This window comes from Coenobita brevimanus, chromosome 105 (genome assembly GCF_032717465.1).
Source record: "Coenobita brevimanus isolate Jiangsu-jjx chromosome 105, ASM3271746v2, whole genome shotgun sequence".
Classification (NCBI taxonomy): domain Eukaryota; kingdom Metazoa; phylum Arthropoda; class Malacostraca; order Decapoda; family Coenobitidae; genus Coenobita; species Coenobita brevimanus.
The window spans coordinates 7,107,702-7,179,790 of NC_137058.1; the positions used below are offsets into that span (position 1 = coordinate 7,107,702).

Genomic DNA, 72,089 nt, shown 5'->3' on the forward strand with positions numbered 1-72,089 from the left:
TGTTGTGGTTGATGCTGTTATGGTGGTGGTAGTTGTTGTGGTTGATGCTGTTGTGGTGGTGGTGGTTGTTGTGGTTGATGCTGTTGTGGTGGTGGTAGTTGTTGTGGTTGATGCTGTTGTGGTGGTGGTGGTTGTTGTGGTTGATGCTGTTGTGGTGGTGGTAGTTGTTGTGGTTGATGCTGTTATGGTGGTGGTAGTTGTTGTGGTTGATGCTGTTGTGGTGGTGGTGGTTGTTGTGGTTGATGCTGTTGTGGTGGTGGTGGTTGTTGTGGTTGATGCTGTTGTGGTAATGGTGGTGATTGTGGTGGTTTTGGTGGTGATGGCGGTTTTGGTGGTGGTGGTGGTTTTGGTGGAGGTGGTGGTTATTGTGATGGTTTTGATGGTGGTGGTGGTTGTTGTGGTTGATGCTGTTGTGGTGGTCGTGGTTGAGGCTGTTGTGGTGGTGGTGGTTGTTGTGGTTGATGCTGCTGTGGTCGTGATGATGTTGTGGTGGTGGTTGTTGTGGTTGATGCTGTTGTGGTGGTCGTGGTTGAGGTTATTGTGGTGGTGGTTGTTGTGGTTGATGCTGCTGTGGTGGTGATGATGTTGTGGTGGTGGTTGTTGTGATGGTGGCTGTGGTTGTTGTTGCTGTTGTGGTGGTGGTGGTGGTTGTGATGGTAGTTGTGGTTGTTGTTGCTGTTGTTGTTGTGGTGGTGGTGGTTGTGTGGTGATGGTTGTTGTTGTGGTGGTGGTTGTTGTGGCTGTTGTTGCTGTTGTAGTGGTGGTGATGGTTGTTATGGTTGTTGTGGTGGTACAGTTGTTGTGGTTGTTGCTGTTGTAGTGGTGGTGGTGGTGGTTGTTGTTGCTATGATGGGTGTTGTGTTGGTTTTTGTTGCTGTGGTTGCTGTTGTGGCTGTGGTGGCAGTTGTTGTTGTTGTGGCTATTGTTGTGGTTGTTGCTGTGGTGGTGGTTGTTGTGATGGTGGTGGTGGTGGTAGCTGTGGTTATGGTGGTGGCTATTGTTGTGGTTGTTGTTGTGGGGTGGTTGTTGTGATGGTGGTGGTTGTTGTTTTGATGATGGTTATTGTGGTGGTGGTTATTGTTGTGATGGCGGTGGTTTATGTAATGGTGGTTGTGATGATGAAGGTGGTTGTTGTTGTGATGGTGGTTGTTGTAGTGGTGGTTGTGGTTGTTGTTGCTGTTGTTGTGGTGGTGGTGGTTGTGGTAGATGTGGTGGTGGTGGTTGTGGTGGTTGTTGCGGTTGATGCTGTTGTGATGGTGATGGTTGTTGTGGGTGATGCTGCTGTGGTGGTGGTGGTGGTTGCTGTGATGGTAGTTGTGGTTGTTGTTGCTGTTGTTGTTGTTGTAGTGGCGGTTGTTGTGGTGATGGCTGTTGTTATGGTGGTGATTGTTGTGACTGTTGTTGCTGTTGTAGTGGTTGTGGTGCTTGTGGTGATGGTTGTTATGGTGGTAGTTGTGGTTGTTGCTGTTGTGGTGGTGGTGGTGGTTGTTGGTTGTTGTTGCTGTGATGGTTGTTGTGTTGGAATTTGTTGCCGTGGTTGTTGTTGTTGTTGTTGTTGTTGTTGTGGTGGTGGTGGTGGTGGTGGTTGTGTTGGAATTTGTTGCCGTGGTTGTTGTTGTTGTTGTGGTGGTGGTGGTTGTGGTGGTGGCTCTTGTTGTGGTTGTTGCTGTGGTGGTGGTTGTTGTGATGGTGGTGGTTGTGTTGGTGATTGTTGTTGTTGTGGTGATGGTGGTTGTTGTTTTGATTGTGGTGGTTGTTTTGATGGTGGTTGTTGTGGTGGTGGTTATTGTTGTGATGGTGGTGGTTTATGTGGTGGTGGTTGTGATGATGGAGGTGGTTGTTGTTGTGAGGGTGGTTGTTGTGGTGGTGGTTATTGTTGTGATGGTGGTGGTTTATGTGGTGGTGGCTGTGATGATGGAGGTGGTTGTTGTTGTGATGGTGGTTGTTGTGGCGGTAGTTGTTGTTGTTGCTGTCGTTGTGGTGGTGGTGGTGGTTGTGATGGTGGTTGTTGTTGTTGTGGTGGTAGTGGTGGTGGTTGTGGTGGTGGTGGTTATTGTGGTGGTGGTGGTTGTTATGGTGGTGGCTGTTGTGACGGTAATGGTTGTGGTTCCTGGTTCATCTGAAACGTGAACTCGGTGGACTGCAGGCTCAATTTTCCCTCCTGCAACCCACCATCCTCCTTCCAGGGGATAGAGAAGCAGCTGAGGAACGTTTGCATAATCAGGCAGTTGAGAGGCTCGTGCTATCAGTGCCACCATAGATATATGCCAATGCTTTCTACACCCAAAAGCAGCACAGTGCTGCTGCACTTCTAGGTATGTATCTAGGTATGTAGTATGCCCATTGCCAGGAACACAACATCGTCTGCCTTGACCGTTCCAAGATTGTCCACGCGCAGATGCATCGAAAGTAGTGTCATACGGCATCAAGGCTTATTTGTATCCATGATCAGCACCGCCCTGGGCCCCTGGCGACTGGCACACAAATGTGGCGCTACCCATGAGAAAGCCCCCCCATATGACACTACTCAGTGGTTGAATCATAATTACCTTGGCCACAGACTCCCAAACGTTGCCGTTTCTCACCTGATAACTTAATTATACATTAAAAGTCGGTCAACTAAACTACTTTCATGTGCTGCAAGTATCACTGTAATCAAAAGTAATATATTATTAACATTTACTATTGCGAGGAAAGACGCTCCATTATGATAAGTAAAAAGAAAATAGCACACCGTCTCATTTCTGAGACCAACCTTGTTCTTGGATCAGCTCAACGACGTTCATTCTCTCATTATTTGAATCAAATGAAGAATTTATATCCACATCTCTACAGTACATATGCAACAAATAAGTAACTTGATTGCAAGATGTCAAGACACAGGTGAAGACTTTATGTAACTGTTATGCAGCGTGTCCTGTGCCCCGACTTCTCGGGGCCAGTCACGGTGCAACTATGGGTCCTTAATTCCTGACTGGGTCAGCACTAGCAAGGAAGGGAAACAGACACCCCGAGTGAACAAATTCACCAATATATTAATAGAGAAACAATTACACACACAATATTCTATGACCAGAGTCGAAATTACACAATGCCTTACACTGATATTGGTCTGAATCACTGTCCACCTAGTTCAGCATCTTTGTCTCGCATCTGGGTTATTTCCTCATAGTATCAAAGATAATATTTCACCAATATAGATAATACATCAACTCAGGGAGGTTTACATATAACACAACCCAGTATACCCACAGGGACAGCTCTTAAGCCTAGGTGCTTGCGTGACATAGACAGGTCCTAGCTAATACATCATCTCCTCGTGACATGTACAGCAGTCTCTAGCTAACTTAGCCCCTAAATACACATCACACAGGCCGAGAATATATCTTAGGTCACACTAGGAGGAAGTGGGGGGGGTGAGGGGCTTACTGAGGATAGGGAGGGTTTCTCCCTGTGGGGCAGGGAGGAGGTAGGGAGGAGAGGAGGGGGATGATCCATTACTGAGATATTGCTGTGTTACGTGAGTGATAAGGGATCGGTTGTCCTGTCCATAAGGGGGGGCCCTCAACCCGGGGTTGGGGTTATACACTCCGTACGTGATTCACAGGGGCTCGACTTGGGGAACACTAAAAAGAGGTGAGGGGTGGGGTGCCGCATAGGAGGATAGGGGAAACACAGAAGCACGGTTCACTGGTAATTCACTGAAAAAAGGGGGGGGGTCCACAACACTGGGGAGGTGTATAATCCGAGACCTGACACTCACAGTTCTGATAGAGAGGAGACAATGGCCCACGGGGAAGAGGGCCTATGCAGGGAGTTGCAGGTAGCGGCCAGGCATGAGAGGTGGGCCGTTCGGGGAGCTGTGCAGAATAGTGGGGTCCGTGGAGTTGCCACTAGTCCGGGAGTAATGGGACAGCATCGGGGGCAGCTTTCTCGCCACGTTGGCCCTGCAGGAGGCAGGGCTCTCAGGACTGGGCCCAAAGAGGGCCTGAAGTCGGGCAGTATCGCGTCGGTCCTAGGTCGTCTTTGGGATCCGGGGGAGGGCCTGGTGGAGGCCCGGCCCGAGTGTCGGCTGGTAGGAGGGTGCTGCAGAGGTAGGGTGGCCTGTACCCCGGTCCAGGGCGGCTGTCCTGGAAGAACTGTGGCCACCTGTGTCGGGGGAGGCCCTTCAGCCTCGGCGAGCACGTGGGGAGGTCCGCTGGCTCTGGGGACTGCGGCCTCTGCTGCAGGGGGAGGCCGACAGGGTAGACCTGCGGCCTCTGGTCCTGGTGGAGCCCGTCAGTGTCTGGGGTGACCTGAGCTGCAGGGACCAGATTCTGGGCCTTGGGGGTGCCTCATCTGGTCCGGACTCAGGAGGGAAGCCTGTAGGGGGAGAAACTCCAGCCTTCCAAGGAGACAGCTGAAAAGAGTGACACCTTGCTCTAACACCAGGACGGTGAGGCAAGCCAGAGGAGACTCCTTTCGTCAGGCAGCCCCGTCGGGCACGGCCTGTGCCCCTTCGTTGAACATGGGTGCCAGGGCACTCCTGTCCCAGGGCTAGGGCCTCCTGCCCTGGAGATGTCAGTGACGACACGAGGTGCCTGGAACCACTGTCTGATTCTCTTCCTCTTCATTTCTGCAACATTCGCGGCCTTTCCTCTAACTTTCGCTCTGTTGAGCACCACCTCTACTCCTCTAAACTTCAACTTCTCTTTCTAACTGAGACTCAGCTGTCTGAGGCAACTGACAGCAAACCCTTTTCTGTATCCTCCTACTTTCTCTATGCTCATTTCAAAGCCAAAGGTGGCTGTTGTGTATATATACGCAACGACTTATCTTGCTCTCGTGTTCCTGAACTCGATTCTTCTGAATTCTATACACTCTGGCTTCGGCTTTCCTGTCATTCTCTGACTAAATATATCTGTGCTGTTTACTTATCCCCTAATTCTACTGACTATCAATAATTCTTTGACTATCTTACTTCTACGATGGAACACATTCTATTCATTTCTCCTTTCTCTGAAATCTCCGTTCTAGGAGATTTCAATGTTCACCACCACCTTTGGCTCTCCTCTCCTTTCACTGATCCACCTGGTGAACAAGCCTACATCTTTTCTATCCTTAATGACCTAGAGCAGCTTGTACAGCACCCTACCCATATCCCAGACTGCCTTGGAGAGAGCTCCAACATACTTGACCTCTTCCTTACAACTAATCCTTCTGCTTACACTGTTAATCTTTTCTCTCCGTTGGGCTCCTCCGATCACAACCTTATCACCTTAACCTGTCCTATCACTCTGGTATGGCCTATGGACCCTCCAGGGAAACGTCGCCTGTGGCATTTTGGAGCCGCAGATTTGGAGGCCCTCAGGCAGTACTTCTTTGATTTTCCCTGGAATGATTATTGCTTCCATGGCCGGGAGCCATCTGAGTGTGCCTTGCGCATTATGGAGGTTATCCTCTCGGGCATGTAACCATACATTCCTTTCTCATATCCTTTGACTAACGCAAGAAAGCCTTAGTTTAATGACTCTTGTTCTAATGCTGTCCACAACAAGGAGAGGGCCTTCAAAAGGTACCGGAGCCAACCCACCCCTAAATCACATCATCTTTACGTTTCTGCCCGGAATCGTGCTAAGTCCGTTCTTCGCTCTGCTAAAAATAATTTCATCCGTACTAAATGCTCTCAACTCTCCAACTCGAATTCTTCCCGCTTCTTCTGGCATGTTGTCAAAAACCTTTCTAACAACTTTACCTCATCATCCTTCCCTCCTCTTTTCTACTCTGATGGTTCTGTAGCTATTTCTTCTACTGATAAAGCAGATCTCTTCGTACAGACTTTCTCCTCCAATTCTACCTTAGACGATTCCGGTGCTGTTCCTCCATCACTTCCCGCCTCTGACTTCCTCATGGCTGACATTAAAATTTCTTCAGCTGATGTATTTTCTGCCATCACTGGCCTCAATACTAACAAGGCACATGGGCCTGATGGAGTCCCTCCTGTTGTTCTCAAGAACTGTGCTTCTGTGCTTACACCCTGCCTAAGCAAACTCTTTCGCCTTTGTCTGTCAACTTGTACCTTTCCTTCTTGCTGGAAGTTTGCTCTCATTCAGCCAGTCCCAAAGAAGGGTGACCACACCCAACCCTCCAACTATCATCCAATTGCTTTAACGTCCTGTATTTCAAAAGTTTTTGAGTCAATTCTCAATAGAAAAATTTTAAGGCATCTTTCCTATCACAACCTTCTTTCTGATCGTCAGTATGGGTTCCGTCAGGGACGCTCCACTGGTGATCTTCTCACCTACCTTTCAGACTCCTGGTCATCCTCCTTTCGGGACTTTGGCGAATGCTTTTCCATTGCACTTGACATCTCAAAGGCATTCGATCGAGTCTGGCATAAATCTTTAATTTCCAAACTGCCCTCTTACGGTTTCTATCCTTCTATCTGTGCCTTCATCTCTAGCTTCCTTTCTGGTCGTTCTATAGCCGCTGTTGTAGATGGCCATCGTTCTTCTAGATCTATCAACAGTGGTGTTCCTCATGGCTCTGTCCTATCACGAACTCTCTTTCTTCTATTCATCAATGAGCTTCTAAGCTGTACATCTAACCCTATCCACTCATACGCTGATGACTCCACCCTTCACCTTTCCATTCGGTTCCCGCAACGCCCATCTCAGCAGTTACTTCAACAAACAAGGGATGAGGCTATGGCACACCTAATGTCTGACTTGGCTCGTATCTCTGACTGGGGTAAAAATAATCTTGTTGTTTTTAATGCATCAAAGACTCAGTTCTTACACCTATCAACCCATCAAAATCTTCCACAAGTATACCCACCAATGTTTAACAATATTCAGCTTAATCCTGCATCATCCTTGAACATGCTTGGGGTTTCATTTACTCGGGACTTATCTTGGAAAGGTCATATTACATCTCTTGTAAAATCTGCTTCCAAGAGATTGGGTGTGCTAAGCCGACTCCGTTCTTTCTTTACCCCTGCACAATTGTTGACTCTATACAGAGGTTTTATCCACCCCTGTGTGGAGTACAACTCTCATGTGTGGGGAGGCTCCCCACACACAGCTCTTCTCAATAGGATTGAGTCAAAGGCTTTTCATCTCATTAACTCTCCTCCTCTTACTGACTCCCTTCAACCTCTGTCGCTTCGCTGCACTGTTGGATCTTTATCTCTTTTCTATCGCTACTTTAATGGTCACTGCTCCTCTGAACTGTCTGCATGCATTCCTCCACCTCTACTACGGGCGCGTAGCACCCATCTGGCAGGAAACTCTCATCCCTTTTCTGTCCAACTCTCTAATGCAAGAGTTAACCGTTACTCTCAGTCCTTCATTTATGCAACAGGTCAACTCTGGAACTGTCTCCCTCTGTCAGTGGTTCCTGCTGCCTATGATCTCCAGTCTTTCAAACGCAGTGTGTCCAGGCATCTTGAAATGAATGGATCTTGAATTAGGCTCTTTCTTGTATTTTGTTTTTCTCTTGGAGGGAACTCTTATTGCGGGCTCATGGCCTTTGGTTCCTTCTTCCTCGCATAAAAAAAAAAAAAGACGTACACTCTCGGCTTTCGCCACAGCTCCGATGGAGCATGCCCTTTTTTCATCAGGTTGGGGTTACCTGTTCCGGGGACGTCAGGAGAAAGAGGTTGGACGTACTCTCTTGGCTTTCGCCACAGCTCCGATGGAGCGTGCCCTTCTTCCTTATGGGAAGGTGTTGTGCCTGTAACATCGGGAGGAAGAGGTTGGACATAGTCTCTCGGCTTTCGCCATAGCTCCGATGGAGCGCGCCCTCCTTCAGTCTAGGCAATGGAATAGCAACCCTAGAAGCTCCTCCTGAGTCCTCAGTTAGGTGTGAAGCCAATCCAGAAGACTCAGCATCCAAGGGTGTGCCTGGGAACTTGCCACTGCAAGTCCCACCCCGATTTTGGCAGGCATTCGCCCTGCTGGAGAGTAGTATACTTTTTCCGTACACTGCTGGGTGGTCTGGTTGCGCGGAAGAAGGGCGCCAGGTCGCGAGGGAGATGTGACGTTGTTGCCTGGACATCCTTCCAGGTAATTCAGCCCCTCTGTTTTCTCCTTGTGGGGTGGGTGTCACCCCATCACTCTCTCCTCCTGGGGTGGTGGTGTCAGGCTCATCCCGCTGCGCTGTTATTTCACCACCATCATGGGTTAACCCCTTAACCGCGGGGCGTCACTTTCGTGATGGTTGGGAACAAGGGATCATACCGTGGGGCGACACTTTTGTGATTCTATGTTATTTTGAATTCACCCGGGCTTTCAAGTGGTGGCTTGTATCATCTATCAGTACTGCTAATGTCCAACACCAGTCAGCACTCCTAATCTCATCTGTACTCCCATTGATTGTTGACAATTTAGCCATTTCTCCAAGTTCTTCACTCTCCTCCCTACCTCCCTTCCATTACTCTATCCTCTTGCCTTCCCGGCCGTGCTATGCTAAATAAATCTTGCCTGGAATTTTTCACTGATTTCATTCATTGAAATAAGCCCTATGCCCAATTCTTATACCAAATAATATATACAAGAAAGAAATAAGGTAAGTGAGAGTGCCATACACCTAGAATTGGCTAATTATCACCTGACAACACCTCACATGCACTCGTTAGCTAATTCTCGCTATTTATTTCCTCTTGAATTAAGAAGTTGAGAGGTGGAAGAGAGAGTTATATGTAGAAAGAGAGAGAGAGGTGAAAAGATTAGTAAGAGAGAGTAAGAAGAGAGTGGATGAGGCATTTGGAAGGAATTTGAGTGTAAAGTGGAGGGACTGTAAGAAAATGTTCTGGAAAGAGGTGAAAAGAGTAAGACAGGGTGGAAGTGAAGTTAGCAGGGGAGTGAAAGATGAAAATGGTAGATTACTAGTGGAGAAGGGAGAAAAAGTGAGCAGATGGAGAGAACACTTTAAGGAATTGTTGAACATAAGAGGATGGAAGTAATGGGAGTATAAGTGGCTGAGGAACGGCTGGGAGAAGGAGGGAGGTGAGAAGACAGGAAGAAATCAGTAGGATAGAAGTTGTGGAAGCAATGAAGAAAGTTAAATTGGGGAAAGCCCTAGGAATTGATGGAGTGTGTGGTGAAATGCTGAAGCATGGGGGAGAGATAGTAGTAGAATGGATGTGGAAGATGTGTAGATTGGCCTGGGAGGAAGGTAGAGTCCCAGAGGATTGGAAGTCAGGTATAATTATTCCCTTGTACAAAGGAAAAGGGGGAAAAGAAGTGTGTGGTAATCATAGGGGCATTTGTCTTCTTAGTATAATAGGAAAAGTGTACGGTAGGATACTTATTGACAGAGTTAGAGAAAGAACAGAGAAATTAGTTGGAGAAGAACAGGGAGGCTTTAGGAAGGGAAGAGGTTGTGTAGATCAGATATTCATTCTTAGATCTTTAGTGGAAAAGTTTCTAGAGAAGGGAAAGAAGTTGTATGCGGCTTTCATGGATTTGGAGAAAGCATATGGCAGGGTGCATAGACAAGGATTGTGGAAAGTGTTAAGAATATATGGAGTAGAAGGGAAGTTGCTGAATGCTGTGAAGAGTATGTACGATGGTGCGAAGGCTGCAGTGCGTGTGGATGGTGAACTAAGTGAATTTTTCTCTTTGAAAGTTGGGTTGAAACAGGGATGTGTCATGTGTCCATGGTTGTTCAATCTTTACATGGATGGGGTAATAAAAGAGGTACAAGGTAGGGTAGTGGATGTTGAAGTGGCCCTGGTGAGAGAGGATAGTGTTTGGAAACTCCCTGTACTGTTGTTTGCAGATGATACTGTGTTGTTCAGTGAAGACGAAGGGGAGCTGCAAGGCTTGGTGGATGGGTTTGGGAGAGTGTGTAAGAAACGGAATCTAAATGTGAATGTAGGGAAGAGTAAAGTGATGGTCTTTGAGAGAAGTAAAGTCAGTGAATATACAGCGAGATTGGATGGTGAGGAATTAGAAAATGTGAGTACGTTTAAGTACTTGGGTAGTGTGATGAGTAAGGATGGAGATTTGGAGGGTGAAGTGCATGAAAGGGTACAGCAGGGAAGAAAGGTTGCTGGTTCTTTGAAAGCAGTGATAAGTAACAGGGAAGTGAGCATGGAAGTGAAAAAGTTACTACATGACAGTATTGTGATACCAACTCTAACGTACGGAAATGAAGCTTGGACGTTGTCGGAAGGACACAAGTCAAGAGTGAGAGCAGTGGAAATGAGTTATTTAAGAGGAGCCTGTGGAGTCACATGGAGAGACAGGCTGACGAATGAGGATATAAAGAAGTGTTGTGGTGTGGATGTGGATGTGATAGGATGCGTTATGAGGAACACACTGAGGTGGTTTGGCCATGTGGAGAGGATGGAGGGTGAAAGACTGACGAAGAGAGTGTATGTGAGTGAGGTGGAGGGGGGAAGAGGGAGGGGGAGGCCGAGGATGAGATGGAGGGATGGGGTGGAGAGGTATATGAGAGAGGGGTGTGTGAGTTGGGAGCAGGGCAGTGAGATGGCGGGGGACAGGGCGACTTGGAGGCGATTTGTTTGTGGCCACCCCAAACGGGATTGAGGCGTCTGGCAATAGATAGATAGATAGATTTCCCCTTGAAATATGCCGTATAATCTATTTTCGTAATAAAAATATATATAAGAAAGGAAGGGAGAAGCCTAGGTGATATTTACATTCACCTGGAACTACCTAATTATTGCAGGCCACAACACTGTATTCTAGCTAAGTAAATCTTCCCTGGAGTTTTCCACTGATTTCATCCATTGAAATAAGCCCTATGCCCTATTCTTATACCAAATAATATATACAAAAAAGAAATAAGGTAAGTGATAGTGCCATACACCTGGAATTGGCTAATTATCACCTGACAACACCTCACGTGCACTCGTTCGCTAATTTTCGCTGTTTATTTCCCCTTGAAATATGCTGTATAATCTATTTTCGTAATAAATATACATATAAGGAGGGAGGGGAGAAGCCTAAGTGATATTTACATTCACCTGGAACTACCTAATTTATTATGTATTGTCTTGGTTTCCTGCCAATCATTTCATTGCCATATATTAGCAGGTCTCACAGGGCTGAAGTTGGTAGTATTGCACTCACCCTACCCAGGCAGCAGGAGGCCACTACTATCAGTTCACTGTCATCTTTGAAGGTGGGAGTATGTCTGATTAGCTCCTGCTAACTTCCGCTGCTTTTTATCCCCATGCAACGGGCCCTGTGACCTTTACACCCTACTAAACCTCGTGTGGAAAGAGGTAAAGGGCTGACAATTATTGACAGAGAGTGACTACGATCTTTTTATTGAGTAAAACAGTGCAAGCGGAATTGTAAATAATGTGTAAATAATGTGTAAACAACAAGTGAAAGTAATGAATGTAAATATAAGTGAACTGTGGAAAATAGTTTTATAAGTTACTTCAAGTGACAGTGCATAACACAGTGTAAATAAAATAGAAATGTAATTAATGTAAATAAAATAGAGAACGTAAATAGAAATGTAAATGAGTAGTATTATAAGAATACGAGTATATATACTAGGAGTAATGAAAGTGAAAGTTTCACTCTAGCATGTATGAATACTATGAGTTATGAGAGTGAAGGTGAAAGTGACATTCACTCTCAGTGCTAGTATACAGGACGAGAAAGTGAATGCTACCTATTTTACTGCAAGTAATTGAATCCCTACAGTGACAATAAACTACTATTACTGAAGGAATCTTATGGATGAAGACTGTAGATATATGTGTTAAATAGTAACAGAAATATAAACTGAGTGTTTTTATGAATAATAGACAACACTAGCGGCGAACGATCGGAAGTGGGATGGTCATACACCCTCGTAATTTTCATTGCTTTCACAGTTTTTTTTTTTTTTTTGGAGTATGGATTCCAAACTATTTGAGAATCATAGGATATTGTTTCTAGTGATAATATCAGGCTGTGGTAATCATATTACGAGTTGTCGGGAAGTGTAAAGTGGAGACTTCGTTACCCAACTTCAGAGGTCTCCACAAGTCCTAAGGTACTCGACGAAGGTTCAACAAACACCCAAGGAGAAAGCTGAAGGTATGTGCCATAAGTATATTTGATTTTAATATTCTAGGACTAATAACTGATTTTTGGCAAATATTTTTAGAGAGTCTGTCGGAGCGCGAATATGCCCGTGGGAGCCGCAAGTCTAAGCAAAACAAGCCCGCGGTGTTAAGGGTTAAAAAGGCACATCCCCGTGACTGGAGTTGGAACATGTCAGAGGTGGTGGTGTGGTGTTCGGGCATGAGGTGGCAGAGGAAATTTGTCCAGTGGGTGGTTTGCTGGTTTGGCTGGAGATGTGGGGTGTACCTGACGGTGAGAGCTGACGGCGTCAGTGTTTGTCATAGAAGGCGGAGGAGTTGGTCAGTGTCGCGGATGCGGCACTTGCGCCCTTGGGGTGGGGTCCAGAGGACAAGAGTGATTTTCATTTTGAGTGGTGGGGATGGGGTCACCGGGAAGAATTCTAGCTGAAGACTGGAGAGGGCGAGGGAGTTGGCGTATTTATGGGGGCATTTTGAGGTAATTGGCTTAGTGGTATGGGCAATTGGGATGTTCTCTAGGGGATGGCAGGATTTGTGGAGGAGGGGGGCGATAGTCGCGGTGGGGATGGAGGGCAAAGAGGGTGTGCTGGTGCAGCAGGTTGGTGGGTGTGATAGGCAGCCGGATAGTGTGTGGGTGGTTGTCAGAATAGGTGTGGGTGGGGAGGATGGGTTGAGAGGCGGGTGTACTTGGGGCGTGGCAGGCGGGGGTGGCATCGAGGGTGATGTTCGTGATGGGGTGTGTTGTGGTGAGGTAGGGGTTGAGGTGGTGGTGACGGGCACGGGTGCAGGACTTGGGGGTTGTTGGGGGGGGGGGGCTGGGCGTGACGGAAGGCGATTCTGAGAGATGAGGAGGGGTGGTGGTGGACTGTGGGGAGGGTGAGGATGTTGGGGGTGCAGGTGAATGTGAATCGGGAGTTGCAGCGGGCGTGGGGGTGGTGGAGGCGGTGGGGGTGTTGTTTGAGGAGAAGGAAGGGGACAGGTAGCAGGCGTAGGAATTTTTCCATGATGAGGTCGCCAGACTTGTAGGGATTAGCTGGTGTGTCGTCTGGGGTTAGGTCATGCGTGGCTTGTAGGAGTCTGAGTTTCTGCTTGAGGTGGATCAGGGGATCGGAGGAGGTGGAGTTGGTGGGGGGTTGGAGGTGGCGGCAGAGGGGGAGAAGTAGGGGTGGCTTGCCAAATAGTCTTTCATGTGCCTTCACGCAGGCAGGTGTTCATGCCCCATTGTATAATTTTAAGTGGGCCAACCAATCATCGTCCTGGGTGGCTTTAATGCGGGTGCGCACCTGGTTGAGTAGAGTGCGATGGATGCACTCATAAATGCCGTTTCCTTGTGGCCAGTAGGGGAATGACTGTGAGATGTTATACCAGAAGATGGTGGATAGTTCTTTCCAGACTCTACCTGTAAACTTGGGTGCATTATTGGAGTGGAGGGCTTGGGGAATCCCAAAGTATGGAAACACGTGGTGGATCATCGCGTCTGCGATGGCAGGCGTGGTGTTCTTTTGCCAGACAGGTGACTAGGAATTTAGAGTAGGTGTCTACAAACGTAATGATGTAGTGGTAGCCTGACTTAGGGGGAAGGGGGCTGACCACATCGGTTGATAGCAGCTGCCATAGTTTGCTGGCCACTAGGCGACCCGAGGGGCCTGGTGTACGGGTGATGTCCTTTCCGAGGGCACATGCTTGGCAGGCTTGGATTACTTGTTGCACTAATTTAGAGGGGTGTGGGGCCCAGAGGATGTCGTTAAATGCCTGGAGCAATTTTTTGGTGCCGAGGTGTATACCATTGTCGGAGTGGAGATAGGTGAGGGTGTCTATCATGGCCTCGGGGTCGAGGGCTATGTGGCCGGAGTGGGTGTACAACAAGTCGCTGGATCTTTGTAGTTTGGAAAACAGATGGGCTGGTATCCAGTCTGGGCAATCTTTGGCTTGCCACCGTTGCAGTAGGGTGGGCGTGGATTGGATGGCACTCACAGGGAGTCTAGAGAGGGCGTTTGCGTTCGTATGGAGTTTTCCAGGTCGGTATGAGATATCAAAATCGAATTCTTCCAAGGTCTCCCTCCAGTGGATCATCTGTGCAGTTTTGGTGTTGCATTGGCGAAGCCATTGTAGTGATTGGTTATCGGTGATAAGGGTTACGCGGGTGCCCGCCAGGTACGCATGGAAGTATTCTAGTGCCCAGATGATACCGAGGCACTCCCGTTTCATGGCTGCATAGTTTCTTTCAGCCTGGTTGAGGGTACGGCGGGCGCAGGCGATGATGTGCTCCCTACCGTCTTGAACCTGTGCTAGTACAGCGCCTATAGCCACCAGTGAGACATCAGTGTAGAGGCGGACTGGGATGGTGTAATCTGGGAATGCCACTACGGGAGCTGTGATGAGCTTGTTTTTAAGGGTCCAGAAGGGTTGTAGGCATTCCTGAGTCCAGGTGAATGGCTCCCCCTTCTTGGTGAGATCATGTAGTGGTTTGGCGATGGTAGCGAAGCCTTTTACGAAATGCCGGTAATAGGAGACGAGGCCTATGAAAGCGCGCGTGTTGTGCCTGTCTCGCTGTAGGGGACGGTCGGCTATGGCTCTAAGCTTTTCTGGGTCCAGTGCAATGCCTTCCTATGATATGACATGTCCTAGGAAGGAGACAGATCGCTGGGTTAGAACACATGTGGATGGCCGGAGTTTAAGCCCAGCATGACGTATTCCGGAAAAAACCTGGCGGAGCCGGTGAAGGTGGTCGGGCCAGGTCCTGCTGAATATGATGACGTCGTCACAGTAGGTGAGGCAGATTTCCCATGTGAGGCTGTTGAGGATGGACTCCATGAGGCGGGAGAATGTTGCTGGGGTGTTGCAGAGGCCGAAAGGGAGCACATTGAATTCATAGTGCTTCCCATTGCTGGTAGAGAAGGCGGTCTTTTGTTGGTCTTCTGAGTGCACGGGAACCTGCCAGTATTCCGACTGTAAATCTAAGGTGGAGAACCAAGAGGCCCTGTAAAGTGAATTCAGGGAGTCGTCGATCCTTGGTAGGGGAGTGGGGTCCTTGATAGTGACATCGTTTAGGCGATGGTAGTCCACGCAGAATCTCAGTGTCCCGTCTTTCTTTTATACCAAGACGACAGGAGAGGACCACGGGCTGGTGGATGGAGATATTACACCAGCATCTAACATGTCCTGGACCTGCCGGTCTTCCTCGGCCCGTTGCGTGGGATTTTTCCAGTGAGGGGTTTGCCAGATGGGGGAGCCCATCGTGTGTATCTCATGGGACAGGATGGTGGTGTGGCTGATGTCAGTGGGTCCCGACAAGAAGATGTCCTGAAAGTCCAGGAGGAGTTGTCGCAGGTCGGTGGTTTGTTGAGGGGAGAGATGGTCGGGGAGTGGGGGGAGGGTCGGGGAGTTAGGGGACGAGGGGGGGGGCGGCACAGGGCTCTGCCTCTTCCATCTCACCTACTACTAGACCCTTGGGGAGGGTAAGGGGCAAGGCAGAGAGATTAGCCGCACAGACCGCAGCAAGATGCGGGGGGAGGAAGGTGGGGGAAAGGAGGCAGGTGGTGATGGCGCCCGCCAGGGCAGCTTGGGAGAATACTACATGGGTTCCAGCGAGTCGGTGCAAAGGGAGCCATGTCTCGTGGTGGTGGGGGAATGGTTATGGTGGAGGATAATGTAGCTGGGAAGGTGGATGGGGATGGGGTGGTAGGTGCAGGGGTGGGACTAAGGGGTGGGGGGTGGAAGGGGGAAGGGGAGGGGAGAGAAAAGGGGGGTTTATGGTGTGGCACGTGCACAGAGCTCGAGGGGGGGGAGCTGGTGCCTTATGGAAATGCAACCGCCTTCCATGACAGTTGATGCTGGCCCGGAGTTTCTGCAACAGATCCAACCCCAGATACCCATCGTAGGTACGGCATGAGGAGTCAAATGTAACAAACTGGTGTTGGGTGGTTGTTTTTTGGTGAGTTTGGACACGAAGAGCCCGGGTTTCCCCACGGATGGGCAGGGGGCCGTCTCCCGTGTCTACGAGGTGGGGAGAAGGCCGAAGGCTCTGGCATGACTGGAGTAAAGTGATGGTATAGGCATGATCTGGCTGCTCCCATGTCAACCAGCAGTTGAACTTTCACCTCGTTTAACCTGGCCTTATCGTACACCAGAGGGTGATACTTGTGTGATGTGGCCCCCGCCACCATGGGGAGGTGCGGGGACGGTCCTAAAAATCCAGTTGGGGTGAGGCGCCTTCCCCCTTGCCGCCTATGTTCGCTTCGTTGGCGTCGGGGGCCTCTATGGGTGGGGACGGTTCGTCAGGCGGGTCATCCTTGATGGCCGACACTTTGTGGGGCCCCTGGTTAGCAACTCTTTGCCGGGCGGCCTTTAGTTGCTCTCTGATATCATGTATGGGGCAGCGGTGACTGCATGCCGTAAACTCCCAGGGGTTGATGGAGACAAGATTGGATGTTTCCCTGGAAGTAGGTTGGTTCCTGGTGGGTGTGGCTTGGGGAAGGGCTGGCGGTTCCCGGGGCGGCGGGTGTGGGGTGGGTGTCCTGGGCTTGTTGGGGGGCAGCTCGCAGGTGGGGATTCTGCTCACTGCCCCTATCTGTTGGGGCGCAGAGCGGGCGGCGAGTAGGTGCCTCACCAACTGGATATCTTTGTCAATATCCCTAGTCGGGTCGTAAATGGTAAAATATTCCCTGACCACACTGGGGAGCATTCGTAGGAGGGTATTAAACATATGTTCGTCCCGGATTTGTGGATCTGCCTCCGGGTAGGCAGTGGCAACGAGATGTCGCGTTTGAATGAGGGTGTCGTCCAAATTCCCATCGTAAGTTAGAGTGTCTAATTGGGAGAAGGCGACGGCTTTCCCTAGCGAAGGCATGACGGCTTGGGTCACGATTTGTTGAAACTGGTCCCATTTCATCTCCAGGACTATTTTTGTGGCTATGCTCGAGACAGTTTTTCCAAGGTGGGGGAGTGTGACTGTTATCTTTTTGCGATAATTCTCTAAGCTTACATCTAGTATGGCTTTGACCATAGATATATATGTGTGTATGTCGTTGAGTTTGGCATCGAACTTTGGGAGTCGGACGTGTGGTTTGGCTGCCATGGTTGCGGAATTTCCGTTCCTTGCTGTTTTATTGCTGGGTCAAGAACCACCGCTAGCCACCAGCGTTATGCAGTGTGTCCTGTGCCCCGACTTCTCAGGGCCAGTCATGGTGCAACTCTGGGTCCTTAATTCCTGACTGGGTCAGCACTGGCAAGGAAGGGAAAAAAAGACACCCTGAGTGAACAAATACACTAATATATTGATAGAGAAACAATTACACACAATATTCTATGACCAGAGTCGAAATTACACAATGCCTTACACTGATATTGGTCTGAATCACTGTCCACCTAGTTCAGCATCTTTGTCTCACATCTGGGTTATTGCCTCATAGTATCACAGATAATATTTTACCAATATTGATAATACATCAACACAGAGAGATTTTCATATAACACAACCCAGTATACCCACAGGGACTTCTCTTAAGCCTAGGTGCTCGCATGACATCGACGGGTCCTAGCTAATACATCATCTCCTCGTGACATGTACAGCAGTCCCTAGCTAATGTAGCCTCTATATACGCGTCACACAGGCCGAGAATATACTGTAGGTCACACTGGTGGGATGTGGGGGGGTGAGGGGCTTACTGAGGATAGGGAGGGTTTCTCTCCGTGGGGCCTGGAGAGGGTAGGGAGGAGAGGAGGGGGATGATCCATTACTAAGATATTGCTGTGTTGCGTAAGTGATAAGGGCTCGGTTGTCCTTTCCACAAGGGGGGGGACCTCAACCAGGGGCTAGGGTTATACACTCTGTACGTGATTCACAGGGGATTGACTTGTCAGCAAGGGGGGGAACACTAAAAAGAGGGGAGGGGGGTGTACTGCATAGGGGGATAGGAGAAAGAAACACAGGAGCACAGTTCACTGGTAATTCACTGAAAAAGGTGGGGGGGGGGGTCCACAACACTGGGGGAGGTATATAATCTGAGACCTGTCACTCAGTTCTGACAGAAAGGAGACCATGGCCCACGGAGGAGAGGGCCTATGCAGGGAGCTCCAGGTGGCGGCCAAACGTGAGAGGTGGGCTGTTCAGGGAGCTGTGCTGAACAGTGGGGCCCGTGGAGTTGCCACTAGTCTGGGAGTAATGGGGCGGCGTCTGGCGTGGCTTTCTCGCCACGTCGGCCCTGCAGGAGGCAGGGCTCTTGAGACTGGGCCTGAAGAGGGCCAGAAGTCGGGCAGTATGCCGTCGGCTCTCGGTCGTCTTTGGGGTCCGGGGGAGGGCCTGGTGGAGGCTCTGCCCGAGTGTAGGCCGGGAGGAGGGTGCCGCCAAGGTAGGGCGGCCTGTACTCCGGTCTGGGGCAGCTGTCAGGGAAGAACTGTGGCTGCCTGCATTGGGGGAGGCCCTTCGGCCTCAGCAAGCACGTGGGGAGGTCCACTGGCTCCAGGGACTGCGGCCTCTGCTGCAGGGGGAGGCCGACAGGGTAGAGCTGCGGCCTCTGGTCCTGGCGGAGCCCGTCAGTGTCTGGGGTGACCTGGGCTGTAGGGACCGGATTCCGGGTCTTAGGGGTGCCTCGTCTGGTCCAGACTCAGGAGGGGAGCCTGTAGGGGGAGAAACTCCAGCCTTCCAAGGAGAGAGCTGGAAAGAGTGACACCTTGCTCTAACACCAGGACGGTGAGGCAAGCCAGAGGGGACTCCTTTCATCAGGCAGCCCTGTTGGGCACTGCCTGTGCCCTTACGTTGAACATGGGTGCCAGGGCACTCCTGTCGCAGGGCTAGGGCCTCCTGCCCTAGAGACATCAGGAGGAAAAGGTCGGACGTACACTCTTGGCTTTTGGCACAGCTCCGACGGAGCATGCCCTCCTTTCGTCGGGTTGGGGTTACCTGTCCCAGGGATGTCAGGAGAAAGAGGTTGGACATACACTCTCGGCTTTCGCCACAGCTCTGACGGAGCGTGCCCTCCTTCAGTCTAGGCAGGGGAATAGCAACCCTAGAGGCTCCTCCTGAGTCCTCAGTTATGTGTGGGACCGATCCAGAAGACTCGGCGTCCAAGGGTGTGCCTGGGAACTTGCCACTGCAAGTCCAACTTCGATTTTTGCGGGCATTCCCTCTGCTGGAGAGTAGTGTACTTTTTCCGTACACTGCTGTGTGGTCTGGCTGCGCGGAAGAAGGGCGCTGGGTCGCGAGAGAGATGCACCGTTGTTGCCTGGACATCCGCCCAGGTAATTCAGCCCCTCCGTTGTCTCCTTGTGGGGTGGGTGTCACCCCCTCACTCTCTCCTCCTGAGGTGGTGGTGTTGGGCTCATCCCGCCGCGCTGGTATTTCAGTAATGACGCGCTTGTCCCGCGAAAAGTGTTGTGGTTGGTATGTAAGAAAATATTAGCATACCGTCTCATTTCCGGGACTAATATTTTTCTCAGCTCAACACCAATTAATCACTCTGACTCTTACTCTTTCTTTACTATTTCAGTGTGAAAAATTTACATTCGTATACCTATATACAAAAGTAATATAAAGCCGTATGAAAGCAAAATATTAGTACAGATCAATTTAAGATCATTTGCACGGACCTCATACGCTACGTTTTAAGTTTAGTCGGCACCCGCGATTTCGGCCGGCGGTTTCGTCTTCCCGTTTCCGGTTTTGAAAAATTATACTTTTTTTCGTAACATTCGGTACATTGACTCAGCATTTGCCAGATGAAGCATTAATGTTTGAAAACTACGTGACAGGCTTTTCAATATAAACATGCAGCGAGACTTGTACTATCATGTTATGAATGCTATCGCACCACTTGTCATTTTGTTTTTTAGCAACTGTTCAGGAATATTTTTCTTAATAAATCATGTCTAGAAAACTGGTATAATAATTAACGATTACATTATTGCAGAAATTTTAACTGAGGCCCTGAGGACCACAAGAGCACAAGTGCCAAAATCATTGTTTTGAGTTATTTAAGGTTAAAGTTGACGCACATTCAAAGAACTGTAACATCCTAATTAAATGAGATATTGAAGCGATTCAAGTGGCAGGATGTAGCTTGCCTAATAAGGATTTTAGCAGTAACAACTAAGCAAATGGGGAAAAAATATTGTTTATACAGTATCGAACAATGCGAAACCAAATGTTTGAAAGTAGGGGAAGTAGATGCTCATACAGTCATACAAGAAGACTAAATCACAAGGAGTAAATACAATTGTAAGAAACATACGTACTTATTTCTGATTTAATGTTAAGAGAATGAACAAACACCTACAGTACAGTTGAAAGGACAGGTAGACAACAACTGCACTCATATTGCTCATGCCAATACCCTCACTCTGATGTCACTAGGAAATTTCTACCCCCATTAGTCACTCTGTCAGTAATGAAATAATCATACTGGAATGCCAAGATAGCACTGATACAGCACGAGAGAACAGTAAATCCAATGGCAGCGACGCATAGACTACTCTTCTCAGGTTTGCAACGCCACGGCCAGAGACGCACTAGTGCAAGTCCAGCACTACCCCCCCACCCCGACCCTCCTATAGCCTTCCTCTCTTGCTTGCTCCCTCTCTTTCCTGCCACAACAGGGCTCTCTCACTGGCTGACATTCAGTAGAGAGAACACTGTGTTTGGTGGTGTAGGGGACATTATTCACCTCCCCCCCTACACCATCAGATACATCTCTCCTATCCATCTATCTTTATCCCCTTCCTTCCCTCCTACCCCCCTATACACCTCTCCTCGCTTCTACTGTGCTAAAATGCTACTCCTGAACCCTGGTTTTACAAGACGCACTCCCATTGGCCTAGATTTCGATTTCTAGTTCTGCGAACATCAACTTGCAGCAAGTGCTTGGGGTAGATTAAAGGCATCTACTTGCCCGAGTGTCAGGGGGTTATCTCATCCTTTTCAGGCCCACAGTGGGGGCGGAGGGACATCGGTAGCAAGATTGTGACAAAGTAAGATAACTTTTACCTGGTCGTGGTGTAGTGGTATACTGCCTGGCTCTCACCTGAGAGTCCCGGGTTCGATTCCCGGCATATTGGTAATATATTGGACGGATCAACGTGATTCGCCGCCGGTGTGAGTTGTCGTGCTGTGGTCCTGAAACGAACGTCCAGCGGGTGGTGTGTAAAGGTTTGGATGCGCCACCCATCTTTGTTACTGCGACTTCCAGCCTTATGTTTACTTCCTCATTGGGACAGAAAGTGTCTCTCCGGATAGAGGAATGATTGTCGAAACGAGAGAGAGCCTGTGGTCCTAATTTCCTAAAGGCCTCATATTATTATTATTATCATGGAAGGGATGTAGGAAGTATGTGACTGTGGGCCAGGAAAAGGTGTCCGACTTCAAATGAGTTTGGTAACCTGGAAGTTGGTGACCAAGCGAATTATGTCAACACAGTATTGCTACATGTACGATAATTATCACATAAATACGATAATTAGCCACTTCGAATGTACAGTAAGTCTTTATCCTTACCGTTTTTCTGTTTTATAATATCATGATTTCAGCTAAATTATAACATGAGAGAGAGAGAGAGAGAGAGAGAGAGAGAGAGAGAGAGAGAGAGAGAGAGAGAGATCCTGTTTAAGAACCAGCACAGATATTAAAAGATGAACTCAAATCACAATGTACCTCGTTAGTAGGTTAACCGAAAAAGCTGACCTGTATTGCACTGCTGAATGTATTCAAACAGTTCTACTGTACCGGGTATTGTGTCTACAGTACTCGTCTAACGATGACATCGGCTACTTTCATGCATTTTTACACACACACACACACACACACACACACACACACACACACACACACACACACACACACACACACACACACACACACACACACACACACACACAGATGAACTCACCGTCCCTCAGTCCCAACAAGAGTCGCCCATGATCTCCATTGTCTAGCTGATCCCTTCTACCAAATGACCGTCTGGCTGTTTCACCAGTCCTCTCTCTCTGTCTGTCTGTCTCTCTCTCTCTCATTGGTGTCTTGCTATAATTTACTCATCATAACCAACAAATTATCTGTTGTGAATGTTCTTCCAACATGATACTTTTTGATTTGTTCATCGTTAATAAGTCGCGAAACTGACACATTGTGCACGGACACCTTCGTATGCTGTAAAATACTGCACATATGCTGATGGAATGTCTTTGTAACTAGAGCTGCTAATCTACTACATAAGAAATATTGGAAAGATGTACACTTATGTTGCACAGTATAATATCTGACAACACATTATATAATTTTGTTGGTATCGTGTAATAAATGTACTACATTCTGTGTGTGTGTGTGTGTGTGTGTGTGTAATTCACCGGGTCGGTCAGGATCACTTGATGGTCGTGATCGTCAGCTTTTACCCTCCCGGAAGGGAGCTGAGAGCTCATATAGTCTGATCTAAGGGCAAGGCTGTGACCTTCACACACGCACACACCCGTCCCCTTGCTCAAGGGGGACAGTAACCACCCACTTCGTCAGTGAAACTTTTCGCAACCTGAGCGAGGCGCGAACTCCCGTCCACCAGTTGGCAAGCGAGAACGTTACCACTGCACCAGCGAGCGGTGGTGTGTGTGTGTGTGTGTGTTTAACTAGTTGTATTTATCTAGTTGTGAATATACAGGAAATTACCAACACTCGTGGGGTCTCGTTTCCGTGTCTAAACACGTCAAACTTTAAACCCATTTAAGTTTTTGGACTGGGCGATCTCTTTGTCTAGGCTAGTCCACCAGCCAGTGAATCTATATGGAAAACTGTATTTCTTGATAACCTTCAAGCAACTTGTTTTTTTCAATTTCTTTCCATGTCCTCTTGCTGCTCCCCCATCCAATACAAATCTTCTTTGCCAATTTTGTCTACTCCCATCATGGTCCTGAACACTGCTGTCGTGTCACCCCTCTCTCTTCTTTCTTCTATGGAAGGCAGACCCAGTATATCTAGTCTTTCCTCGTACGAAAGATCTAACAGGCTGGGGACTATCTTGGCTGTTATTCTTTGTATTCTCTTGATCTTGTTTATATCTTTCATTTTATGTGGGGACCACATCACTGCCGCATATTCCAATCTTAGGCAGATCACAGCCTGGTTGTTTTTAATGCATCAAAGACAGTTTTTGCACCTATCAACCCGACAAAATCTTCAACAGGCATACCCACTAATGTTTAATAATATTCAGCTTAATCCTGCATCATCGTTGAACATGCTTGGGGTTTCATTTACTCGGGACTTATCTTGGAAAGATCATATTACATCTCTTGTAAAATCTGCTTCCAAGAGATTGGGTGTGCTAAGCCGACTCCGTTCCTTCGTTACCCGTGCACAATTGTTGACTCTATAAAGGGGTTTTATCCACCCCTGCGTGAAGTACAACTCTCATGTGTGGGGAGGCTCCCCACATACAGCTCTTCTCAATAGGGTGGAATCAAAGTCTTTTCGTCTCATTAACTCTCCCCCTCTTACTGACTCCCTTCAACCTCTGTCTCTTCGCCGCACTGTTGCATCTTTATCTCTTTTCTATTGCTACTTCAATGGTCACTGTTCCTCTGAACTGTTTGCATGCATTCCTCCACCTCCGTCTAGCACCAAACTCTCACCCCTTTTCTATTCAACTCTCTAATGCAAGAGTTAACCGTTACTCCCAGTCCTTCATTTATGCAACAGGTCAACTCTGGAACTGTCTCCCTCTGTTTGTATTTCCTGCTTCCTATGATCTCCAGTCTTTCAAACGCAGTGTTGCCAGGCATCTCGAAATGAATGGATCTTGAATTTGTCTGTCTCTTGTATTTTGTTTTTCTCTTGGAAGGAAAAGTTTTGCGGGCTCGTTGCCTTTGATTCCTTCTTCCTCACAAAAAAAAAATAAATAAATAAAAACTATCAAATTTTTTCATCTCCTCATCCTTGTATTGAAAAGTCACTCTTATGTTTGTCAAGATCTTATATGTTTCTCTGACAATCATGTTAATGTGTTTTTCGGGTGACAAATTATCCTGGACCAACACTCTCAGGTCCTTATCTTCTCTTGCTTTTGAGATTGGTTCATTTCCCAACAGATAATTCAGCAATGGCTTCTTGATACTTTTATCCACTTCTAACATTTTGCATTTTTTTTGCACTGAATTTCATCTCCCATACCCAGCTCCAATCATAAAATCCTGTCCAGATCTTCCTGGAGTATTTTACAGTCCTCTTCAACTTCTACTCTCCTCACGATCTTTGGATCGTCTGCAAACAGATGTGCATTACTGTTCATTCCATCCACCATATCGTTTATGTGCATCAGTAACATTACAGGCACTAGCACCGAGCCCTGCGGAACTCCACATGTTACTTTCTTCCACCCTGACATTGTGTCCTTTATTACTGTCCTCATCTGTCTCTCTCAAGAAGTCTCTCATCCACTCCAAGAGGTTCCCTTTCAGTCCTCCTCTGTGCTCCAATTTCGACATTAGTCGCATATGGGGTGCCTTGTCAAAGGCTTTCTCCAGATCTAAATACACACAGTCCACCCAACTATCTACCTCCTGAAGCACGTCAATCGCCATTCAGTAGAAGTTAAACGAATTAGAGACACATGACCTCCCATTTCTGAATCCAAACTGACTTACTGCCAATATGACCATCTCTTCCAGATATTTTATCCACATGTCTTTCAGGACTCTCTCGCACAATTTTGCAACCATGCTGGTCAGGGACACTGGTCAATAATTCAGGGGTTCTTCCTTATTCGCTCCTTTGTAAACTGGCACCACTTTGGCCCTCCTCCATTCCCGAGACACTTCCCCTTCTTCCAGAGAATACACAATTAAACCGTGAATCTTTTCCGCCAATTGTTCTCTGCATTCCTTTAGTATCTAATTAGATTCCGTCAGGCCCTGGGGCTTTCCTTACGTCCTGAGTTTCCAGTAATTTATACACTTCCCGCACTTCCATTTTTATATCTTTTAACACTACGTTTCTAGTCACTCCCCCCCCCCCACAAAATCACTTTTCTTAGCAAAAACCGATTGGAAACTTTTGTTCATTATTTCAGCTTGCTTTACCGCATCTTTTAAGACCTTTCCCTCTACTCTCAGCTATTGATTCGTTCCTTGTGTTCCAGTTTGCCATTAATAAACCTATAAAAAATTTAAGTTTTACCTAACATTTGTCAGTTATACCTCTTTTAAAGTTTCTTTCTTCCTTTCTACCTATCTATCTATCTATCTATTGCCAGACGCCTCAATCCCGTTTGGGGTGGCCACAAACAAATCGCCTCCAAGTCGCCCTGTCCCCCGCCATTTCACTGCCCTGCTCCCAACTCACACCCCCCTCTCTCATATACCTCTCCACCCCATCCCTCCATCTCATCCTCGGCCTCCCCCTCCCTCTTCCCCCCTCCACCTCACTCACATACACTCTCTTCGTCAGTCTTTCGCCCTCCATCCTCTCCACATGGCCAAACCACCTCAGTGTGTTCCTCATAACGCTTCCTATCACATCCACATCCACACCACAACGCTCCTTTATATCCTCATTCGTCAGCCTGTCTCTCCACGTGACTCCACAGGCTCCTCTTAAATAACTCATTTCCACTGCTCTCACTCTTGACTTGTGTCCTTCCAACAATGTCCAAGCTTCACTTCCGTACGTTAGAGTTGGTATCACAATACTGTCATGTAGTAACTTTTTCACTTCCATGCTCACTTCCCTGTTTCTTATCACTGCTTTCAAGGAACCAGCAACCTTTCTTCCCTGCTGTACCCTTTCAAGCACTTCACACTCCAAACCTCCATCCTTAATCATCACACTACCCAAATACTTAAACGTACTCACATTTTCCAATTCCTTACCATCTAACCTTGCTGTACATTCACTAACTTCACCTCTCTCAAAGACCATCACTTTACTCTTCCCTACATTCACCTTTAGGTTCCGTTTCTTACACACTCTCTCAAACTCATCCACCAAGCCTTGCAGCTCCCCTTCGTCTTCACTCAACAACACTGTATCATCTGCAAACAACAGTACAGGGAGTTTCCAAACACTATCCTCTCTCACCAGGGCCACTCCAACATCCACTACCCTACCTTGTACCTCTTTTATTACCCCATCCATGTACAGATTGAACAACCATGGAGACATGACACATCCTTGTTTCAAACCAACTTTCAAAGAGAAAAATTCACTTAGTTCACCATCCACACGCACTGCAGCCTTCGCACCATCGTACATACTCTTCACAGCATTCAACAACTTCCCATCTACTCCATATATTCTTAACACTTTCCACAATCCTTGTCTATCCACCCTGTCATATGCTTTCTCCAAATCCATGAAAGCCGCATACAACTTCTTTCCCTTCTCTAGAAACTTTTCCACTAAAGATCTAAAATGAATATCTGATCTACACAACCTCTTCCCTTCCTAAAGCCTCCCTGTTCTTCTCCAACTAATTTCTCTGTTCTTTCTCTAACTCTGTCTATAAGTATCCTACCATACACTTTTCCTATTATACTAAGAAGACAAATGCCCCTATGATTACCACACACTTCTTTTTCCCCTTTTCCTTTGTACAAGGGAATAATTATACCTGACTTCCAATCCTCCGGGACTCTACCTTCCTCCCAGGCCAATCTGCACATCTTCCACATCCATTCTACTACTATCTCTCCCCCATGCTTCAGCAGTTCACCACACACTCCATCAATTCCTGGGGCTTTCCCCGATTTAACTTTCTTCATTGCTTCCACAACTTCTATCCTACTGATTTCTTCCTGTCTTCTCACCTCCCTCCTTCTCCCAGCCATTCCCCAGCCACTTATACTTGCATTACTTCCATCCTCTACGTTCAACAATTCCTTAAAGTGTTCTCTCCATCTGCTCACTTTTTCTCCCTTCTCCACTAGTAATCTACCATTTTTATCTTTCACTCCCCTGCTAACATCACCTCCACCCTGTCTTACTCTTTTCACTTCTCTCCAGAACATTTTCTTACAGTCCCTCCACTTTACACTCAAATTCCTTCCAAATTCCTCATCCACTCTCTTCTTACTCTCTTACTAATCTTTTCACTTCTCTCTTCCTTTCCACATATAACTCTTTCTTCCGCCTCTCAACTTCTTCCACGCCCCTATTTCTCACCCATTCATTGTATGCTTTCTTCTTTTGTGCCACAGCCTGTCTCACCTCTTCAGTCCACCACGCTGTTCCTTGTACCCCCCTCCGCCTTCTCTTCCTTCCACACACCACATCACATGCTGCACATATTTCTTCCGTAAACATCTTACACACACCTTCCACGTCTCCCATCTGCTCCAATTCATATTTGCCCAATCGTTCCTCCACTTCTCTCTTATACTCTGCCTTTTTCTCATCCTCTTGTAACCTTTCCACTCTCCTTGCAACTACTCCTTCCTCTCGTCTTTCCCTTCTTCTATTCCTCCATCTCACTTGCATCCTAATTCTGGCCACCACCAAGTAGTGGTCAGAAAGTCCACTCCCCCAACCTCTATACACTCTTGCATCCTTTACACATCTTCGCATCCTTTCATCCACACACACATAATCAATCATTGCCTTCCTTTCATTCAGTTCACCACCCACCCTTCTCATCACTCGCCATGTATACCTGTGGATCATTTTATGCCTGAAGAGGGTATTGGCTATCACCAACCCCCTCCCAGCACAAATGTCCACTAACGCACTCCCATTCTCATCTATCTCGGCAGGCACACCCCACTCACCAACTATTCCATCCACCTTCACATTCCCAACTTTACCATTCATATCACCAATCAAAAACACTCTCTCATTCCTTCCAAACTTTTCCATGCACATTTCCACATTTGTCCAGAACTCTTCTCTCACTCTTCTAGCACGATCTTGCGTTGGCGCATACACACACACAATCGCCCACATTTGTATTCCAACTTTCAACTTTACCCACACAATCCTTGATCCAAGTGATCCATACTGTCTTATGCTCTTCTTCCATCTTTTACTCACAACTATACACACTCCTTCCTTTGCCCTCTCATTCTCATCTACTCCTGCACATATACCCCATCCATACTCCCATTCTCTCACACTTTCTCCTCTCCATTTTGTTTCAGTTATTCCACATACATCCACTTTCGCACCCTCAAGCACCTGGACAATCTCTCTCTCTTTCACCTCATCATTCGCTCCTCTTACATTCCATGTACTCATTACCAAGTCCTTTGTCCGGTCCTGGGTCGTCATCGTTTGGTCAGTCCTTGTCCGAGGCTTCTTGTTTGTTTTTTTAGTTAGTTGTTTTCCGGGGAGGGGCACTAACCCTCCGCCTATTCTTGTATATTCATTTCTAGTTCTTTTGTATTCTTCCTTGTTCGGTAGTTACCTCACTTTCTCCAATTGTTCCATGGTGCATCCCTTTCCCTTTTAGCTACCATACACCTTCTGTTGAACCAGTCCTTTTTTCATTTCTGTTTCCCACTTTCTCTTGGCACATATTTTTCCACACCCAAGTTATTAAACCCTACAAAGATATCCCGCTTCTTCTTCGTCTCTCTTGTTTCTCTGAATTCTCTCCAATATGCATCTTCGAAAAATTTCCTCAGTCCTGTAAAGTTTGCATTCCCAAAGCTGTATCTTCCATGCCTGTATAGCACATCTTTTGGCACCACAATCCCTTCTATTATTTGGAACTCAGTCACTACATAATCACTTTCTCTCAAAGGACACAGATATTTCAAAGATTCAGTTACGTCAGGTTCTTCGGTTAGCAGTAAATCTAGTCTCGCTGGTTTGTCATCACCTCTAGATCTTGTCTCCTCTTTGACCCACTGGGCCATTACATTATTCATTGTTATATTTAACATTATACCGCCCCACGAATCTTCACTACCTTCTGAGTCACACTCCTCCCAGTTCACTTCTTTACCATTAAAATCAGCCACCAGGATAATATTGTTGCTTTTCTCAATCACCTCTAGGTATCTAACCATGTCTGACAGCACCACCCGGTATTCAGCCTCATTCCATGCCGTTGTCTTAGGGAGGACATAAGCTACTCCTATGTCTCTCCTGCCTTTCCCTCTGGTTTCTAGTTTCATATTTAACACTTCTGCCCTACCTTCTCCCAGTTCCACATTATCCACATTTACGCTGTTCTCCGTTGCTATCATCATTCCTCCTCCCGTTTTTTCTTTTCTGTCTCTTCTCCATAGCTTGTGTTTACTATCTCCCACTTCGATATCAATATCCTCTCTTAACTTGGTCTCTACAAAGCACATAACATTTGACTCATTTACCTTCAAGAAATCGTTGTTTTCTAGCCTTGTCTAGATTAAGTCATCTACGTTAGCATATGCCACTTTCAATCTTTTTACATTTTTATTCCGTCGTTATCCCTCCCTCTCTCCGTCGGTACCCCTTCCTCAATTTGTGATCCGTAACTCACCAACAGAACTCATGTCTTCTCTTGCTCCATTCTCAGGTCATTTTTTTCCTTAGCTTCCTTGACTAGCTCCTTTATTTTAGCTCTTTCTTCCTTATTTGCATCTCTCCTTATCCAAACATTCTTGAACCTCGTCTGCCAGTTTCTATGTCCTGTTAATGATATCATTTACCGTTACCTGAAACTGAAACTTAGCTTTTAGTGGTCACGCCCCTCCCTCATATTTTCCCAGCTTAAACACCTCTTCAGTCTCTTCCTGAGCTTCGTTGTCACCCTCCATAACTATTGATACTATCTCTTTAGCCTTTCTCAGTTCTTCTCTTTCTCTTTCTGATCTTATTGACATAGGTTTTTCTTTCAATCCTGAACTTATCACACATTTTCTCTTGTCTGCTACATCCCTGACTAGTGATTCTCTACTTTTTAGTACCTTAACCACTTCCTTCTCCACCTTTTCCTGGTTGTCTTTCTCTGATGTTTTAAAATCTCCTTTAGATATATTTTCCTTCCTCCTGAGTTTTCTTCCACCCCTTGTGGTCTTCCTTGATTTCCTTAATATGTTCATCTTGCATCCTTGTTTTTTATTCATACTCAAGTTTACTTTTCATCCAGTCCCTGTCCTCTTCCAGCCTCTAATTTTGGCTCTGAGTTGTTTTATTTCATTTGAGGCTGATTCACTGCTCATTTTTAATACTGTTAATTCCCTCTCTTGCTCAGCGCTGCGTGAGCAGATGCTTTCTAACTCGTTTGCAATACCTTAATTTCCCTCTGCTGTGCTAGGGTTCGTTCCTGCAACTTTCTAATTACTGTCCATACATTTTTAAATTCCTGGGGATTCCCCTCAGCCATTTCAGTCACACCTGCTACTCTTGTTTGGTTCAGTTTAATACTGCCTTTACTCCGGTCCTCATTGGAGAATCCCGCAAATTCATCTTCACTGGATGCAAACAACGGACCATTCCCTGCCGCCATGATGCCGCCGTATGAGAATTCCACTGTGTCTTGCACTCTTATTTGACTGAATCCTCCGACCTTTTCTCTTTTGCCGCTAGTTTCGGACGGGACCACCACTCACGCATTCATTTCACATAATCACAACAGGCTGGCTTCCTTTTCTCCGCTGATTATGCATTATTTCCACATGAGAGAGAGAGAGAGAGAGAGAGAGAGAGAGAGAGAGAGAGAGAGAGAGAGAGAGATTCATTTTTACTGTACTAATACTTTGAAAGGAAATCATTACTCATGTCAATATTACTTTAAATGGAGAACGATAACAATGAACATATGAAATAAATGTTACATGCAAATAAATACATATACTAAATATACATTGCAGACATTTATACAAAGCTATCCATCATTTTTATGTGGTGTTTACTCAGTGAAATGAATACATGTAGAATACTTGTGTATTGTTTCACACAGTCTTATTATCCGAATATATATCTGCTGTATACATACATTAGTGTTATTTTTAATGCAAGGAAGAAGGGATCAAAAGGCCAGAACCCCTCAAGATCCCCCCCCCCTCAGCAAAAAAAAAAATCAGGATTAATTCATTTCGAGATGCCTAGGCACACTGCGTTTAAAGGAAAGGAGGTCATAGGCAGTGAGAGAGAGAGAGAGAGAGAGAGAGAGAGAGAGAGAGAGAGAGAGAGAGTCTCATAATTGACCTGTTGCATACACGAAGGACTGGGAGTAATAGTTAACTTTCGCATTAGAGAGCTGGACAGAATCGGAATGGGAGTTTGTTGCCAGACGGGTGCTTCGCGCGCACCATAGTGGTGAGGGGATGCAAGCATGCAGTTCAGAGGAAACGTGACCGTTGAAGAAGCGATAGAAAAGAGATAAATATGCAACAGTGTGACGAAGGAGGCCAGTAAGAGAAGAGTTAATGAGACGAAAAGGCTTTGACTCCACCTTGTTGAGAAGAGCTGTGTGAGAATTGCACTCTACGCAGGGGCGAATAAAACCGGTGTATAAAGTCAACAGTTGTGTGGGGATAAAGAAGGCTCGGAGTCTGCAAAGCACAGCTAATCACTTAAAAGCAGATTTTACAATGAGCAATATGCTCATTCCAAGATGAATCCCGAGAGAATGAAACCTCAAGTATGTTCAAAGATGAAGTAGGATTGAGTTGGATATTAGTAAAATTTAAAGGATACTCTTACAGAAGATTTTGATGGATCGAAAAATGGAAGAACTGAGATTTTGATGCATTAAAAACAAAAAGATTACGTTTACCCCAGTCAGAAATATGAGCCAAGTCGGAAATTAGGTGTGCCACAGTTTCCTCCCGTGTTTGTTGGAGTGACTGGTAAGATGAATGCTGCGAGAAACGAATGGAAAGGTGGAGAGTGGAGTCATCAGCGTGTGATATCTAGATATAGTTAGATCTACAGCTTCACTGATGAATAGAAGGAAGAGAGTTTGTGATAGGACAGAACACTGAGGAACACTATTATTGATAGCCCTAGGAGAAGAAGACCGGTGGCTGTCTACAACAGCAGCTATAAAACGACTAGATAGAAAAGTAGAGATGAAGGCACAACTAGGAAGATAGAAATCGTAAGATGGCAGTTTGGAAATTAAAAGATTTATGCCAAAGCAATAATTCTGTGGCAACAATGGCTCTGCAATAAAGGAACTGATTATGGATATGGTTCCTGCCTGCCTTCCAGTTATTCCACCCTTTATCTTCATAATTCATGTTCACAGAACCAGTTAATGACTGACAGAAGTATGTCAGAACATGCTATCTGATGCAAACTTCTCACAAATGCTCTTGATGGATATTCTTCCGCTATCAGTTTTATATAATAACAGATTATGAATATATTTGCATGCTACAACTCTTGTTTCAGTTTTCGTTAAATCCATAAATCTATGATCGTACATTAAAGAGCACGTAGAGACTGTCAGGCATTAAAGGACTTGTCTTGCTGGTGAATCTCTTGAGTGTGTGGAAGAGTTTTGTTATCTGGGGAGCATGAAGCTGTTGCCTCTCCTGACACTGAGAGGGTTCTCCCTCTGTGTCAAGGGATCTTTGTATGCGACGTATGTTAGGAGTGTAATGTTGTATGGCAGAGACCTGGGCAGGAAAGGAAGAGGATATTCGTAAGCTCAGACATACAGAAATGACAATGATTAGATGGATGTGTAGAACATCCTTGAATGCGAGGCCTGTGGGGACTAGGAATACAACTGAGGAGTTGAGAGGAAGGATGGAACTGGAGTGTATTGGTTTTGTATTGAGGAGGGTTAGATTGAGATGGTTTGGGTATGTTGAAAGGAGGAATGATGACAACTGGATGTGGAAGGTAAGAAGTGTGAATGTTGGGGGTAGGGCTGGGAGAGGCAAACCGAAAAATACTTGGGACGAGGTTATAGAGTGTGACCTCAGTGATAAGGGTCACGCTATAAATACCTATGGTTATTCAGTTTTGTTCAGTACACCCAACGAATTCACTCACACATTAACAGAGTCCCTCCTTACATATCAACATAAACCATTCACGGACTACCATGATACCTCCTCTCCTCTCCTCTGTTTTTATGTTTTGACAGTGGTAATTATATTTCACTTATTCTGACATTAATAATATTTAAATTTTGTTTCCATTTATATTTTAATTATATTAATTTTAATTTTAGTTTACCCTTTGTTATTAGTTTTCATTTTGCCATAATACCTCAGTGGTAGCGCTTGTGCTTCACAACCGTAGGGTTGTCAGTTCGAGCCCGCACCAGGGAAGTGTATTTCTGGTGAGAGATGTAGCGGTCTCTCCAAGGATCTTTCCTTATCCAACAGAGCTATATGGTTCATTGGTCGTAGTTCGGTGGATTCACTATTTCATCTTTACTAAGGTATTCACCTTCACGTATTTGTCTTTCCGTACATTCTTCCTCTGCTATTTTATTTTCTGGGCTTCCACGATACCCCCACTCCTCTTCTCTATTTTTAAGTATTGACAGCTGTAATTTTATTTTATTCACTCTGACGTTTGCAATATTTCAATTGTGCTTTATATATATATATATATATATATATATATATATATATATATATATATATATATATATATGTGTGTGTGTGTGTGTGTGTGTGTGTGTGTGTGTGTGTGTTACTGAGAGTTTGTGTAACCAGTGATTTCATGTACTCCCGAGTGAATTCGTGAAATGAGTTTAAATTTGGATGAGTTAATTAAAGTTAATTCAACCTGCGGTTAGGTTAGGCTGGGATAAACCAGGTTAGGTTAAGTTTAGGTTAGGTTAGGCTTAGATAAAGTTAGGTTAGGTGAGGTTAATTCAGATCAGAGATTCTTAATCTGGGGAGCACCAGAAGCTTCCAGAGGGGGCGCGAACGGTCAGAGAAACGTATCCTCAGGAACTGAACGCGTCTTGTACCCGATTGTTCATCCCTCCCGCTCCTATATAACCAAGGGTTGCATCTGGACTGATGATATAGCAGAGTTTGTCAAAAAAAAAAAAAAAAAAAAAAAAAAAAAAAAGGTAGTGATGAATTTCGGTCCTGCATTTATTTCAACTTCTAGTAAGTATTGGTAATTACTGCACTGCAGCTCTGAAAAGTCTCCATTACTTTTAATGTTTAGTGTAGTTCTGGAATTTGAAGCAAATATTTATTGCTTCGTGTGTTTACTGATTAGTCCATTCTTGTTTTTTTTTTTTTTTACTATTTTTAGATAACGATGTGTGGAAGGTGAATGATAATAACTGACTAGAAAATTATGTACAGTGTTAGAAATCTAAGTTTATAAGTGACACGTAAAGGAGCAGAAATATTTCTTCAGATCATTGTATGAGTTACCAACTTACGTGTACAGTAGGCTATCATCATTTTACCTGATATAATATGTACAGTATTAAAAATCTAAATTTGTGTGTGACACATAAACAAGTAGCAAAATTTCTTCAAATTATTGTAGGCCCTATGAGTTACCAACTTACAGTACGTGTATGTAAAGTACGCTAACATTATTTCACCTGATATAATAAAGTCGTTTGATTTAACTGGGGCCTTGTGTTCGTAGTTTACCTAAAACAGTTGAATATTATTATTATTATTATTATTATTATTATTATTATCATTATTATTATCATGAGGAGGAGGAGGAGGAGGAGGAGGAGGAAGTTTTATTTCCGGGGTTTCGTATGTCCCTGATATGCATTTCAAATACGAAATTTCTGTAATAATGTAAAAAAAAATTGATTATATCTTTTTTTTCTTCACTTCTGTGCATAACTGTTATTTGTATACTCCTCTACTACAATGAGCTCTGAATAATATAATTATAATGACACAATCAGTACCTTATGTTTTGCTCTGCTGTTTTTCACAGAACGCTGGAAGAAAATGGTTCAGCAAGGGATAACTAAGAAATACAGTGTAGAGTACCTCAAATACGGCTTCACTTCACTAAGCAAGGGAGACTTCGACGTACCACCGTGTGTTGTATGCCTGAAAACCCTGAGCAATGATGCCATGCGCCCTATAAGACTGAAACGTCACCTCACTGGCAACCACCCAGAATTAGCAGAGAAGCCAGAAGCCTATAATGCAACCAGGAGAGAGACAGCCTTAAGACACAAAGACATGACGGCACGGGATCTTTTCGACAGCAGTCAGCAAAGGTTGTGAAGACATCCTATGAATTATCTCTCATGATAATGTTACATAGCCTATGATTTCATCATCCTTTGTGTAATTTTAACGCACAGTTGCTGCATGTTTGATCACGAGCGTGTTCTGCCTCAGTCCCCCCCTTCTACCGTTATAGTAGAGTAAGTCGTTCTCTCTGTTATACTTTGCGGGATTTTCAGCTCTTTGTCCCCATGGCTTCATTTGCGCTTCCTTCTTACAAGTTGTATCAGGCTCTGCTGGCCCCTATATAATGAGCTCAATCTCTGCATCATTGCCACTTAGATCTGCTCCTCATTTTGTTCACATCTCTGTCCTCCCCTGTACAGATATTATTATTGTGAGTGCTCAAGAAATCTCCAAACATCTAGCAGCTGTGTGTAATTTGAGTATTACTGTTATTGCATTTTTTCTTGTACTGTATAGCATAAGTTTAATTTGTAGGCCTAGTGAAGTTTTTGTAATTCGTGTGGGGTTCTTTATGTCAGTCATTTTGGATAATAGTTTGTATCTGTAATAATTTATCTGGCATTCACTGAGTATTATCTGGTATCTCATTTTATCAGGGCTGACTTAGATAAATTTACTCTTGCTAATTTCGTGTTAATAGAGGCTATTGCAGTTAACCATATATTTAACCTGTTTATTTGCCATTACATTATCCTTATGAGTCCTGAATGTTTTGTTGTTAGTTTGTGCATTAAACTTTAACTTGTAATTTTACCTAACTCTTTTGTTTTGAACCTGGAACTTTACGGGACAGTAGTGACTCTTAGTATTCTCCCTTAATGTGTACATTATCTTTCTCTGTTCCGTAACATAAATTTGGCGACCTCATATCAGGATATTCAGGATATTATCATAAGGATATTGCTTGATATTTTGTGACTGTTTCTTATGAATTATGTCTACTATTACTACACTTGATGAAGCCAAGGACTTTTTGTCAAATGTGCAAACAGTGTGTGATATAGAAAACAGAACAAAGAATGAACTTAAGATTGTTGCTCAACAATTGGGATTTGTTGTTCGCTCTCATCAGTCTAAAGATCAGATTGTTGACATGATTAATGAAAGCTTGTTTAATGTAACTCCTCCAAATGAGCAAACGCAGATTGAATTAGCTAAGTTACAGCTAGCCCTGCAGGAGGCTCGTGTTAATGAGGCAAATGCTCGTATTCAAGAGGCAGAGGTACAGGCTCAGGCACAAATTGAACTTGCCAGGATTCAGGCAGACCATGAGTATCGCATGAAACAAGGTGGAACTGGATCATCTTGCTCTGATGATTTTGATGTGGCTAAAAATGTTAAACTTGTCCCTCCTTTTAATGAATCTGATTTAACAAAGTATTTTCAGTTGTTTGAGAGGGTAGCTACAGGTTTTAATTGGCCCAAACAGAATTGGCCAGTACTCCTTCAAACTGTTCTCACCGGTAAAGCTCAAGTAACTTATGCATCTTTGCCTCAGGATCAGTCTGATAATTATGATGTAGTTAAGAGCTTGATTCTTAAGGCCTATGAGCTTGTTCCTGAAGCCTATAGAGTAAAATTTAGGACAACTTACAAGCAAGATAAGCAATCCCATGTTGAGTATGCAAAAATCAAAGAAGATCTGTTAGAGCAGTGGTTAAATTCTAAGAATGTGGATTCTGATTTTGGTAAATTTAAGCAGATGATTTTGCTGGAGGATTTCAAAAGGTGTATTAGTAAAGATGTAAGCCTATATCTTGATGAGAAAAGAATAGATAATTTGTCTGATGCTGCAGTTTTAGCTGATGAGTATGTTCTCACTCACAAGAGATATTCTAAAGAAAAAGGGAAAGCTGAGAGTAAGTACGTTGCCTCTACTCAGAGTACAGGTAACAGGAAAGAGAATAAAGATGATGTTTCTCAGGAAGTAAATACCAGCTTCACCTCTAGATTTCAGAAAAGTAAATGTACTTATTGTAGTAAACTTGGTCATACTACGGAGAGATGTTTCAGGAGACAGCGTGATGTGAACAAAAAGGAGTCTTTAAATATTCAGTCAATTGGTCTAGTGTCCACTCTTGAGAGTTCCCAGAATTCTTTAACTGAGTTAACTGAACCTGCTTTGAGGGGTAACTTAAATTCTCATGATGGAGCTCCTCTTTTGAGCAGTAACGTGGGTGACACTCTCAAGAGTTCATGTGCTAATTTCCTGTCTGATGGTTTTGTCAGTCCTCTGGACATTAATGACAGGAAATCAGTTCAAATATATCGTGATACAGGTGCTTGCCAATCCCTTATGCTGACCAGTGTTCTAGGCTCTAATGTTAATTCCTCTGATGAAACTGTAATCTTACAAGGTGTAGGAAATAATTACTTCTCTGTCCCTCTGTGCAGAGTGAATTTAGAGTCTGGTTTTGTTAATGGTTCTGTTATGGTTGGGTTGGTTGAGACACTCCCAATGTCAGGTGTAACTTTCTTACTTGGAAATGATATTGGTGGAAGTCAAGTGTGTCCAGCTCCTCAGTTGTCTGGTGAGCCAGTGGCTGCGTCCCAGGATTGTGATGTCCCTGATGCGTTCCCTGCATGTGCTGTCACTAGGGCTAAGTCTAAAGTTACTGGTGATTTAGAGGATAATGATGATGATGATGTTATCCTAGCTGACACTTTTCTTGCTAATTTGGACCACTCACCAGATGAGGCAGTACCCCGTAGTGTTGATAATTTGTCTCGTCAAGAGTTGGTTGAGTTGCAGGTTGCTGACCCTGAGTTGAAAGGTCTAGCTAACTCTGCTTACAGTGAAGAAGAGTCAGCCGGTGTTTCTACTTGTTATTATGTAAAGTCAGGGGTACTTATGAGGAAGTGGAGACCCCCAACAGCATCAGCCGACTGTGAATGGGAGGTTGTACATCAAGTTGTCATCCCTCGTGTTTGTAGGCAGGATATCATTCGAGTGGCTCATGATTCCAGTTTGGCAGGACACCTTGGAGTGAGGAAGACTGTGGCACGCATTTTGAAACACTTCTACTGGCCAGGTATCTTCAGGGATGTTTCCTGGTATTGTAAGTCTTGTCACACCTGTCAAGTTGTGGGGAAGTGTAATCAGACCGAAAAGGTTGCACCTCTAGTTCCCATTCCTCCTTTTGAGGCGCCTTTCACCCGTGTGTTGGTGGATATTGTGGGCCCTCTTCCTAAGACTTCTTCAGGATTTTCTTATGTGTTGACCATGATTGATATGGCTACTCGTTATCCTGAAGCCATTCCACTTAGAAATATCTCAGCAAAGAACGTGGTTAAGGAAATGCTAGGGTTCTTCACAAAGTTTGGTCTGCCCAAGGAGGTACAGTCAGACCGGGGAAGTAATTTCATGTCAAACGTTTTCAAACAGTCTCTGAAAGAGTTGGGCATCACCCAGATCACGTCTTCAGCTTACCATCCCCAGACCCAAGGAGCGTTGGAGAGATATCATCAAACACTCAAATCGATGCTCAAGAAATACTGTTTGGAACATCAGAAAGACTGGGATAAAGGTCTTCCATTCGTTGTGTTTGCTGCAAGAGAATCTCCAAATGAATCACTGGGCTTCTCACCTTTTGAACTACTGTTTGGCCATGAAGTAAGAGGACCCCTTAAGTTACTCAAGGAATGCTGGCTCTCAGAGGAAGATGACGTCAACCTGCTGGAGTATGTGATGAAGTTCAAAGAACGGCTGTCCACTGCTTTACAGCTGGCAAGAGAGAATTTAGGAGCTGCTCAGGAGAAGATGAAGACTTGGTATGACAAGAAGTCCAGGTTACGCCACTTTCAGCCAGGAGATCAGGTTTTGATCCTGCTACCAGTTCATGGGCAACCTCTTCAAGCCAAGTTTAGTGGTCCTTATTTCGTGGAGAAGAAACTCAGTGATGTCAACTATGTCATCGCCACGCCAGATCGTAGAAAGAGCAAGCAACTATGTCACATCAACATGCTAAAGTTATATCACAGGCGGGACGAAAATAATCCAGTCTGCACTGTAGCTGTTCCACCCGAGTCTGCAAGTGAAGCTCTCCCATGCAGTATGAGCCTGAGTGATAGTTTGGGGAAGAATCCTGATATCATGAATGATCTCCAGACTAAGCTTTCTCATCTACCACCCAAGGAAAGGCAGGAGTTTTCGGCACTACTGCAGGAGTACCCGCAAGTGTTCCGTGCCACTCCAGGAAGAACCACTGTGTTGATGCATGATGTCGATGTTGGAGACGCAAAGCCAATTAAATTGCCTCCTTACCGTGTGAACCCAGTGAAAGTTCCTCTCATCCAGAAGGAGCTTGGCTACCTGTTGGACCACAAGATGATTGAGCCCTGTCAGAGCGAGTGGAGTTCTCCTGTCACTCTAGTCCCTAAGCCAGGTGGGTCACAGAGGCTTTGCATCGACTACAGACGTGTTAATCAGATAACCAAAACAGACACTTACCCTCTCCCTCGTGTGGAAGATTGCATAGACAAGATCGGAAAGGCTAGGTACATAAGTAAGTTTGATTTGTTAAAGGGATACTGGCAAGTACCTATGACTGAACGTGCTAGGGAGATCTCATGTTTTGTAACATTAGGAAAGACCTTTGCATGTTATGTAATGCCATGTACAGATTGTTTTAGAGTAATAAGAAATTTCCTTTGTAAATTTCTTTTTTCTTTGTGGGGAGGTGTTACATAGCCTATGATTTCATCATCCTTTGTGTAATTTTAACGCACAGTTGCTGCATGTTTGATCACGAGCGTGTTCTGCCTCAGTCCCCCTTCTACCGTTATAGTAGAGTAAGTCGTTCTCTCTGTTATACTTTGCGGGATTTTCAGCTCTTTGTCCCCATGGCTTCATTTGCGCGTCCTTCTTACAAGTTGTATCAGGCTCTGCTGGCCCCTATATAATGAGCTCAATCTCTGCATCATTGCCACTTAGATCTGCTCCTCATTTTGTTCACATCTCTGTCCTCCCCTGTACAGATATTATTATTGTGAGTGCTCAAGAAATCTCCAAACATCTAGCAGCTGTGTGTAATTTGAGTATTACTGTTATTGCATTTTTTCTTGTACTGTATAGCATAAGTTTAATTTGTAGGCCTAGTGAAGTTTTTGTAATTCGTGTGGGGTTCTTTATGTCAGTCATTTTGGATAATAGTTTGTATCTGTAATAATTTATCTGGCATTCACTGAGTATTATCTGGTATCTCATTTTATCAGGGCTGACTTAGATAAATTTACTCTTGCTAATTTCGTGTTAATAGAGGCTATTGCAGTTAACCATATATTTAACCTGTTTATTTGCCATTACATTATCCTTATGAGTCCTGAATGTTTTGTTGTTAGTTTGTGCATTAAACTTTAACTTGTAATTTTACCTAACTCTTTTGTTTTGAACCTGGAACTTTACGGGACAGTAGTGACTCTTAGTATTCTCCCTTAATGTGTACATTATCTTTCTCTGTTCCGTAACATAAATTTGACGACCTCATATCAGGATATTCAGGATATTATCATAAGGATATTGCTTGATATTTTGTGACTGTTTCTTATGAATTATGTCTACTATTACTACACTTGATGAAGCCAAGGACTTTTTGTCAAATGTGCAAACAGTGTGTGATATAGAAAACAGAACAAAGAATGAACTTAAGATTGTTGCTCAACAATTGGGATTTGTTGTTCGCTCTCATCAGTCTAAAGATCAGATTGTTGACATGATTAATGAAAGCTTGTTTAATGTAACTCCTCCAAATGAGCAAACGCAGATTGAATTAGCTAAGTTACAGCTAGCCCTGCAGGAGGCTCGTGTTAATGAGGCAAATGCTCGTATTCAAGAGGCAGAGGTACAGGCTCAGGCACAAATTGAACTTGCCAGGATTCAGGCAGACCATGAGTATCGCATGAAACAAGGTGGAACTGGATCATCTTGCTCTGATGATTTTGATGTGGCTAAAAATGTTAAACTTGTCCCTCCTTTTAATGAATCTGATTTAACAAAGTATTTTCGGTTGTTTGAGAGGGTAGCTACAGGTTTTAATTGGCCCAAACAGAATTGGCCAGTACTCCTTCAAACTGTTCTCACCGGTAAAGCTCAAGTAACTTATGCATCTTTGCCTCAGGATCAGTCTGATAATTATGATGTAGTTAAGAGCTTGATTCTTAAGGCCTATGAGCTTGTTCCTGAAGCCTATAGAGTAAAATTTAGGACAACTTACAAGCAAGATAAGCAATCCCATGTTGAGTATGCAAAAATCAAAGAAGATCTGTTAGAGCAGTGGTTAAATTCTAAGAATGTGGATTCTGATTTTGGTAAATTTAAGCAGATGATTTTGCTGGAGGATTTCAAAAGGTGTATTAGTAAAGATGTAAGCCTATATCTTGATGAGAAAAGAATAGATAATTTGTCTGATGCTGCAGTTTTAGCTGATGAGTATGTTCTCACTCACAAGAGATATTCTAAAGAAAAAGGGAAAGCTGAGAGTAAGTACGTTGCCTCTACTCAGAGTACAGGTAACAGGAAAGAGAATAAAGATGATGTTTCTCAGGAAGTAAATACCAGCTTCACCTCTAGATTTCAGAAAAGTAAATGTACTTATTGTAGTAAGCTTGGTCATACTACGGAGAGATGTTTCAGGAGACAGCGTGATGTGAACAAAAAGGAGTCTTTAAATATTCAGTCAATTGGTCTAGTGTCCACTCTTGAGAGTTCCCAGAATTCTTTAACTGAGTTAACTGAACCTGCTTTGAGGGGTAACTTAAATTCTCATGATGGAGCTCCTCTTTTGAGCAGTAACGTGGGTGACACTCTCAAGAGTTCATGTGCTAATTTCCTGTCTGATGGTTTTGTCAGTCCTCTGGACAGTAATGACAGGAAATCAGTTCAAATATATCGTGATACAGGTGCTTGCCAATCCCTTATGCTGACCAGTGTTCTAGGCTCTAATGTTAATTCCTCTGATGAAACTGTAATCTTACAAGGTGTAGGAAATAATTACTTCTCTGTCCCTCTGTGCAGAGTGAATTTAGAGTCTGGTTTTGTTAATGGTTCTGTTATGGTTGGGTTGGTTGAGACACTCCCAATGTCAGGTGTAACTTTCTTACTTGGAAATGATATTGGTGGAAGTCAAGTGTGTCCAGCTCCTCAGTTGTCTGGTGAGCCAGTGGCTGCGTCCCAGGATTGTGATGTCCCTGATGCGTTCCCTGCATGTGCTGTCACTAGGGCTAAGTCTAAAGTTACTGGTGATTTAGAGGATAATGATGATGATGATGTTATCCTAGCTGACACTTTTCTTGCTAATTTGGACCACTCACCAGATGAGGCAGTACCCCGTAGTGTTGATAATTTGTCTCGTCAAGAGTTGGTTGAGTTGCAGGTTGCTGACCCTGAGTTGAAAGGTCTAGCTAACTCTGCTTACAGTGAAGAAGAGTCAGCCGGTGTTTCTACTTGTTATTATGTAAAGTGAGGAGTACTTATGAGGAAGTGGAGACCCCCAACAGCATCAGCCGACTGTGAATGGGAGGTTGTACATCAAGTTGTCATCCCTTGTGTTTGTAGGCAGGATATCATTCGAGTGGCTCATGATTCCAGTTTGGCAGGACACCTTGGAGTGAGGAAGACTGTGGCACGCATTTTGAAACACTTCTACTGGCCAGGTATCTTCAGGGATGTTTCCTGGTATTGTAAGTCTTGTCACACCTGTCAAGTTGTGGGGAAGTGTAATCAGACCGAAAAGGTTGCACCTCTAGTTCCCATTCCTCCTTTTGAGGCGCCTTTCACCCGTGTGTTGGTGGATATTGTGGGCCCTCTTCCTAAGACTTCTTCAGGATTTTCTTATGTGTTGACCATGATTGATATGGCTACTCGTTATCCTGAAGCCATTCCACTTAGAAATATCTCAGCAAAGAACGTGGTTAAGGAAATGCTAGGGTTCTTCACAAAGTTTGGTCTGCCCAAGGAGGTACAGTCAGACCGGGGAAGTAATTTCATGTCAAACGTTTTCAAACAGTCTCTGAAAGAGTTGGGCATCACCCAGATCACGTCTTCAGCTTACCATCCCCAGACCCAAGGAGCGTTGGAGAGATATCATCAAACACTCAAATCGATGCTCAAGAAATACTGTTTGGAACATCAGAAAGACTGGGATAAAGGTCTTCCATTCGTTGTGTTTGCTGCAAGAGAATCTCCAAATGAATCACTGGGCTTCTCACCTTTTGAACTACTGTTTGGCCATGAAGTAAGAGGACCCCTTAAGTTACTCAAGGAATGCTGGCTGTCAGAGGAAGATGACGTCAACCTGCTGGAGTATGTGATGAAGTTCAAAGAACGGCTGTCCACTGCTTTACAGCTGGCAAGAGAGAATTTAGGAGCTGCTCAGGAGAAGATGAAGACTTGGTATGACAAGAAGTCCAGGTTACGCCACTTTCAGCCAGGAGATCAGGTTTTGATCCTGCTACCAGTTCATGGGCAACCTCTTCAAGCCAAGTTTAGTGGTCCTTATTTCGTGGAGAAGAAACTCAGTGATGTCAACTATGTCATCGCCACGCCAGATCGTAGAAAGAGCAAGCAACTATGTCACATCAACATGCTAAAGTTATATCACAGGCGGGACGAAAATAATCCAGTCTGCACTGTAGCTGTTCCACCCGAGTCTGCAAGTGAAGCTCTCCCATGCAGTATGAGCCTGAGTGATAGTTTGGGGAAGAATCCTGATATCATGAATGATCTCCAGACTAAGCTTTCTCATCTACCACCCAAGGAAAGGCAGGAGTTTTCGGCACTACTGCAGGAGTACCCGCAAGTGTTCCGTGCCACTCCAGGAAGAACCACTGTGTTGATGCATGATGTCGATGTTGGAGACGCAAAGCCAATTAAATTGCCTCCTTACCGTGTGAACCCAGTGAAAGTTCCTCTCATCCAGAAGGAGCTTGGCTACCTGTTGGACCACAAGATGATTGAGCCCTGTCAGAGCGAGTGGAGTTCTCCTGTCACTCTAGTCCCTAAGCCAGGTGGGTCACAGAGGCTTTGCATCGACTACAGACGTGTTAATCAGATAACCAAAACAGACACTTACCCTCTCCCTCGTGTGGAAGATTGCATAGACAAGATCGGAAAGGCTAGGTACATAAGTAAGTTTGATTTGTTAAAGGGATACTGGCAAGTACCTATGACTGAACGTGCTAGGGAGATCTCATGTTTTGTAACATTAGGAAAGACCTTTGCATGTTATGTAATGCCATGTACAGATTGTTTTAGAGTAATAAGAAATTTCCTTTGTAAATTTCTTTTTTCTTTGTGGGGAGGTGTTACATAGCCTATGATTTCATCATCCTTTGTGTAATTTTAACGCACAGTTGCTGCATGTTTGATCACGAGCGTGTTCTGCCTCAGTCCCCCCCTTCTACCGTTATAGTAGAGTAAGTCGTTCTCTCTGTTATACTTTGCGGGATTTTCAGCTCTTTGTCCCCATGGCTTCATTTGCGCGTCCTTCTTACAAGTTGTATCAGGCTCTGCTGGCCCCTATATAATGAGCTCAATCTCTGCATCATTGCCACTTAGATCTGCTCCTCATTTTGTTCACATCTCTGTCCTCCCCTGTACAGATATTATTATTGTGAGTGCTCAAGAAATCTCCAAACATCTAGCAGCTGTGTGTAATTTGAGTATTACTGTTATTGCATTTTTTCTTGTACTGTATAGCATAAGTTTAATTTGTAGGCCTAGTGAAGTTTTTGTAATTCGTGTGGGGTTCTTTATGTCAGTCATTTTGGATAATAGTTTGTATCTGTAATAATTTATCTGGCATTCACTGAGTATTATCTGGTATCTCATTTTATCAGGGCTGACTTAGATAAATTTACTCTTGCTAATTTCGTGTTAATAGAGGCTATTGCAGTTAACCATATATTTAACCTGTTTATTTGCCATTACATTATCCTTATGAGTCCTGAATGTTTTGTTGTTAGTTTGTGCATTAAACTTTAACTTGTAATTTTACCTAACTCTTTTGTTTTGAACCTGGAACTTTACGGGACAGTAGTGACTCTTAGTATTCTCCCTTAATGTGTACATTATCTTTCTCTGTTCCGTAACAATAACTAAAGTAAAAAGGCTGCATAGCATCGGTGAAACCCTTGTGAAACTTTGCATTCTACGTGCTGCAAAGCTGCTACTTCCACAGGAAGTCTATTACAAATTGGCAAAAATTTCACTGTTTGATTCCACAGTAAAGCATTGGATTGATGAAACGGCGGAGGACATAAAAACTCAAGTGGTGGATAAATCTTCCCCAGAGTTTGCAATCCAATGTGACGACACCACAGATGTATCTCAGTGCTCTCAGTTGCTAGTTTACACACGATTCATATAGAAAGAGTTTTGTTGCCCTTTGGAGACCAGTGCAACAGCTGCTGAGTCTTCAAAGCTGTGTCTAACTTCTCCCAAGAACATGACATATCCTGGGAAAAAATCATTGGCGTGTGCACAGATGGAGCTCCAGCCATGTTGGGATCACGCTCAGGTTTCGTTACTAAGGTGAAAGAGATGGCTCCATCGGAAATTTCTATGCACTGCTTCATATATCGCCAGGCTTTGGCAGCAAAGACCCTGCCCTCGCAACTCCAGAAAATCTCAACATCCAAGATCAAGATCGTGAACCACATAAAGCGCAGTGCTCTAAACACATGAGTGTTTGTGAAGTTGTGTCAAGATTTAGGAACAGAGCATGAGACACTGCTTTTTCACACTAATGTGCGCTGACTCTCGAAGGGTAACATGTTGGGGCGCTTGTACGAGCTTCGAATAGAGATAACAACGTTTTTGGAAATTAAGAAAAATGACTACCTCGCCACTGTTATTTCATAGGAGGTTAGCCTGTCCTTGGCTTACCTTGCAGGTATTTTTGAAGCCTTAAATGTCTTGAACCAGCAGCTACAAGAAAGAGATACAGCAATGATTGCCCACTATGAAGCAATTCGAACATTCATTGGCAAGTTGCAGCTGTGGAAACGTAGCACCCAGAAGAGGAACACAACATCCTTCCCTCGTCTGGATAAATCGTGAATGAGAAGAACTTCAGTGACAGCCTTAAAACCGAGATTGAGAGTCACTTTCAAGGACTGGAAAATGAGTTTCACATTATTTTCCTAACATCAGCGACAGGAGTTCTGAATTCAGTCTTGCCAGGAACCCCTTTTCGTTGGAAGTAGATGATGTCCCGGAAGCCTTACCAGAAAAGTTCCTCAATCTGAAGTTTAATTCTGTGGCAAAGGATGATTTTACCTGTTTTGGTCTGGAAAAGCTTTGGAAAAAATATCGTTCAGTTTACCAGACAGTCAGCGAATCCTACAAGTCATTGTCCCCTTTTCATCTACTCACCTGTGTGAAGTAGGGTTTTTAGTGTTAGCTGGAATCAGAACAAAGCAATGAAACAAGCTTGATGTGATGAGCGATCTCTGATGTGCGCTGAGCCAAACACCACCAAGTATTCCCCGACTACAGTAGTTGGCTGAAAGTGCCAGCACCACCCATCCTACTGACGAGTACTACCAAGTCTCCAAGGTCATTGGCTATAAACCATTGTTTCACTGATTTTATGTACAGTACTGGTTAAAGCAGTTACGGTGACAAAAGTGAGTAATAAATTCGGCTTGACTGCAGTCAGTGTCTTCTGTTTTCCAATGCTGCATAAAGATGGATAAATAATCACTAAGGAGGATATAATAATTTTGATTTAATGATCGATGAATTGTGCTGAGAGTAAAAATGAAATTGGTTTTGTATTAATTATTATGTTTTCTTTTATATTTTCTGTCAAAATAATCTGTATGATGCTGAAACTGGTTGGATAAGGATAACGAAACGGAACTAAAATAGCTGCATTGAGATAATAAAATAAATTAGTAACTGGTTAATACTGGGATGTGTAAAACTCATTGGTAATGTAGCTTACTATGTTAGCCAGTTATCATCATAAAAGTAAGATAAAATTTGGTTTCATTATATATACATATTTTTCTTCTATGAACACTGTCTCTGTTACACTTGAAATATAGTACTGTGCATAATGATAACAAGTCAAACTGCAATAAAAAATGTCAATCATTCATCCATGTATTCATATAAGCAATGAAATAAAATAGTATGTAAATACACAACATACTGTTTATACCGTTTGGCAAAATTTTCAGGGGTAAGGGACGTGGGATCTATACACAATGTAGAATGGGGGCACGAGGCAAAAAAGTTTAAGAACCACTGATTTAGATGATAGCTTAACATAGCATTCATATAATTTACCAATTATATAAGTTGCCTAAACTAACCTAACTAACCTAACCTAACCTAACCTAAACTTAACCAAGATTAACCCAGCCTAACCTAACTGCAGCCTAAATTAACCTAACCTTAATTAATCCAACCTAATTTAAACTCATTTCATTAATTCTCTAGGGATTTCGTGAAATCACTGGTTACACAAATTCCCTATAATATATATATATATATATATATATATATATATATATATATATATATATATATATATATATATATACAGACCTCTCTAAACAGTACCAACAAATGTAATTTTTCACTACGAATTTAAATATGTACGTTACAGTTGCTAAAATGGCGCCACTGATGGCCAAGATTAGAACTAATTAGAAATTCTCAAGTCAACAAGGTAGAAAGATGGTTGTCAATTACCATAAAGATTTTTTCTTTTTTAATTTCTACAACCATACCATCACTAAATTCAACAGGTCAGATGGGTCGACGGATTGGTGAGGTGGGGAGGCGGGTGAGTGGGTGGGTGCGTTGTGGGAAAATAGGTTCATGGGAGGAATAGGTCCACAAGGAATATATCCCTGGGGAATTGGGCTCAAGGGGGAAGATGGGATTAACAGGTAAAATGGAATTCTGGGATTTCTTCTCCCACAGGGGAAGTGGCCATTCAGGGTCCCAGGCATTGCCAGTATGCACGATCACAGCGATTTACCCGGGCTACACCGAGTACCCCTGCTAGTAGGAAATTAAGCGATGAGGACCATCATGGGGTGCCCCAGCAATGTTAGGCTTGATGTCATGAGATTCGAACTCCATCTATCTCCCATTTCAGACAGAGTAACGCAGAGTAGGCTCATGCACCTCCTGAGATATATTCAGGCATATCAAGATCAGAGATGATTTATCCATCCCAGAACTATTTCTGACATGAGACCAGGCAATCAGTCACTTGACACGACAGTAAGCCACATTCATGGTATCCAAATAACAGAAATGTACACCACCTCACTTATAACCTTCGCCCCAAATACAACGTGGAACATTAAACTGGATATGAAAATCATGGACCTGTCAGTGTCAGAGAATAATATTAATCCATGACTCATGCAATCACAGTTTCGGGAGATAATGACCACAGTTGACAGTGAAGACGTCAACTATTGTGATGGCAGCACACGAGATAATGGAGGGGCAGGATTTACAGCCATTTAATCTGCCAGAAGAGGAACAGAATCAGCTAAAACTTTTTGTCTGACTACAAGACCACTCATCCACGACAACTGCTGGAACAATAGCAATCTGCTTGCTGTCAGAAACATAGGAGATGGGATATCTAGTGCCACAATAGTCTCGGACAGCACTTCTGAAATGTTATCTATTGCAAGTTGACATCCTGCAAATGAAGAGCTGCTCAACCAGATTCATCAGCTGCAAATCCTATTAGATGCAAGATCCCAGGCAGGGTTGGAAAAAATAACTGATTTTTTAATTTCAAAAAATAATTTTTATTTAAATAGCATTTTTATTATATCAATTTTTTTTTCACTATTATGAAGACATTTTCTTGCACTAAACCTTTGTCAATGTTAAGTAAAACCATATTTTGGTATCATACATATATTACCCAGAACTAGCGGTACAACTTGAAAGACCTGATGCATTAAAGGCTTTCCTGATGGTTTGTGTTTGTTGGCAGGTCTCCTGATGCTTCTTAATTTTTGATACAAGTCCTTGACTTTCCAGTTTCCTATCTATCTATCTATTGCCAGACGCCTCAATCCAGTACGGGGTGGCCACAAACAAATCGTCTCCACGTCGCCCTGTCCCACGCCATTTCACTGTCCTGCTCCCAACTCACACCCCCCTCTCTCATATACCTCTCCACCCCATCTCTCTATCTCCCCCTCGGCCTCCCCCTCCCTCTTGACCCTCCACCTCACTCACATACACTCTCCTCGTCAGTCTCTCACCTTCCATCCTCTCCACATGGCCAAACCACCTCAGTGTGTTCTAGTTTTCACTTTCTGCATTTGACTCCGAAACCTGTGCCATGGGGAATTCTATCAGAAGAGTATCATACTGGGTCTTCTTTCCTCCCACTTGCTGCAATGGATCCATTAGGAGTTATTATATATCAAAGTTCAAATTAACAAACTTAGAAAATTACAAAATAATGATGTGAATGGGAAGTTGGAGTAAGCAAATGCACCACAGGCTAGCACTCCTTGGTATGGGGCAGGTTACTCATGCTGCCGCATCACTGTGTCAGATACTGATGAAAGTTGCCAACTTGTCTTTTATATTTTTTCAGATTTGGATCACAGTTATTTGATTGAATCATGTTACTGCATATTCAAAGAAGAGTTAAGCTCATATGTCAACACTGAACATAATCACATTTATTGTTATTATCAACAAAGGAGCCATCTTTCCTGTGTTTAACTTCTGAATATTATCCTAGCGACAGGAAGCAGTGGTTCACTGGTTCCTGACTTAATACAAGATCAGTACAAGAAGAGTACAGGACAAGCAGACTTGATGCATCTGTACATTTAACATCAATCACATTCTCAATCTTCATCCATTGTACTGTATTTACAAAAAAAAAAAAAAAAATCATTTAAATCATGATTTTTTTCACTTTTAAATTGATTTAAATCAAAACAACCCTGACCCCAGGTCAAATTCATTTGGTCTTCATCGCATACTGGAATACCAGGGAATTATACAGTCGACAGGTAAGCAAATGAAGCCACCAAGAAGAATTTGACTGCAATGCACAACAGCTCACTAAACAAATGTCATGTCTCAGCAATGGAACTCAGTACACAGTGTCATAACAACCAGTAACACCCTTCAACACTACGAGTATAGCCTTGTTACCCATGATCATGTAGAGGATTTCTGTCAGATACCACAACACAAAATCCAGACGACAATAGACAGAATTCGACTGGGTTACTCATACCTGTAGGAAAAAAGCCTCATAAATATACAGTGCAAAGAATGAGGAAACTCCCTCAGGCACTACCTCGTGCACTATCTTTCAACAAAACCATACCAACTTCCTGACGAAGTAACATTTCCTGAACAAATAATACACTCTCCGCGGCTCCACGTGCTACTAGAGATAGTCACGAAGTTCCCCAGGTTTGCATTATCCCAATAAACCACAGCATCATGTAGGCAATGAGGATCCATTACTGGCACACCTCAGGCACCTTTCGTAACTTGCGGTCCATTCCTACATATGTGGCACTGTATAATAAGTTGCAATAAATTAAAAACCAAGACTACTCATGATCTGTGAGCCACGTACACTGTAATAATACAGTTGGATGAAAACTTTATTATTATGTATCCACACTGGATGACTCCCAATGCTGGTTGAGTGACAAGTGAACATAAGTTGTGACTCTAAACAATATTTATTAATAACTTTTCCTTCTACAATCAACACTTTCTGAGATTTGAGTTTTCAACACAAACAGACAAATACACTTCGTGCAAAAATAACGACCATCGACTTCGTTTACCAGGCTCAAAAAAGAAAATCACATAGGAACTTTAGGTACGTTACAACAGCTTTTTCGCTGATGTTGCCTTGCCCTGCTGCCCCTCTGGTTGTTGATACGCACACGGGGCCTGATCTCGACGTCATACCTAGAATGTTCTGGAAGCCAGCACGGATGCGGCAGCCCTCTTTCATCTCGGTGTTTTGGAAATCGTGTATATATATATATATATATATATATATATATATATATATATATATATATATATATATATATATATAATTATATGCCATCTCATCAGCCGTTTGTGTGTCCACTGCAGGACCAGCCTATTCCTACCAAAGTGGGGACGATACAGCCAATGTATCTCTACTAAGTGGCTTAAGCTGTCTAGTAGAGATTGTTTGTAGGGTGAGAAGTGCTTGTAAGTGTAACTGTTGTGTTGGAATGGCTTTGAATGTGTGTGTAGTCTGTGAACCAAGTGTAATCAGCCCGCGCAAACCGACTGGGTGCAAGCATACTTTACAGTATGCAACACTGGTTCAGCCACAGCACCCCTTGTGTCCGCCAATGCAGTACGTGGCTAGAAGAACGTTCCCAAAGTTTATTACCCTGGCGGGGCGCGAACCCTCGTTCTTCAGTGTACGAAAAGGCACACCTTACCACAGAGGCTCCATATATATATATATATATATATATATATATATATATATATATATATATATATATATATATATATATATATATATATATATATATATATTACATAGGTGTGGCGTACAGAGGTACAAAAGTACCGAGTTACAATTCGAATACCGGTAACAGTAGTGACACTACTTTTTTAATGTACCGAAACTGGTACCGACGGTACATTTTTAAGCATACCTTGTCGGTACTCGGTACCGGTACATTTAGTTTCTCTATATTCACGCATCGTGTGATAAAAAAAGGTGAGGAGAAGGCCTACATGGAAGTGTTGTTGCAGACCCTGGCCATATGCCTCAAGAAATTAAAAGAGGTGAAGGAGAGCGCCGATCTCACGGTGTGCTAACCTCTAGTGAACGCGTGATTGGGGGTGTGGAAGGTAGGTTCGGCCATCGTTTCGAGGACACTGCCTGCCTGCTTGCTGCTGCCTTTCATCCCCAATTCAAGCTTCTCGTGGTTGGCGTGGTTACCTGAGTCTGCCTCCTACGACATAGAGAAAATGAGGAGGAGGATGGAGAAGAAGATGGTGTCACTAGTGGAGAGCAAGCTAGAGGACGCGGAGAGCAGCACCACTGATGATGACGAGCAGGATGTCAAGGAAGAGTTTTTCGAACCCCTCTATGTAAAAGGGGGGAAGAAAAGGGAGACTGGGATAAAGCTAGTACAGGAATTTTTTGAGAAACCCCAGAAACATAAAATCAACAAGGACTTCTTTCCTTACAAGATTTTCAGAGACTTATTTGTAACTTATAACACGCCAATACCATCCAGTGCTGCTGTGGAAAGTCTGTTTTCATTGGGGAAGGACGTGCTCAAACCAATACGGGCGGGACTCAGTGACTATCATTTTGAAGTGCTCATTTTCCTCAACGGCAACACTGGAAAAGAAAACTGAAGTGCATTGTGTAATTATTAATCAGATTATTGTGCATATAATGACACGATATAGTCATAAAATTGTGTTTATTTTGATAAACAGTAAATTAGGTGTATAAGAATGTGAATTACAGTGGCCGGTTAAAGTTTAGCGATCTATGTATTGAAAGTAAAGGACTGAACGGTTGCAAAACCTTATGTTTTAGTCACCCCATAGTTAATGTGACTGACAATTGTCTGACAACATCTTCATCTCTCCTCAGGTCCGGCTCTGCTGACAAGACTGGTCACTGGGTCCTCAGTGTGGTAAAAAAAAAAAAAAAAAAAAAAAAAATCAATACTGAGCATGTTTACTTGATGCATACTCATCTACCGTGTACCGAGTCGGTACTTGGTACTTTTTTTTTTTTTTTTGTACTGGTGCAGGTAGTGACACTACAGTTTTAGGCAAGTACCGGTACTTTTTGTGTACTGGGTGCCCACCTCTCTCTCTCTCTCTCTCTCTCTCTCTCTCTCTCTGTATATATATATATATATATATATATATATATATATATATATATATATATATATATATATATATATATATATATATATATATGCTGATATCCACATGGAAAAGGTAACATGAGATATCTCGAGCGCTTTCATGTACTCATATCTTCAAGGGAGAGCACTTTGCTCTCACCTGAAGATGTGAATACACGAAAGCACTCGGGAGATTTCCTGTTTACTTTTCCTTTTGGATATCAGCATATCTATGAATCATGTGTTATTAAGTGACTTATTTGCAGCTATATATATATATATATATATATATATATATATATATATATATATATACAGAGAGAGAGAGAGAGAGAGAGAGAGAGACCTCGAGTAATACTAGATTGAGCAACGCATTTGTGTTCTGGCTTGGTCAGCATAATGCGACAGGTCATAAAGTCATGATCAACACAGGAGAAAATTCGACCTTATGCATATGTGGGAAATCAGCTGGCTTGGCAATGCAATTTGAAAGTTGCGCATGGTGACGTCACTCGCCAGACTCGCCATGGTTGGCCGGCTTACATCTGGGTACCTGTCCTGCCTTGTGTCTACTTGCGGGCGTAATGGGGCGCTACAGAGTGCTCTGCTGGTAGACAAATTGCTTGGCGAGCAAGTTTTTCCAGCCCGCCGGGCGAAAGGAGCGTTCGTTCGTTCGTTCAAAGATTTTCCCCCCCATAGAGGGAACCGGACCATGTATTAGCACGGTTGGTGGGGTATGGGCTGATAGCAGTTGTTCATTTAGTCTTGGTTTTCTCTTATTTTTCAGTGTGAATGAAAGTCATTCTGCGAACTATGATTTTTTTTTTTTTTTAATGGGTGGGGGCGTGCTAGGCACGATATTAATGAAGGTGGAAAGGTGGGAGGTGGCAACGACGGTGGTGGCAGTGTGTCGAAGTGTGCTTTGGGGTTTGGCAGCGGTGTGGAACTGGGGGATATCAGGGTTGGGGTATGGGAAGTCTGCTCTGATGCAGGAAGTGGCTAGACAGTGGAGGAGATAATACAGGAGGGGGTAAGGCGTGATCATATTGCAGTGTGTGCATTCAGTGGTGGGGTCATCATCTGTTGTGATGAGGTTACTGCGGCACATGTATCCTAGGCGAAGGCAGCATAGACGCATGAGTGTTTTATTGCTGATGGATCGGGTAGTTGCTAGTGGCTTGTATTGTGTGGCCATGGCAAACCATATGGCAGAAGGGGAGCCCAGTTGAACATTCTGTTGATGGTCGTCATGGTTGAGAGCGATTGCCTTCTGTTTTATGGAACGCTTAATGTGGCTTAGGCTGGTTGCAATGTTGATATCGATGTGAGGGTGACTTGTGGAGCTCTTTGCAGTCTGGTCGGCTTTTTCATTCCCAGCAATACTGACATCGCTGGGGACCCAGTGAATGATGATTGATCCTCAGGTGTTGCAGATTTGTTGGATGGTGGCTAGGATGTCAGAGGTTAATTGGATGTTGTTGGCATGGTGGGATCGTCATAGTATGCAGATTGCAGTTGCAGAGTCTGTGTGGAAAATGACTGTGGATGCAGGAGAGTTGGCGAGGGCATCAGAGAGGGCGACTGAGATGGCAGTCAGTTCGGCCCGTAGGGTGGAGGCTACACCGGTGATGTGAAAGCCGCATGCTCAATCTCCGCAGACAAAGGCAGCACTGGCTTTCAATGCAACGACGGAGCCATCAGTGTAGTAGATGGTATTGTTAGGGGGAGTGAGGTGGGCTATACAATGGAGGCTTTCCTGACGGAGCGGTTGGGTGAGAGTTTGGGCTTTGGCTGATGAGTAGAGATAAGGAGATTAAGTAATGAGGGGTTCCATGGTGGCTGGGGATGGTAGGATGTGCTGGGTGTGTCGAAGGCTTGTGTTATGTACAGGTGGAGTTCGATGGTGTGAATGGCGCGTGCAGCAGAGTGTACCCAGCTGTTGGATAGTACCCCAGGATGAAGGCTACATGTGGCTGTGAGCCATGGCAGGAAAGGAAGGGGGGGATGAGCTGTGAGCAAGTTTGGCAGTAAGGCCTGCAATGTTTGCTCATATGCAGAGGTGTTAGGACTCGATGTTGCACTCCATGTGGAGGTTGCAAAGCCGGGTCCACATTGGGGAGCTGGACATGGTGCGCAGAGCCTCGTTTTGGATTACTTCCAGTTTGTCGATTAACAGGAGGTCGATGGTTGGTAGGGTTGGGGCACAGTAATCCACCATGGATCTGATGGCCTGAACATAGAAGGGGTGGAGAACTTTGTAGGAGTCTCCCCCTCCTTTTCCTGCTAAGACTTGGAGAGCGCTGAGGTGCAGTCTAGTGAAATTTCTCTCTGAGGAGCTGGACTTCTCCTTGGAAGGAGAGTTTGGAGTCAAATGTCACCCCTAGGTATCAATAGGTGGTGACGTATTCTACTGGTGTTGGACCGAGACGTAGTTGGTCTTTGGGGGGATAGATGCCAATGAGTAGGGCTTTTGTTTTCCTGGCATTGATTTTTAACCCTAGTTCAATGCATCCCTGATGGAGCTTCGATATGGCTTTTTGAGCTTTGGTGTGATAGGGGCCACCGTGAATGACTAGTGTGATATCGTCTGCATAGCTTAGCAGCTGTGTTCCAGGACCGAGGTCGATCTGCAGGAGGCATTCTACCAGAGCACTGAACAGGGTGGGGATCTGCCTTGAAGGGTACCGTTTGTGTGGTGGTGTGCTGATATGTGACCCTGGAAGCGGACTGCCGCTTCTCGGTCATTGAAAAAGCTTTCAAGCCAGCCAAGGAGGTGGCTCCTGACACCGTTGCTTGCCTGGGTTGCCAGGATAGCCTCAGGGCATGCCAGCTCGAAAGCCTTTTCTAGATCGATGAAGACGGCTAGTCCTTTGCCACCCCGTAACTCTGAGAGGAAGGAGCTCAAGCACTCAACTGTCCCCTTGCCCTTGGTGTAGGCGAAGATGTGGCTGTGGGGGGCAGACAGGCACCAGCTGAGCCACCCGAGGACCATTGTCTTGACAGTTTTGCTAAGGCAACTTAGGAGGGAGATAGGCCTAAAGGTTGTAGAGTTGTGTGGTTTTGGAATGGGGTGTGTTGTGGCTTGTTTTCACTGTGTAGGGATCTTGCCCAGTGACCTTGAATGGTTGGTCTAGAACGGCCGACCAGGCTGTGGGCCCAGCGTTGGCAATCATGGAATAAGTGATTCAATCAGGGCCTGGAGGGGTGTCAGAACTGGACTCAAGGGCTCGATTAAGCTCGTGGATGTTGGAAAGGTAGTTGGTGTTGGCTGGGCTGGGCTTGTTCACCAGGATGAGTTCTGCTTTCGTCTGGTGTGACGCTTCCTGCAGGAGTCTAGTCCCTTCTGGGAGCTGGGTGGGGAAAATTCTGTGGGCAAAAGTTGCAGCCAGCCTTTCAGCCTTGCCTTGTGGATCAACATGTGAGGGGGGATGTACAGGATGGGGGCTGGAGACAGCCCACAATTTTTTCCAAATGTTTCCTAGTTTTGAATGAGCCCCACGGGACTCGCACCACTCTAACCACTTTTGTTCCTTTATGTCGTCTTTTTTCTGCAAAGGAGTGTCTGATGACTGCTTGCAGATAACAGAGTACTTGTGAGCTCTGTACAACTTTTTTGCCCTGTTTAGCCAGTGATTTTGTTCACGCACTCTGTCACAGTAGAACGAGTGGTCTTTGTGGTGGACTCTAGGGGGCAGTGGTTTTCGGGATGGATGTTTCGGTGGCAGCACGGAAGGCAGCTGTGAGACAGGCAGCATGTTCATCGAAGGTCGAGGGAGAGGGGAGTGTAAGAGGTTAGTTCCTCTAGTGTAGAGGAGAAGAGGTTCCAGTTGGCTAGCTTGGTGTTCCATCTGGGTGGGGGTCTGGGGGGTTTAGGGATCAGAGCAACATTGATGATACATATGATGGCATGATGATCAGAAGTGAGGGTGGGGTGTACCTTCCATTTAGTGAGGGTGGCAAGGCCTGAGAAGGCAAAGGAGAGGTCTAGTCTGCCGCTTGTAGGTGGGTTGAAACTTGAGGGTCGTTGAGAATGGAGATGTCGGGTATATCCTCCAGCAGCTCGGCGATGTGACGTCCAGTGGCATTTGCGATCCTGCTTGAGCCAAGACGGGTGGTGAATGTTGAGATCACCACCGATGAACACTTGTTCGGTAGAGAGTGTGAAGAGCTCTCCAAAGTTTACTTCGGCTGTGGGGGGACAGTAGACGTTGTAGATGTTGATGTGGCCATTTGCGAAGGTGATGGTGATTCTCTGTAGTTCGATGGTATCGCTGCAGATCGGGAGTGGATTGATGGCAGAGGTGGGGATATGGCTGTGAACCAGGATGGCACACCTCGTGGGCCTACGTGGGCCCGTGGCAGGAGGAAGGTGTTAAAGCCTCATAAACGTAATGGGTGGTGCCCGATGAGTAGAGTCTCCTGGAGGAGGAAGATGTTAATTTGGTCTTGGTGTGCTGCTTCCTCCAACAGGGAGCACTTGACTGATGCACTGAGGACATTCCACTGTAATATATGAAGCTTCGAGGGGGGTGGGGCCGTGATTGACTGTGAGGAGGGGGGAGGGAACTTCTTATTTTCCTGTGTCTGTGGATGTTGGTATGAGGGATCATGAGCACTGTCTGTGTGGTGGCTTGCTTGTGGTGTGCGGTAGTTTGCATGTGTCTGTGGGGGTGCTGTGTGTGTATTTGCGAGATCTGTTCATGGAGAGAGATCGGCTCCTTGGGTTCTCGGGGGTTGGACGTGTAACGGGTTGTGGTGCTGGCTGTTTATGTTTGTGTGTGCAGAGTGTGGTGTGGGGAGTTGCGTGATCGGGAGTGGTGGGGGTTGTGGCAAGTTGCTTTACTGTCTGTGTCGGGGTGGTGGTGCCCTGCTGATCTGAGCTGGTGGTGTCGGGGGGGAGGGGATTCTCCATCTTCTCATTGACTGTTTTGTCAGCAATCAGGAGGATTGGTTCTAGGATGATGGGGAGGCCTATCTTTAGGGCAATGCCGATTGCAATGGCCTCGCCTAGCTGCAGGCCTAGGATGCGGAGGTCGTCCTTGGATATCATCAGGTGGCCTGGTGGCAGTGTGGGGGCAGGTGGAGGGGTTTGGGTGGAGACCTCGGTCTCCGTTTGAGTGCCGGTGTCCCGCTTCGGTGGTGTGATTGGGGGCTATTGAGGGGGGGCGGAGCTGGTGTTGCAGTTTGATGGGTTGGTGGGTTCAGCCTGTGGTGAGGGGTCTCTGGGGGCATCTGACTGTCTGAGGGCAGAGGGGGGAAGTCCTCATGTGTGAAGACTTGAGGGGCTGTGGTGCTTGAGGTGGTTTGTTGGCCCCATGTGAAAGTTCCAGGTGGTGCAGGTGTTGTTACTAGCCTTTCTTGAACCCAACGTTGCTCCCTGTCTATATCCCTCTGGACTTGTTCTTTTTGAACAGGGCAACTCTTGTTCCACACATGGTGGTTCCCTTGGCAGTTTGGGCATTTTGCTGTGATGGGCTGCCTGTTGCATACGGGCATGTCGGAGAGCGGGTACATCTCGTTTGGTGGTGTCCAAATCTTTGACAGTTGAAGCACCGAAGTGGTTGTGGGGTGTATGGGTAAAGGTCGAAAGTGCCCCATGAATTTAGGTTTAGAGTTGGTGGGATCGGGTCTCTCAGTGTGATGAGCACCTGACTGGTGGGTTCCCTCCTGACTGCACTGTTGGGCTGTCTCCACCTGGACGTGGTTGAGGACGGGTTGCAGGGAAAAATTCAGAGGGTAACACTGTACGACAAACTTGTATGTGGCGAGGTTAGGGTTTAATTTCTTTAGTTTGATGAGTTTGCCAGATACAGTGTTCAAGGTGTTGAGGGCATGCAGGGTGGTTTCGTCAAGAGGAATGATGATGGTGTTGAGGTTTCTGGTGACTTTGAGTTTGAATCTGAGGTGAGGGTGCTCAGTTTCAATGACCGTGACTATGTTGTATGTCGTGGGTAAGACATCGCTGGGAGAAATGAGGAATGCTGGGAGTTTGGAGTGAGGGTGGGGTGGAGCCCTAAGAGTGTCTGTAGGGGGGTGGGATGCTTGTGGGTGGGTACGGGGGTGGTGGGTTGCCGGGGTAGGGTGGCTTTGCTGTGGGGTGCTGGCATCAGACAGGTGGCTGGGTCTTTTCTCCTGCCTCCTCCTCTTTGTGACAAGGGTGATACCGTCATCGATGTCGCGAGTGTCTGAGGGCGCCAGGGCTGTGGCAGAGGCTGCGGCAGGTCGGGGTACGTGCTCAGAAGGTGAGGGCAAGGTGACACCATCAGTGAGGTCGGGATCAGGTCTGGGGTGGTCGGCAGGGGAGTCCTCAGTTTCCATGGCAGGGATAGAGGAGAAGAAGTCATCGCAGTCATATTCTGGGCCAGTGGGTCTGGGTTTCTTAGCAGAGGAGTGCTGTCTGGGAGATGTAGGTGGAGCCTCTGCTGACTCTGCTCCCGAACAGGGTGTGGCTCGCTGATTGTCAGAGTTCTTGGCGCAAAGAAGGGTGATGAGCTCAAAAAAATAAATAAATAAAACATTATACATTTATGTATCTATAATATATATATATATATATATATATATATATATATATATATATATATATATATATATATATATATATATATATATATATATTTATTCAATTATTTATGCATTGTGCTTCCTAGTATACACACATGCACATACTCATACACACATGTATACTTTGAATATACATGAATGTATGTACATGAACCTATGAATACTTCTACCAGAACAATGAGAGAAACAAGAAAAGAATAAATAAATTATCAGCTGTAATCCGGCAGTTCCATACAGTGACGGGGGCCTAACTTCCCTCCCTCTAGAAGGTGTCGCAGGAGACCCCGTCACTGCCCCGTGAGGGTCTTACCTAACCTAGCCCTAACAGAATACCTACCCTTACAGCCTCCTACAATCAGGCCTCTAAGGCCCCCCTTCGTGGAAGTATGCTAACTGTATCCCTTCAGGGTTCGGCTTCGTATTACGGCAGGGACTGTAAGTGGCAGCCGGAAAAAACAGCTAATATCCAGGAAACACAAAGATCCCTCAAGGCTGTGGTGAGGAAAGCTCGATCTAGTAATGGAGAGAAAACGATTGTGAAAGTCGACGGGATGGAGTGGCCACGTTTCAGTATCTGGGACACTGGGGAAGACGCGTGCTTGCTACGACTGCTGGGACAGAACTGACGAGGAGGATGGATGCCGAAAGGAGCAAAATAATGAGGTGGATCGGTCGATGTGCTCCCCTGTTTGTAAACAATGATGATGGCGACCACTTCAGCTCAGAACTACAAGTGCCCCAACTGTGGACTTTTTTTTTCTCTCCTATAAGGAGGTTGAACTTTGCCAAATTCATTGTGTTAAGTAATGACACATTAAAAACTGGGTGTGGTGACTAGTTTATAGGTTTGTTTATAAGGCCCCTATAAACGTGTTGGTGACGAAGCACCTATCTCTAAGTTAAGACGAAGTATAATGCCTCCCATTATCACCATTGTGCATATAAGAATGATTATTAATGTGTAAAATGGGTATTTTGTTGACACATGAGCATACAAACTTTATCAAATAAACTTCTTCAACCTGTGCTTGACAAGCAGCCTCTGCCATCTTGAATGTTTTGGTTGGTCAGCTGATCTGTGTCTACTTGGCCAAGTTTTTTTTTTTCCGCTTGATCTGCAGCGTGCGGTACGGTACTGCCCAAGTAGACACAAGGCTGGGCACACTTAGTCCTTTCTTGTGTCTCACACCGAGCTCTACCTGCGCTGTGCGGCAGGTGTTTGTGTGTTTGAGTGTCGAGTGAGGATGCTGACCCTTAGTCATGCCACATGATCAGCCCCAACCACCCTAAAAGCAGCGCATCTTCACGTATGCCTAGAAGTATGAGGTAGTAAAGGAGTTAAAACAGGGAAAGAGGCAGGAAGAAATGGAGAAAAAGCATGGCGGGAATGAAAGCACCATCAGAGAGCACCAGACAATGAGGTCGGCTCCATTGTTTGAGTCCTGGGCTTCAAAGGATTTGACTTAGATGTTGAAGAAGGAAGCACAAGAGCAGCAACATCTCAAACAATGACAGCAACAACACGGGTGAGAAACGGGGGGAGAAAGCTGCGAAGCTACGCATCAACAACACCTGGGTACTCAATCTAACTTTTGTTTTTGTTAATGCCACTTTAGTACCATCATATTCTTAAATACAACAGATACATTTCTTTCAGTGTTTCACCTGATGGTGGATACAAGCAGGGGGTAATTTATGTCGGGTAGGGTGGTAAGAAGGGATAAAATTGAGAGTTTTGGAAAGTCGCCAGAACACATTGTACCGTTATACTGTACAGTCAGAAGTAACAATCGGTACCCCCCTCCCCCAGTACCTGAAGACAAGGCCAGTGAACAGGGGGCTAGTGAACTTTCCTTTCTCTGCCCACACAGCCCCACCCCACCCCAATCTCGTTTACAAGTTGTCGGGTAGGTTTGTGCAGTTAGTGGCTGGCAATGTAACACCGTGTTCATATCCACATGATACCTTCTCATGAGTTACCATTACCGTAAGTAACATAACAGGAAGTCTGTTTATCTATTGCCAGACGCCTTAATCCCGTAATGGGTGGCCACAAACAAATCTCTTCCATGTTGCCCTGTCCCCTTCCATTTCACTACCCTGCTCCCAGCTCACACACCCTCTCTCACATACCTCTTCACTCCCTCCCTCCACCTCATCCTTGGCCTCCCCCTCCCCTTCCCCCCCCTCAACCTCACTCACATACACTCTCCTCGTCAGTCTCTCGCTCTTCATCCTCTCTACATGGCCAAACCACCTCAATGTTTCTCCTAACGATTCCTATCAGATCTAAATCCACACCACAATGCTCCTTCACTTCCTCATTTGTCAGTCTGTCTCTCCATGTGACTCCACGTGCTCCTCTCAAATAACTTATTTCCACTGCTCTCACCCTTGACTTATTTCCCTCCAACAAGGTCAAGCTTCACTTCCATACGTTAAAGCTGGTTTCACAATACTGTCATGCAGTAACTTTTTCACATCCATGCCCACTTCCCTGTTTCTTATCACTGCTTTCAAAGAACCAGCAACCTTTCTTCCCTGTTGTACCCTTTCCAGCACTTCGCCCTCTAAACTTTCATCCTTACTCATCACACAACAAGTACTTAAACGCACTCACATTTTCCATTTCCTTCTCATCCAACCTCACTGTACAGTCAAAAACAAATGTCGTGTCACGGTATTGTCCGAAGATTAAGTGCAACACTTGAAACATTATGAAATCTCTACCCCAGTTACATGTTCGTGGTTGGTTAGCCTGACTTCCTCAAGCTTCATGTCTGCTACTGATGGGATGACGGTATGAATGAACCATTGAAATTCCGAAGCCTTTACATCGACTCGCATGAATTGCTGATTCCGAAGTTCGTATGAGAGACGAAATGCCAACGGTTAGGCGATGATCACCTGACATTTTATATTAAATCTTACCACAAAACATCAAGCAGACCTACTATACCGTGGTATGAAAAGGTCAAGCAACATGCATCTAACTAATAGGAATATGAGAGGTGGCATGATCTTCCTTTATTTACAGGAAGTGAATCCTGAACAGAAAGTTCAAACATTTGGTATAAGCATAACTACAGGAAGGTGGATTAAGATTTCAGGAGGAAGGCTCAATGTAATCGTTCAGGTCGTCCTCGTCTTACCACACCACTATAGGACAGGAAATAATCACAGAGATGAAAGCAGCACCCGCAAGCAGTGCTTACACCTTAAGAAACGAAGTGCACCTGGAATGAAGCACACGAACAACTGTGCGTAGACTTCGGTCGTCTGGTTTATGTGTTCGAACTCGTCTGTGGGATTCAGTTGGCTAGCCACTCTAAAAGAAAAAAAATCATAATAGAATAACTCTGATCTCATGTGTTGAATACTATAATGAATTTTGTTTTACAACACCGGTAAATAAAATTCCAGGTCATAATTATCAACTTGATTAGCTAATTCACAGTTAATATAGATGGAGAACTGACCTCCGAACATCTATATAGCTAACTGAATTGTAACTCTGCGAATGTGGTCATAAAAAATAAAAGATGAGAAACGCTTCATAAATACTAAATAGAAACAGCAGTCAGAAAGATTTAATAATTATTTAGATTAGTTTCGTTGTTACAAAAATAAGTATATGCTGGCATCCGCAGGCCGGTCACCTGGAGCAAATGGCAACTCAAGTCAGTGCTACCAACCGATTGTTCGACACAAAGCAGACCGCTCCAAAACTATAGTCTTTCAGCAGATATTTTCACCAAATTTCACGACACGACTTTTGTCTTTGATTGTACATTCAGTGACTTCATTTCTCTCGAAGACCATAACTTTATTCTTCCTTTCATTTACCTTTAGATTCCGTTTCTTACATACTCCCAAACTCATTCACTAAACCTTGCAGCTCCCCTTCGTCTTCACTTAACAATGCAGTATCATCTGCAAACAACAGTACAGGGAGTTTCCACACACTGCTCTCTCTCATTAGGGCCGTTCCAACATCCATTGCCCTACCTTATATCTCATTTATAGCCCCATCCACATACAGATTGAACAATCATGGAGACATGACACATACCTGTTTCAATCCAACCTACAAATATAAAAATTCACTCGGTTCACTATCCACACATACTATAGCCTTATCACCCTTATACATACTCTTCACGGCCTTCAACAGCTTCCCATCTACTCCATATATTCTTAATACTTCCACAATCCTTGTCTATCCACCCTGTCATATGCTTTCTCCAAATCCATGAAGGCCGCATACAACTTCTTTCCCTTTTCTAGAAACTTTTCCACTAAAATCCAAAGAATGAATATCTAATCCACACAACTTCTTCCACTCCTAAAACCTCCCTGTTCTTCTGCAACTAATTCCTCTGTTAATTCCCAAACTCTGTCAATACGTATCCTACCATATACTTTTCCTGTTACAATAAGAAGACAAATGCCCACATGATTACCACACACCTCTTTTTCCCCTTTTGCTTTGTAGAGAGGTATAATTATACCTGACTTCCAATCCTCTAGGACTTTGACTTCCTCCCAGGCCAATCTGCACATCTTCCACGTTCATTCTACTACTATCTCTCCCCCATGCTTCAGCATTTCACCACACACTCCATCAATTCCTGGGGCTTTCCCCATTTTGACTTTCTTCATTGCTTCCACAACTTCCATCCTACTAATTTCTTCCTCTCTTCTCGCATTCCTCCTTCTCCCAGCGATTCCCCAGACACTTATACTCGCATTACTTTCATTCTCTATTCCTCCATTTCATTTTAACCTTGACTCTCATCACCACCAAGTCGTGGTCAGAAAGTCTACTCCTCCAACCTCCATATGCTCTTACTTCCATTACACATATTCTCATTCTATCATCCACACACACGTAATTAATCATTGCCTTCCGTTCATTCGCTTCACCACCCACCCTTCTCATCACTCGCCATGAATACCTGTCTGAAGAGGGTAGTGTCTATCACCAACCTCCTCCCAGCACAAATGTCCACTAAAGGACTGCCATTCTCATCCACTTCTGCAAACACACCCCACTCACCAACTACTCCATCCACATTCACATTCCTTAGTTTTCCATTCATATATCCAGTCAAAAACACTCTCTCATTCCTTTCAAACCTTTCCATGCACACTTCCAAATTTGTCCAGAATTCTTCTTTCACTCTGCTTGCACGATCTTGCATTGGTGCACACACACACACACACACACACACACACACACACACACACACACACACACACACACACACACACACATTGTAGTCCAACTTTCAGTCATACCCACACAATCCTTGAGCCAACTGATTCATACTCTGTTATATTCTCCTTCCATCTCTTGCACACAACAATACACACTCCTTTTCCCCTCTCATTTGCACTCACTCCCGCGCATATATCCCATCCATACTCCCATTCTCTCACACTCTCATATCACCAGTTAGTTTCAGTTAATCCACATACATCCACTTTTGCACCCTCAAGCACCCGTACAATCTCTCTCTCTTTCACCTCATCATTTGCACCCCTTATATTCCATGTCGCAATCTGTACCATGTCCTTAGTTATCACCTGTTGGTTAGTCCTGGTCCGAGGCTTCTTGTACATATTTTAGGTAGTTGTGTTCCGGGGAGGGGCATTAACCCTCTTCCAACCCACTTGTTGTCACGTAGGGAACACATGTTGGTTAGTTATAAGGCTACCACCCAGCGCTGTCAATGATTTCCTGGTTTACAGGAAATCATTTGGCTTGCCACTTAATGTAGAGCCGCCCTAAAAACAGAGTACTGCAACACTAAGTGGGTGGATGATGGGAGCCTCCACCTACCACAGGAAGTAATCTGCGATATGTGTTAACAGCAATGAGTCTATGAGGTTCGTGGTTAACGATGTCACGAGAAGAACGCGAAAATACCATTTTTATAAACATACCGGTACACAACAACTGCGAGGATTCTGTTGACACGTGGGTGGCTGAGTGAAGAGTCAGGAACACAGGTGATTTTTATATGGAATCATCTAAAATAAGAATCATACATGTATTAGCATGAGTCACATCACAATGATATTCGTGTTATCTACGGTAAAAACTACAGGCAACGGTCATGATTGTCTCCGACAACCGTGAATACCTGCCAGCTGCACTCTAATTTGCTGGTGTTACCCCCTACTGTTGAATCATGCAGCAGGGTATCTGGATCACCACTGGTAACAGGGAGAGGTGTATAGATGAGATGTGCAAGGTGCTCCAACACCCCAGCTGGGCTAACACAATTGTTACGATAATTTCCTTAGGTTAAGAGTTGTTTATAGCGAGGCTGCGGAGACGTGAGGTAACGGGAGTTTGACACACCTTTAATCATTGCTCCACTTGCATGGAAAAATATATCACAAGGAAAAGTGTGTTGGCAGGACTGTAACACTACAGATAATATTGTTCAGTAACTCATGCCTGTGTATATGATCCTTTAAATATGTTTAACAAAAATATTACAAATACATTGACACTTATGCCTTCATAATCACATACACCATTGTAGATAAATATGATTTTTGGCTTACTATGATGACTCAGTGAACAGGTGCCCGGGTAAGTGGGTGCGCCCTCAGATGATCATCGGACAACTCGCTCCTATAATGTGCGGTGTCCTTCCACCATTTAATTGTCAATATGTACTTCCCAAGGCATGTTGGCTGAGTCTTTTGTGTTGGTGGACTTGTTGGTTTGCTCTACAGTGTAGACCTGGCAACCAAAGCTGGGCACTTCCACAATCACTTCCGCAAACCGCAAATTCTGCAATTGCAGAAATGTGATTTCATTTGCAGACTTGCATTTGCGAAGAATTCTACTCAAATTCGCGGTTTTGTGCTTGCAGAGGCACTTCCGCAAATGAAAATCTGCCCACAAACATCTACATAGCCTAGCCCAGCAGATGGCGTCTGGGTGAGTCGCCGGCGCCGCCCGTCACTCCCGCACTGTTGCCATATGTATGATAAATATTGTATATATACAATAAATTCATCTTTAGTACGATGTACAGGAGCATTTTTTTTTCATTATTGTTATGCTAGGTGTTTTTAGGCTGACTTCTTGTCCTAGAAACACCAGCTATAGATCCGGGGTCCTGTTCTGAGACCGGAGCTAGAATACACAACGAGAAGAGCAGGACATAAAAACTCTGGACAGCAACCTTACACGTGTTTTATCTAAATTACAACATTCTTACAATATGAATGGGAGTTATACACGATACACTATTCACTATCAAATGTACTAGACAGGCTAGCGGGTTCTGACTGGTTTGTGTGGTATTGGTATCACACAGGATACTATCCAGTCGTAAGGGCGCTGAGTGGACACTGTACAAAAAGTGATGGTAGATTTCACACAGTTCGTTACTTGGGCTCTAGAACCAATCTGAATACAAGTGTCTCGCCGTATACTATGCAGTGGTAGGAGAACTACTGTAGTAAGACACAGTACATAATATGAATACAGAAGTGCACTATGCAGTCACTAGGGCATTAGTTCGGCACTGTATACATCACGAGCACTATAGTCACAATATGTACTGGACAGTCAATGTTACACTGGGAAGGCTGGATGACTCGGCTAGGCTGCAGGAGCCGGGCAGTCCCAAGGTGTTGACCAGGTGATGGAGGGGTCTTGTCTGGTGTCCATTCTCTCAAGGGCCACGGGATGACCCCCAAAGGTGACGTTGTCTGCTGTGGGCTGCAGTCGGACATGGTGAAAGGCCCTCTACTCGTGGGGCTTGGCTGGGCAGTCTGGTCCTTGGGACTCGGGCCAAACAGTGCGAGTAAGCGTGCTTGTCTGCGCCCACCCTTGGGAGGAGGTCACATCGTCTAGGGCTGGGGAGGTCGTGCCCCAGGGTTAAAGGGGCACCGTGGGGAGTCCAGCGTCTGCGGTTCCCCTAACGTTGGGCCACCGTCAGGGTCAGGCTGCGGTGTCGCCTCTGGCGGGAGTTCATCAGCTGGTTGTCTCCCACTGGTCCCGGCTGGAAGGCACACACTCCCGGGGTCAGCAAGGGGCCTCGCCACACTTCTTCCAGGAAGGAAGGCTTCTCCTGGGGGCTGCTCTTCCTGCGGGCTGCCTCTGTGGGAAGGAGCAGAGGAACGTCCCCCTCGGCTACAGGAGGGGTGAGCTGAGCAAGGGTCGTCCTCCACAGGGGAAGCTTCAGGGGGTGAGAGGCTTTGGTGGTGGTGTCTCTCCCTGGCGCAGCTAAAGGCCGTCACTGAGGTCCTGTGGGTAACAGACAGAGGGCAGCTAGAGGCCATCCCTTCCCTTTCGGTGCAGCTAGAGGCCGTCACTGGGGCCCAACTTCCTAACAGGGCCGTGGGCGAGGTGTGGGCGAAGGCCGTCACCTGACCATGGGTGTGGCTAGAGGCTGTCACTGGTGTCCTGCAGGGGGAGTGACGTGCAGCTGAGGTGCGGGCGGAGGCCGTCACATGCCTGCTGGGCCAGCTGGGGACTATCACCGGTCTCCTACTCACGGAGGCAACTGCAGAAGGAGAGGGGACGTACCTTACTCTCCCCGAGTGCAGCTGGAGGCTGTCACCAGTTTCTGCAGAAGAGGAGGGGTCGGCAGCACTTGAGCGGCTAGAGGCCATCTCTCTTATTGTGCAGCTAGAGGCTGCCACTTTGTTCGTTCAGCTAGAGGCCGTCACGGTGCGTGTGCAGCTAGAGGCTGTCACTTGTTTTGCGTGGCTAGAGGCTGTCACTTGTTTTGAGTGGCTAGAGGCTGTCTCTTTCATTGAGTGGCTAGAGGCCATCAGAGGTGTGCTGCTCAGGATTCCTGTCGAGGGCTAGTCCATTTGGAAAGTAATGTATGTGGACTGCGACATTCCTGCTGGGTCCGTTCTGGGGAATAAGGGCGCAAGGTAGTCGGGGACATAGGTACATACTGCCTTGGCAACACGCGTGCCCTCAGAGCCTCTCCATGGTCGCCTCCTGGGGTGATGTCGCTATGTCCCAGTGGTGGTCAGTTGCCATGGTCGATGTTTCACCACCGTCTTCAGGGGAGAAATCACGTCCCTGTGGCTGGAGGTAGTAGGTCTCGGTGGTGATGGTGCTGTGGGTGGGTGTCAGATGCTGGAGGAGGGTGGTCCAGTGTGAGATGAGTAGATTCGGGTCCTGGTGAGGGGCATGAGTGACACTGAGGGTGGAGGCTTGATGTGTTGTGTGGAAGAGTCAAAGAAGATGGTGGGGTCCACAAACGTGTTGCTTCCTTCCATAGGTTGGGGCCCAAGTGACATGCCCTACCTTCATGGCTGGTGGTGGTCAGTGTTTGGCATATGTCACGTGAATGCTGCCGACCGGTGAGGTGGTGGAGGTTTTATGTGGTTGCTGAGGGTAGGTGCAGCTGTTTTCCCTTGAGATAATGGTGGGTGGATATTTCCATTGGACTTGGTGTTGCATGAGTGTTATGGGGGTTGTGTTGGGGGTGTGAGGGGTCGGGGTGGTTCAACCTGGTGGTGGAGGTGAGGTGGGAGGAGTAGGGGAAGGTGTGGTGGAGTATCTGGCTGGTGGGCGTGAAAGATGGCCGGAGCGGATGATGGTGGTTTTGAGGGTGGATGTGGGTGGTGAGGAAGGAGTGCGGCCTTGTGGTGCTGAGGTTGGGCATAATGTCCGAGTGTTAGGTAAGGCAGGAGTGCAGCCTCGTGATGTCAGGGATGAGCATAATCTCTAGGTGTTTGGTGATGGGGTGGTGTGGGTAGTGGTGGCAGGTGGTGCTTGGGGTGTGGGATGGGTTGTGTGTGGCGAGTGAGGTGTGGCGGGTTTGGGGGGATGGTGTGGGGGTGGAGGCAGTGGCGGGTGGCGTGTAGGGCTGTGGGTACACTACAGAGGGGGGTGGACTTGAGGTCCCTGGGTCGGGTGGATGGATTTGCGGTGGCGGTGAGGTGGTGGCTGAGGAGGTATGAGGTGTAGCGGGGGAGTGAGCTGGCGAGGAAGGGGTGGGGGAGGAGGATAGGGAGGAGGAGGGTGTGATGTAGCAACTGTATGAGTCGGATGGAGGATCTGGGGTGGCGGGTGGAGGTGAGATGGTGCGGGTGATGGGGGGAGTGGGGTTGTAGCGTGGGGCAGTGGTGGTCAGGAATGAGCGCACATGGCGATTCCGATATGTGTGCAGTGTGTTGTGATAGTCTATGGCAACCTGGTAGGGGTTCGAGATGTGAGTGATGGTGTATGGACCCATAAATTGTGGGGAGATTTGGCTGGGTGTGGGTAGCTTTGCTACCACTACTGAGTTGCCTGGCTTGTAAGGGCTGGAGGGAGTGGCATCCGGCTGAAGATCTAAATTTTTCTGTAGGTGGTGCAACCACCTCTTGAGGTAGTAGAGAAAGTTGGACGTGGGGGATGTGGTGGGAGGCTGCAGGTGCTGTCATAGCGGTAAGAGGAGGGGGGCGGCCCCGAATACCCTTTCATGGGGAGATATACCGTCATCCCAGGGGCAGGAGTTTATCCTCCACTGAACAATTTTGACATGGGCTGGCCAGTCCTCATTTTTGGTTTCCTCTGTTTGGGTTCGCACCTGGTTCATGATAGTGTGATGGCTCCTCTCGCATATTCCGTTCCCTTGAGGCCAGTATGGGGAGGAGTGTGAGAGGTGGTAGCCAAAGATGTTCGTGAGTTCTTACCATACGGTGCTGGTGAACTCAGGGCATTGTCTAAGTGCAGGGCTTGGGGAATCCCGAAATAAGGGAAGACGTGGCAGACGAGGGCATCAGCCATGACGACTGCGTGGTGTTCCTTGGCTGGGCAGGCAATGAGGAACTTTGAATAGGTGTCTACGAAAGTGATGATATACCTGTAGCCAGATTTAGGTGGTAGGGGGCCCACTACATCGACAGATAGTTATTTCCAGGGTTTGTGAGCGGTGATGCTCCCCGATGGGCCTGGTGTGTGGGTGGTATCCTTGCCTAGCGCACAGGCCAGAGAAGACTGGGTAACTTGTTTGGCTAGGTTGGAGAGGTTAGGGGTTCAGTAGGCATTGTTAAATATGTGTAGCAGATTTTTGATGCCCAGGTGAATCCCACTTTCAGAGTGGAGGTGCATCATGGTGTCCAAGGCGGTTTTGGGGTCGAGCACTATATGTCCCGACTGGGTAAATAGGTGGTCACCCTGCTGGTGGAATTTAGAGAACAGGTGTGACGGCAGTCAGTGGGGGTGGTCTTTGTTGCACCACTGTTGTAGGAGTTCAGATTCACTGTGGATCGAGCTGATTGGCAGTCGAGATAGAGCATTGGTGTTGGTGTGTAGTTTGCCGGGGTGGTAGGAAATCTCGTTTGAACTCTTCTAATGTTTCCCTCCATCTAATAAGTTGGGCATTGTGTGTGTCAGACTGCCATAGCCATTGGAGTGATTGGTGATCGGAGATGAGAGTAACATTCCTACCTGACAGGTAAGCCCAGAAATGTTCTAGCGCCCAGATGATGCCCAGGCACTCTCGCTTGGAAGCAGTGTAGTTTCTTTCAGCTTGGTTGAGGATGCGGCTGGCACAGGTGATGATGTGCTCTCACCCTTGCTGTACCTGGGCAAGGACAGCGCCAATCGCTCTTAATGATATATCTGTGTATAGACGGAAGGGCAGGGTGTAGTTGGGGAAGGCAACGATCTGGGTGGTGATGAGTTTGCTCTTTAGTTCATGGAAAGTGGCTCTCTGTTCGTCGGTCCAGGTAAAAGGCTTGCCCATTATGGTCAAGTCATGGAGGGGCTTCGCGATGTGGGGAAACCCTTTCATGAAGCGCCGATAGTACAACGTGAGGCCCAGGAAGGCGTGGACTTCGTGAATGTCTCATGGTAGGGGGAGGTCTGTGATGGCAGGCAGCTTGTCGGGGTGGGGTGAAATTCCATCCTTGGAGATGACATGCTCCAGGAACGTGATGGTACGTGTGGCCAGGATGCATTTGGAAGGCCTGAGCTTAAGGCTGGCCTGGCGGATACATAGAAAGACTTTCCTGAGGCGTTGGAGGTGGTCGGCCCACGTTTGGCTGAAAATAATGACATCGTCCATGTATGCCAGGCAGATTTCCCAGGTGAGGCCGCCTGGAACAGACTCCATTAACCTGGAAAACGTGGCGGGGGGGTTGCAGAGTCTGAAGGGTAGAACGTTGAACTCATAGTGTTTCCCATTGCTAATGGAAAATGCAGTTTTCCCCCTGTCCTCGAGGTGTAGGGGAACTTGCCAATATCCTGATTGGAGGTCTAAGGTAGAGAACCAAGAGGCTCCATATAGGGAGTCGAGGGAGTCATCTATCCTGTGAAGGGGTGTGGCGTCCTTGGTGGTTACATCATTCAATCAGCGGTAGTCTACGCAAAAATGCATGGTGTTGTTTTTCTTCTTGACGAAAACGACAGGGGAGGACCACGGGCTGGTGGAGGGTGATGCGACACCGGCATTGAGCATTTCCTGGACCTGCCGGTCTTCCTCAGGCCATTGTTTGGGGTTTTCTTGCCGGGATGGTTGGCGAA

General features: G+C 45.5%; 1 protein-coding gene across 1 annotated transcript; it reads left to right on the forward strand.

The window, feature by feature from the left end:
* The first annotated feature begins 30,457 nt into the window (after nt 1-30,457).
* LOC145416219 (SCAN domain-containing protein 3-like) lies at nt 30,458-45,794 on the forward strand. The gene is made up of 4 exons (XM_080285229.1): nt 30,458-30,481; nt 32,203-32,224; nt 34,845-35,126; nt 45,553-45,794. The coding sequence occupies exons 1-4, from the start codon at nt 30,458-30,460 to the stop codon at nt 45,792-45,794; spliced, it is 570 nt and encodes a 189-aa protein (XP_080141355.1).
* The last annotated feature ends 26,295 nt before the right edge of the window (nt 45,795-72,089 follow it).

Bases quoted from the DNA above. Each gene is read 5' to 3' on its own strand.
- LOC145416219 (XM_080285229.1), top strand. From the start codon at position 30,458: ATGCCGCCGTATGAGAATTCCACT. The intron at 32,225-34,844 runs GTATGTCAGAAC...TGTTTTTCACAG, and splicing joins CCAGTTAATGACTGACAGAA to AACGCTGGAAGAAAATGGTT. The intron at 35,127-45,552 runs GTCAGCAAAGGT...ACTTCTCCCAAG, and splicing joins ACGGGATCTTTTCGACAGCA to AACATGACATATCCTGGGAA.